This window comes from Canis lupus, chromosome 27 (assembly GCF_003254725.2).
Source record: "Canis lupus dingo isolate Sandy chromosome 27, ASM325472v2, whole genome shotgun sequence".
In the NCBI taxonomy this organism is placed as follows: Eukaryota; Metazoa; Chordata; class Mammalia; order Carnivora; family Canidae; genus Canis; species Canis lupus.
In genome coordinates this window covers 2,199,694-2,251,863 of record NC_064269.1, presented here as the reverse complement: position 1 = coordinate 2,251,863, position 52,170 = coordinate 2,199,694, and the positions used below count along the sequence as shown (strand labels likewise).

Below are 52,170 nucleotides of genomic sequence, written 5' to 3'. Positions count from 1 at the left end.
CATACACACAGGCCTCGGAGAAAGCTCGCACTGACTCACACAGGTGTCTTCCAGAAACCTGACATACAGAAGCCATGCAGGCTTTGCAACAAGGGGGCACACGCAGGAGGCATGCGGGCACAAAGCCTTCCCGCAAACACAGCCAAGCGAGACGGTCGCACAAGCATGCTTGGGTGCCAGTCACACACACACACACACACACACACCACCACCACCACCACCACGGCCCTCGCACAGGCTCACGGATACACGTCTACAGCCAGAGGGGAACACATGAAGACATATGCAAATCAGACACACATACAATAGGAGTGCGTGTGCACACACACAGGCACACACACAGGCACACACACAGGCACGCACACACACACACCCCGCCACAAAAGGAATTCCCCAGCAGAGACCACGGCCCGTCCACCTCCCGTCTTGGCAGAGCAAGGCCCAGGCGTGCCCCATCAGCTCCATCCTCTCCCTGGCCTGAGACAGACCCTGCCTTGCCTGCCCCGGCCTGCTCGGGTGGGGCCCCGCCCGCTCCCAGCGCCAGCGGCCAGCTCAGCACAGGGCAGGGTGCCCTGGCCCCCGGCCGCCGCTCCCTCCTCCTGGGCCTGCCACATCAGCATCTGGGCCCCAGCCTGGGCTCCACCCAGCCCGCTCCTGCAGGCAGCAGGCAGGACGCCGACCCCAGAGCTGGGGCTAAGCGGAGGGGCCTGCTGGCCAGACCCAGGGGGAAGGCGCAGCCCATACAGAGCCTCCACCGCAGAGCCCTGGCCCCTGCTCCTTCTGCAGACTGGCCCCTCCTCCCCAACCCCGGATCCCCCAGTAACCGGGAGCTTCCCCATTGCGGTGAGCAAACACGCCCAGAGCTACACGGTCCCCTCACCCACAGACAGCTGTCCCCACGTCCCGGCTTTCAAGCACACGCACAACCAGCGCTCTTTCTCACGGCCCCACACACACGCGGCCCTGCACACGCCACCACCCGGGCTTCTACTACCAGCACATCACACCCTATGCCCGAGCCCTGCCCGCCACGCAGCCCCGTCGCAGTCACGCGGCGTCACGCAGGGCCGGAGGAACAGTGCCTTGCACGTGGCGGTCACGTAGACTTGCACGGCACCCGTAGGTGTTGATCATGGTCCCAACGGTCGCACCAGCTAGGCCCTGAGAGAGCTGGCTCTGGGGGTGCGGGTCTCTGCGTGCACACCCCTGTGTTTGCCGTGCCAAGACATGGGGGGGCAGGGGGCTCCGTGTTATCCCTGCTCGGTTCCTATGTGCCGACGTGATAAGCCTGGCTAGAGGGCTGGGAGGGGTCGCCCCAGAAGCGGGGCCCTCTCACAGCGGCCCCCCAGGCGTGAGGACGAAAAGCAGAATTGGCCAGTGGCTGCTTTGCACGCATGACCGTAGGACCTCTGGCACCTGAGGTGCACAGGGAAGCGTAGGCCGTGGGCCTGCTGCCCAAGGAGGGGGCCTGCAAGGGCCTGGCGCAGGGGCTGCTGGGAGAGGAGAGGGACAGGACAGGACGGGCCGGGGTCCCAAAAACAGCAGAGCTCCGAAGGCAACACTGGGGAGGCCCAGACCCTGCGGGGGAGATACGCAGAGGTCAGAAGGCCCCAGACTCTCTGGTCTCCACACCCCCCTTCCCCCCTCTCCTGGCCACAGGAGAGTCAAGCCACAGGCATTTAAAAGCTCCCACTGAGGCCTTTGGGGGCTGGCCCTGCTCTTCTCCTGATCAGGGCGCTGGGCGTGGGATGCATGTGGTTTGTGAAGACTCATCAAGCTGGGGACTTAGGACATGAGCGCTGCTGCATGCTGGTGTCCTTACTTCAATGCAAATACTGTTTGCAAAGAAAATCCCCCCTGCAACCCCCCCCCCCCCCCGAGTTCAGAGTGCGTCCTTCCAGGTGGATCCATTCTGCCCATGCCTGTCGGCGCCTGCCTGAGCCTGTGCACGCACAACCTCCCCTGCGAATTGCTCCTTATCGCTGCTGCCCGAGGCCTGGGCATGCGTGCTCACCACATACGAGCGGGCTCACCCAAGCACACGCGCACACACGCGTGCACACGCCGGGCCCCCCCCCCCCCCCCCGCCGTTTTCCCTCTGTGCCGGCAAGGCCGCGGCTGGCGGGGCGAGGGGTGGGCAGGCCTCCCTTTCGTCCAAACAGCAGATCCTTCCGACCACTCGCTCTGTGCCAGGCCCGGGGCACACCACACATTCCAGGCAGACGTGGCCCCGCCAGCTCCACCTTCCGTTGGGGAAGGTGCAACCCAGTGGAAAGAGCCCTGCGGTGCAGCGCAGGGCAGTCGGGGAGCCCAGGCTCCGAGGGGCCGAGGAGGACTGACAGGCGGGCCAGATGGGAGGGGAGGGGCGGGGAGGACGCGCACGAAGACCCGGGGGCTCCAGGAACCTGCAGCGGAGGCGGGGGTGTAGCATTGGTGCGGGGCGAGGCTGCCTGCGAGGTGGTCTCCAGCCAGGTCAGGCAGGGCCTCGAGGGCCAGGTTCAGGGGCTTGGTTCCCACCCCCCCACCCCACCCCGCCGAGGAAGGGGTTCAGCCAGGGCGTGGCATGATCAGAACCAGCCCGAAGGAGTGCTGCGAAAGCAGGAGCCCCGCCTGGGAGCACGGACACCCCGTGACCTCCCTCTCTGAGCCTCCAAGACAACACAGGGCCGGGTCCCCGTGCTGGTGCCGGCTGTGTTCTCATGAGGCAGGTGTCCCTTCTTCCAGGGCCAAGAACACCCCCCACCACGCCTGCGGTGCACATCCTCCGGGTCCTGCGCCCAGCTTCACCTGCGGCCCTTCCCCAGCATGGTCCTGCCCCCCCACCCCCAGGCCTGGCTGCTGGAGCCGGGAGCCCGCCACCTGCTGGAAGGACGGGAGCCCGCTGACGGCCCCTGGCAGCCTGGCGCCCTCCACGGGAACTCAAACTTCAGGGCCCTGGAGGCGGCGACACACCCCGGCAGGAGTAGGGCTGCCCTACTCAGCTCCTGGGTGCCCGCAGCCCCCAGCTCCCCGTCCCCGGCACTGGCCCCTGGGTTGTCAGGTGTGCACAGCACAGGTGGATGGAGACTTAAATGCACCCCAAGCTCCACTCACCAAGCCGTACCCAGGGCCGCATCCCCCGGGGAGGATGGGAGCTCCCTCTGATTTGCACGGGAGCACCTGTGGGCCTGTGGGCCCCCCCCCCCCCCCCCCCCGCAACCCAGGGGCCTCCCAGGTCTGGCTCCTGGGATGGGGAGGATGCAGCGCCAGGTCCTCTGCTCCAAGGGCGCGCGGACCCGCTTCTTCCCTGCTCCTCTGCTGTCCCCCAGTGGGCATCTGAGGTACTTCTAGTCGCTCAAGTCCAACCTCCCTCAGGCCACGGCCCAGCCCTAGTGGCCGCCCGGTGTCCGGAGGTCCACACCTGCTGAGCAGGCTTCAGGGAGAGATGAAAAGCCAAGGCTTTCTGTGTCCCCGGGGTTCCCTGCACTGGCCCCTGACACCGATCCTGGACTCTCAGATCCTGGCAACTGGGGGTGGACGCTGGTGTTGGAGGTTTTACAGCTCCATTTATCCCCTTCCCTCAGTCCCTTGCACCGTGGTGTGCGCTCCAAAGCAATGCAAACTTTGTCTCTCTGACCTCGGTCTCCCTGCTTTGAACCAGAGCCCAATGATATGTCTTCCCTGGCTTGCGTGGTCTTGGCCAGGAGAGGAATTTTTCTAGACATTTGAAGTAGCTGTCAACCCTTAAAAATCAGGAAATTTCCTGTAAAAACTCAGACTTCCCATTTCTGTTGCAAAGTTGAAAGTTCCGGAAACTCTGGATGAAGGTTCTAGACCTTGCATACCTACAAGCAGGCGGGAGCTGAGTAAAGAGGCTGCCCTGGGCCAGGCCCCAATATTTGGGCAGGTACAGAAGGGTGCAAAAGGAGACCCACAGGGACGCCTGGATGGCTCAGCGGTTGAGTGTCTACCTTTGGCCCAGGACATGACCCTGCAGTCCCAGGATCGAGCCCTGCATCGGGCTCCCTGCATGGAGCCTGCTTCTCTCTCTGCCTGTGTCTCTGCCTCTGTGTGTGTGTGTCTCTCATGAATAAATAGATAAAATCTTTAAAAAAAAAAAAAAAAAAGGAGACCCACAGCTCCCTTCCCCTTCGCTCCCAGCTCCATCCCATACTCCATCCCACACCCGCAGGAGCCTCCATGAATACCAGGATATCTCTTCTTCCAAGGGCTGTTTGTGTCAACCCAACGGCAATATAGTGTGAGCCCCAAACGCGAGCCACATATAGAACTTTCTGTTTCCCAGTAGCCACACTCATAAAGGAAAAAGAAACAGATCGAATTAATTTGAATAGCCTATTTATTTAACCCAATATATGCAAAATATTATTTCAACGTGTAATCAATTGTTAAAGTTATTTGTATTTTACATTCATCCTTTCTCCTGCCACCTTCGAGATCTGGTGTGCCGCACAGTCACAGCACGTCTCAGTTCAGACCAGCCACATTCAGAGTTCTCGGCCACACGTGGCTACTGGCTGCCTGATTGGACAGGGCAGCTCTAGAGAACCCCTGGCCCCAAATCCATCATCCCCCAGCCAGGACCAGGTGCAAAGGAGGTAGGACCCAGGGAAGAAGCCCAAGCAGCTCCTCAAAGTGAGCTTAGGGCCTACTGGGCAGGACGGGGAGACACAGGCTTTGTGTGTGAGCACACGCCCTCGGCCCCTTGGGCTCCTCAACTGGGGTGCGGGGGCAGAGCCAGAGGGTAACAGAGCGGGGCTGCTAAAACACCTGGCAGGTGTGCCTCGGGCCCAGGCATTCTAAGTGATTCTGGTTTGCCGTTGCACTCACCACGTCCTTTTACTGTCCCTACAATGAGGCCAAGGGCCAAACGTCGCTTCTATACCAGTGCTACCTTCTGATAAAGATAAAATAGAGAAAAGAGTGAGAAAAATGAGAAAAGATGAGACAGAGAAAAGAAAAGTAAAAAAGTAAACTACCCCTGTGCCGATCCTTCAGTCTGCAGTGGGGGGATGAAAGGCTGGCTTGTTTCAAGAAAAAAAAAAAAAAAAAAAACCAGCGGGAAAGTGTAATTATGAAGGGAAAGTATGTCTCTTCATAATTTTTTTACGTGCAAACGGCATGTGAGTGTCTACAACTTCTCACTGCACACCAACTTCTCTGTTTTTACCTTAGCTGCCTGGCCCCTATTGGCATTTGGATTTTAACCTCCCAAACCCAAAAAACAAAAACCTCCACGTTGCTGACATTCCCACCATTGCAATGGGCCCCACAGGTAGACCAATAGCCGGAAGCAGAGGTAGGGTCAGGGAACCATCCAGAAGCCAGGAGCGTGGGACCTCGGGGAGGTGATGGGCTGTGCCCTCCAGGGGGCGCCCGAAGCCCGCATCCAGGTGCCCAGGGCGGGCGAGCCCTCCTGTGCCCCCGCCACCAGCCTGGCCCACTCCCTGGTTCTCTCCTCTGATGCCAACCTCTTCCCCAGGCTCGGGGGGCAGGGGCTGGGCAGGTCAGATGATGTGGGAAAAGCCGCAGGCTTAGGGCCTCTTTCTCCAGGCAACCCCGAGAGTGGCCTCGCCTTGCGGGGCCTCAGACCTCCCTGCTCACCTGTGCGGTGAGACAGAGCCTTCCTCGCAGGGCCCGCGGGGAAGCAGGTGCAGGTGCGGCGAGGCACCTGGACCCCGCAGAAGAGGAAAGAAAGTGTGTCGGTGGGGCCGAGGGGCTCCGGGCCTGGGGGCAGCAGGTGCCCAAGGGAAGACAGGGAGAGGGCTCCCGCGGGAAGGAGCCAGCAGCCCCGCTTAGGGTCCCCAGAAGCCCCTCACGTGCTCCACAGTGCTCCAGCCTCAAGCCCTGGGGCGGCCTTGGTGGCCCCAGGCGGGCAGCCCGCCCACAGTCCCATGGGGACATGCTTCTGACCCTCACCCAGCACCTACCCCGGCTTAGCCTCGGTCCCGATCAGGAGACGCCAGGTTCACCTTCCTGGAGCACTGTCCCCCCCGGTTCACTCCCTTGCCCCCCACCAGGGAAAATCTCCAGTGACGCTAAGATCAAGTACAACTTTCCCAGCTCAGCATTCCGGGCTTCCGTGACTCCCCCAAACATCCAGAGGATAAATGGCAGGGCCAGAAGGTATGTTGGCAGCCGTGCAGCCCAACGACTCTGCTCAAGGAGAGTGGGGAGCCTGCTTCTCTGCCCGCACAGCCCCCCACGCATGCACCCTCTCTCTCGGTCTGCTCTCTCTCAAATAAATAAATAAAATCTTTAAAAAAGAAAGGAAGGAAAGAAGAAAGAGAGAGAGAGGAAGGAAGGAAGGAAGGAAGGAAGGAAGGAAGGAAGGAAGGAAGGAAGGAAGGAAGGAAGGAGAAGGAGGAGGAGGAAGAGGGATGGGGGGGCTCAGAGGTTTAGCACCACCTTCGGCCCAGGTCGTGACCCCAGGGTCCTGGGATCGAATCCTGCATTGGGCTTCCTTCATGGAGCCTGCTTCTCCCTCTGCCTGTGTCTCTGCCTCTGTGTGTGTGTGTGTGTCTCGTTAATAAATAAATAAATCTTAAAAAAAAAAAAAAAGAAGAGGAAGAGGAAGAAGTTGAAGACGAAGACAAAGAAGGAAGAAGAAGGAAGGAAGGAAGGAAGGAAGGAAGGAAGGAAGGAAGGAAGGAAGGAAGGAAAGAGGACGGACCCACCCAGCCTGTGGAGTCTAGAGGCCCTTCCCGCGGCCCAGGCACCGCTGCTCTCTGAAGGGTGGTGGAAACTCCTAGGTGTGCGCGGGAAGCGCCGTGTTCCAAGAAGACAGAACTGCGTGTGCAAGAGCCCGGGCGGGAGGAAATGGGATGGGACCCAGGCTCTGAAAAGCCCGAGCCACCGGCTCACCGAGAACACGGGGAGGGCCCGGGGAGGGGGGTGCGTGAAGCGCAGGCGAGGCGGAGCTGCCCCGAGTGGGCCAGGCCAGGCCGTGGGGCCTGCTCCGTGTGCCCCGGCGCGGCGTGCTGCTAAGTAGGAGAGCAAGCAAGTCCGCCTTGTACTTTTACAAGTGCTCCCTAGCACGGGACCCACGGGACTCTTCTGTGATGCAGGAAATGTTCTCTGTCACGGGGCGGTGAGCGCTCTCTGCCTTTCACGGCTTGTGCCCCAGCAAGAAAGGGACAAAGGCTTTGTTCTGGAGCGCCCGAGAGGCCGCTGGCTCCACCACTCCTGTCCCAGGACAGGCCCTTCAACCGCAGCCTGCAGCCCAGCCCCGAGCTCCCGAAACACAGGGGGGACGCTGTGCGTGCAGGGGCCAGGCGGGGGAGGGCCCTGTCGGCAGAAGGATGCCAGGATGCCGGGCAGCGGGCAGGGAGCTACCACCCGCCAGGACAGGCAGAGAAGCAGCCCAGTGCCCCCGCCCTGTTCCGCCTTGCTCGTCCCCAGGCCCCCCTTCCCCTCCTCACGGGCTGCTATTCCCAGCAGCCTCCCCTCTTCCCGCCTGCCCTACACTATCGGCTGTCTGGCCCTCGTCCTGAGCTTACGTTAGCATCCCCGACGAGGGTGACCGCGGGTCGTCCTAGCCCGGGTCACCCTGGGCGGGCAGAGCAAAACCTTAAAATGACAATGTATGAAGAGGGGCCCACAAATGCTTGGAAACTCATTATTTTGTTCCTAGAGGGGGGAGAGCTGATTTATCAGGAACAGTCAAACATGGGCCTGTTATACCCATAGATTGTCTAGAAAACTAAAATTTGGTCCCATAAGAAAACAAGTTTCTGGGGACACCCGGGCGGCTCAGTGGTTTAGCGCTGCCTTCAGCTCAGGGCGTGATCCTGGGGTCCCGGGATCGAGTCCCGCATCGGGCTCCCGGCATGGAGCCTGCTTCTCCCTCTGCCTGTGTCTCTGCTTCTCTCTCTCTCTCTCTCTGTCTCATGAATAAATAAATAAAATCTGAAAGAAAGAAAGAAAGAAAGAAAGAAAGAAAGAAAGAAAGAAAGAAAGAAAGAAAGAAAGAAAACAAGTGTCTTTTCTACTATCAAAGATTTAAATGTCCATATACTTTGACTCAGCAACTCCAGGAATTACCCCACGTACCCAAGGTTATTAACTCCAACTTTGTTGTCATAATAGAAGATCAAAGAGACCTACCGTGAGGATTGGTTATATACACTGTGGCACTTTACAGTGGAATTAATATCAAAAACTTAATTAAAATATTGTTTTTAATATGGGGCACCTGGCTGGCTCAGTCGGTAGAGCATGGGACTCTTGATCTCAGGGCAGTGAGTTCAGGCCCCACATTGCTTGCTTCCTTGCTTACATGTGTACATACATGCAGAGTGGCTCATCCATAAGAAGAATATTAAAATGCTTTGAAAAAGCAGGAATCAGGGACACCCGGGTGGCTCAGTGGTTTAGTGCTGCCTTCAGCTCAGGGCGTGATCCTGGGGACCCAGGATCGAGTCCCGCATCGGGCTCCCTGCATGGAGCCTGCTTCTCCCTCTGCCTGGGTCTCTGCCTCTCTCTCTGTGTCTCTCATCATAAATAAAATCTTTTTTTTAAAAGGGAAGAAGAAAAAGCAAAAGCAAAAAGCAGCCATTTACATACTGGTGTGAAAGGAACAGCTGTTGAGTGAACGCCAAGCAGGACATACAACACCGCACACACACAATGCCCTTTGTGAACATGCACCTGTACACACGTCCGTCCCTGAGGGTTGCTATATACAGAAACTCTACCTGAGATGAATTACAAGACACAGGTAACATCCGTTACCCTCTGGGGGAGAAACCAGGTAACTGGTGAGGAAGAAGGCCCTTTGCACTTAGAATTGTGTACGGGGGCATCATCTATTCAAAAACAAAAAAAACAAGCTTAAAAATTCTCAGCTGTGCAGGTCACGTGTACACGTGATAAAAACCTAGCATGGCCCAAAAGCACTAGCCCAAGCCTGGCACAGCACCTGCATCACGGCACATGATGCGACCCTGCGCAAGGTCTGCGTGCCTAAAACGGGGATTGTAATGTCTGCCCCACAGGGTCGTCGGAAGGTTGGAATGTGACGAAGCCCCACGTCTGCGGATCAAGTAGGTATTTAAGAAATGTTAGTGTCGGGCAGCCCCGGTGGCTCAGTGGTTTAGCACGGCCTACAGCCCGGGGTGTGATCCTGGAGCCCCGGGATCGAGGATCGAGTCCCACGTCAGGCTCCCTGCATGGAGCCTGCTTCTCCCTCTGCCTGGGTCTCTGCCCTCTCTCTCTCTCTGTCTCTATGAATAAATAAATAAAATATTTTTTTAAAAATGCTAGCGTCCATCCTTCCTCAGCGTTGTCTCAATGAGAACTGGCTGTCGGGCTCCCATACTGGGCGTCTCCTGGATGCTGAGCGTCCTGATCACGCAGTAGGCACGCAGCAATCTGGAAACAAAGATGGGGAAGGAAAAGAATTCTTTCTAGAGTTTTCCTGCCTTTCCCTGAGCAAATACCTGGGGTGTGGAAGTATCAGGAGGCTATCGGTGGGGCCCCTGGCTGCCCCCAGCATGCCCACCACGGAGGGGCAGGGCCTGATAAGGAAGGTGGCTGGCTTTAGGGAGGACTGGGTGGGGCACCGTTTAAAATATTGACTTGGGGCCTCAGGGTGCAGGAGGTCCCTCTCAGCGGGTGCTGTGCCCGCTCTGGGCTCCAACATCACCCTGCTGCCTCCTGGGACCCGGTGAGGGAATCAGTCACAGGTGAAGAGAAGGCTGGTTAGTCTATAGGTTGTGATAAAAATGCATTTCTTACTTCAAGCTGTTGCCAAAACTAGAGAGATACTGGTGTCCTAAATAATGGTGCTTAGTGTGATCATGAAAGAGGGAAGTCCCTTGTTGTGACAGAGTCCAGAACCCTGGGCCTTGGCCCTGGGAGGGGCTGCGGAAGTAGAAGGCCTGGGATCAGTCTGCAAGCAGCTCCGTGGACGTAGGCAGCCAGGGAGGTGTCCAGAGAACCCAGAGGTGGGGAAGCCAAGGATCTGGGGACAGGATCTCGGGCCCCTGAGGCCCTGCAGCGGGGCCAGAACTCGAGCCTCCTGCACCACGCTGCCCCCCACCTCGGTATTCTCTGCGTGGTTTTTTTTTATTCTCCCTTGGTGCTTTGGAAAGTCTGAACTAAGTGTGGACAATCCCTCACACTTAGTCCAGTGCTAAGGGATCGGGGTACCTGCCCGGAACTCTGAGGTGGTACAGGCAGAGCCGCGTGCCAGGGATGCCCTGCCCCACCCAGGTGTGTCCTGAACCTCTGGCCCTGCCCGTCTAGAGCCTACCTGGAGGCTGCATCTCAGCAAAGACGGGCAAACTCCTTTACACACTTCACAGAACATGTACCCACCCCTGCAAACACAGCACACCCTCCACATGCAAACACGGGACGCACACGCCCTTCACATACTCAGCTGTACATAGGATATAAACACTGCAGGAGGGGCGGCCTGGGGGGTGGGGTGCAGTCGGTTAGGCGTCCGTCCGGCTCTTGGTTTCAGCTCAGGTCATGATATCTGGGTCGGGAGCTCCACACTCAGTGCAGAGGCTGCTGGAGATGCTCCCCCTCCCTCTGCCCCTCCCGCTTGAGCTCTCTCTCTCTCTAAAATAAATCTTTAAAATATATATATGTAAACACAGCATGTGAAAGGGTAGAATAGGAGTGGCAGGGCCCAGTGTAGGGCGGGTGCAACCCTCAGCGGAGCAGGGAAGAGCCCACTGAGCAATGCCAAGTCCTACGCTATCTAGGTTTCTGGAAATTGTGGGTGTGACACGTCCAGTTGCTACCAATGGATTCTGAGCTTCTGAAGGGATAGGAAACGGGGACTCCTTGGTCCCCAGCTGCAAATGAGTGAAGACGGCAAAAAGCCATCTGTGGCCACCAAGGAAACGCCATCTACCTTGGCTGGGGACGAGGAGAGGCTGGGGAACTGCACTGAGTGTAATGCCGGAGCCTCCTCTTCCTCGCTGGGCCGCTCACCCGGCCCTCCCTGCAAGCCGCCCTGGGAGGTGGGCAGACAGGCAAGTGGGCTCCCTCCTGAGACTAGCACCTGAACCCGCTCTGCCCGCCTCGAAGGGTCGGTTGTGGGGTGTTTAGGAGCACATTAACGACTGAAGGTGTCATCTGGCATTCGGCAAAGAAGTCTCTCTGGGAACAGCCAGACCTTCCTCCCCAGTGCCCCCCACTTCCCAACCACACCACCCCCTGCAGCTTCTGAGCCCCAGGAGCCTCCGGACCACGTCTCCCCCACCCCACAGACCAGGGCTGCATACGGCAAATGGGACTGGCAGCGGCTTTATTTGGGAAAAGACACTTGAATTGGCTTTCGGTCGGGGGCACGGACAAGAAGGGGTACCCAGGGCAGTAGACTCCCCCTAAGGGTAGGCTGGGGACCGGGGCTGAGCCTTAGGCGGGTCTCGTACGCGAGGCTCCCCTGCACAGCTCCTTCCCCCGAAGGCTTCATGGGGCCACAAGAGCAAGGAGGCTGGGGGGGCCAGCGCTGGCCGTTCACTTGGGCAGGACGTCAGACGACTCAGACACCAGCTTCCCATCGCGAGTCTCGATCTTCTTCACAACCACGGCCTTGGAGGAGCTGCTGCGGCTGAAGGAACCGCCAGGGCCAAAGCCGGACTGGAAGGAGCTCTGGCCGTAGTTGAGGCCGGGGCTCGTGAGGCCCCCGTAGGCCAAGTTCAGGCCACCTGGTCAGAAACGGAAGCAGCCGAAGAATGAGCGCAGGAGGCCCGCACACATCGGGCTCCATGCCGCCCCCGCGTGCCCCGTCCCCTGCCCCCCTGTAGTCCCCGGGCTGGGGCGTCGCCCCCGTTCGTTACTTTAGGATTGTTGGGGGAAACCGGGAGCCCGGGGAGGACAGAGCTGGGAACTCGTGACCTCGGACAAGACCGTTGCCTCGCCCCAGCCCCCCCCCCCCCCCGCCCGCCCGAACAGGAGAGAATGGCTAGAGCTGCGGAACCCCCCCCCACCTCCGCAGGCCGGGGCCAGGACACTCACCGGAGTAGCCGCTGGTCGTCTTCGTATGGATGCTCATGTTCTGCATCCCAGACTCCAGCCTGTCCCCGGAGGATACACGGGACCTCAGAACCGGCTCCTGGCCCTCGTCCCAGGGCTACAGGAATCCGTTCCCTCCCCTCCCCCCGTGCCCACCGCTGGTCCCAGGGCCGGGGCACCGGTCAGGGCCCCCACACCCACCGGCTCTCCTCGCCCTCCAGCAGCTTGCGGTAGGTGGCGATCTCGATGTCCAGGGCCAGCTTGACGTTCATGAGCTCCTGGTACTCGCGCAGCTGCCGGGCCATGTCCTGCTTGGCCCGCTGCAGGGCGGCCTCCAGCTCGGCCACCTTGGCATTGGCGTCCTTAACGGCCAGCTCCCCGCGCTGCTCGGCGTCGGCGATGGCAGCCTCCAGGGCAGCCCTCTGGGGGCACGGGGGCCAGGTGAGCGGGTGGCGCAGTCTGGACGCCTCCTCCCCCCGCCCTAAGCTAACCGACTCCACCTAGCTCAAGGCAAATGCTACCGGTGGCCTTCAGGAAACAGAACAGGGAAACCTAAGCGGCTCCCGGGCACCTCCCTGCTCCAGCTCCTCCCCTGGGACACCGCGGGGCACCATCTCCGCCCCATCCGACTGCACCAGGTCTCTACTTTCCAGCCGCCCTAACGCACTAGAAGCTGACCTCACCCTGATGCAGAGGAGAGATCAAATAAAGCAGGCCTGCGGGGGCCCATCCTGGAGCAGCTGTCTGTCCCATCCCCCGCCGGCCCGTCACGGCCCCAGGGACCTCCTCAGCACCCTTCAGCCCCCTGGGAGCAGTCTGAGAAGCTCAAAGTCTGGTCTAGAATTGCTTTCCTGACCCCAGACCCCTCACCCCTGGCTGCATGGTCTGCCCTCACCTTGTCATGTCCGAGGAGCCTCTCCCAGCCCCGGCCCGGCCCATACCTGGTTTTTGAGGGTCTCGATCTCAGCCTGGAGGCGGCTGATGCTCCGGTTCATCTCGGAAATCTCAGTCTTCGTGCGACGGAGGTCATCCCCGTGCTTCCCGGCCAACGTCTGCAGCTCCTCATACTGCGGGTGGGAGGCAGGAGTGAGGCGAGGGCCCAGCTCGCCTCACCTCTGCCCCCTCCCCGCACACACACCGCCACCAGCCTTCTTCCAGACCTCCAGGTCCCCATACCGCAGTCTCCCCAGCACCCACTCCGCGGGCCCCGCTCACAGCAGGCAGGATAGAGTCTGAAATCCTGCTCCCTCCTGCACTAAGGAGCAGAACCCGCCAAAGGGGAAGGCCAGCTAGTGCCCCCGCTCTTGACCTTGATCTGGTACATGGTCTCGGCCTCCACCCGGCTGCGGTTGGCGATGTCCTCGTACTGGGCCTTGACCTCGGCGATGATGCCGTCCAGGTCCAGGGAGCGGCTGTTGTCCATGGACAGCACCACGGACGTGTCCGAGATCTGGGACTGCAGCTCATGGATCTCCTGGGGGTGGGGGGCAATGGCAGGGGCCGATGTGAGGCTCTGTCCTTGCGCACAAAAGCCTCCTTTGGCAGAAGGGACTTCCTCGGGGACAAGACAGGGAGGCCAGCAGCAGGGGAGAGAAGCAGGTGGGAGCTAGGGCTGGGAAGACGGGTCAAAGGCCTGAACCCCAGGGGGAGGTACAGATGAAGGAGGCAAGGGCCGAAGGCCAAGCAGCTCCAGGTAAGTGACCCAAGGGGTAGAGCCCTTCCCCACTCAGCTGCCCCCTAAAGAACTTGCTATAAAGCCCAAAGATAAAAATAAAAATAAAAATAAAAAAAAAATAAAGCCCAAAGATTTAGAACAAAGGCTCCGTATGACGGCCTTGGACAGGCTGTTTCATTCCCAAGCCTGTTTTCTCCTCTGTGAAGTGGGGTAATAAAGCCTCCCTCGCCCTCATGCAGGGGGACAAAACATACAGAACGAGCACCCTGGGTTATGTCGATAATTGTGATCATTCAGTGGTGACACCCTGTCTGCTGGGGTGGGGGCCCCTCAGTCTGCAGCCCCCCGAGAACATACCTCTTCATACAGCTGCCGTAAGAAGTTGATCTCGTCGGTCAGCCCTTCCAGGCGGGACTCCAGTTCTATCTTGTTCATGTAAGCTTCATCCACATCCTGGGTGGTAGGGGAAGAGGGCCTGAGCGGAGGACCCACATGCCGCAACCAGGGGCACTCAATGGCCCAGGACCCTCTAACTAAATGGCTTTCCCACCTCACTCTGTGGACTGATCCTCCAGCCTCTGCCCCGCCACACCTGTATCCCCGGTGCAAACACCTTTACCTCGGTTTCTCGCAGTCCTCCCCCTCCTCCCCCTCCTCCTCCTTCTCCTCCTCCTCCTCCAGGAAGCTTTCCATGGCCACACCTCCAATTCTACCGCCCCATTTTCTTAACCACGTCCCAACATCATTGTCCAGAGTTCTGTCCAAAACGCACCTAACTACCTCCTCTGTCCTTGTCCGCCTCTCTGTGCTGTATACCTAGCAGGTAGCCAAACGTCCGTTACTTGGACATATTTAGGGACAGAACCCAGAAAGCCTTCGTCCAAGCCTCTAAGCCCCGCCTCCTGTGTCTGGTCGCGGAGGGGCGCTCCCTCACCTTCTTGATGAGGACAAATTCATTCTCCATGTCTCCACGCAATTTGATCTCATCCTCGTATCTGGTGAGGAACAGACTTAGAATCAGAGGATGAAGGCAAAGGTGAGGTTGTCCTGAGCATTTGGGGAGGCAAAAACATCTAGGAAATTCAGTTCATGGAGATGCAGGATAGGAGGGCAGGTCCGGCCCTTCCGCCCTGACCAGCCATTCTCCCGCCAGCCCTACCCCGGGTTTTCATCAGCCAGTGGGGAAGGCTGTAGCAGGAAACCCCTCTCCGAATCCATGAACACATGTTGGATCAGGCTCATTTAGAGGGTCAGAGACGGGAACTGACAGGAGCCCTCAGACAGAACTCTCTGGGGTGTGCTGGACGTCAAAGGTAAGGAATAAATAGGGCCAGGGCTGTAAGGATACAACAGAGGCCTTTCCCACCTTAGGGTTACTATGTAAGCACTACCACGTAAGTTGTTGTCCAAATCTGGACAGTCCTGGGATTGAAAGAGGGTGGGCGCTATTAACAATCATGCCTGGACAGCATGTAAAGGCTAGACTGTCCTGGGAAGGCCGATCCTCCGGTCGCCCTAATTGGACAGGACCGCGCTGCCCACCAGGCAGAGAGGGCCACGGGGTCTAGGGCAGGGCCGCAGGGCTGCGGCGGTGGGAAGGAGGGCAGCTCACTTATTCTTGAAGTCCTCCACGAGCCCCTGCATGTTGCCAAGCTCCACTTCCAGCTTCAGCTTCTCCTGCCCCAGGGTGTCCAGCTGCCTCCGGAGGTTGTTGATGTAGCTCTCAAACATGTTGTCTATGTTGCTCCGAGAGGTTTTCTGCTGCTGCAGGAGGCTCCACTTGGTCTCCAGGATTTTGTTCTGCTGCTCCAGGTGTCTGACCTGCACGGGGGGGAAAGGGGGCAAGAAGGTCTACTTCGGGCCCCGGTGCAGTCTGCAGGGAAGCCAGCATCGTCTTCTCCTCTGACCCGCTCCCGGTGGGGCCTCCAGAGCCCAGAGAGCGGGTGAGCTGTTCTGGAAGGATCCCCAGTGGCCTGATAGAGAAACCCCTGTAATGCTGGGGTTTGGGGGGAGCGCGGGGGCAAGGGACGACAAGCAAGCACACGGATGGAAGGGATGGGCTAGGAGAGTTATGTTGAAATGGTATTTGCAGAACAAATAGGTCTTATTTGCTTAGACTGTATACAAATCAGTAAGAATAGCCAAGTCTCGATTAACACTTTGTATAAGATTGAAAAAGAAATTTCATTGCACATAGCAAATGTTATCCTCATCATTACTATTTGGAGTGGCTTTGAGGCGCGCCTACAGATTACAGAGAAACTTCAGCCCTTTGGCCCCGAGAGCACTGGCCAGAAGACCTGGGGTCAGCTAAATAAATGCTGCTACTAACCCATGCTGCACCGACACCGAGCTGCTTCCCCTTTCTGAGCCTGGGTCTCCCTAACCCCACAGTGGCCCAGAGGAGCCCAGCAGGCCCTTCCAGGAGCCTAACCCCCTGCAGATGGCACTTTCAGCCAGGGAAGGGGCAAGAGACCATGCAGATCTGGGCGCACACTGAGCACCCCCTCCCTGAGGCACTCCCTCTGAGATTTTCCAGCCTGGCAGGGGTCCCCCACCCACCTCTGGCCTGAATCCTCGGCCCTCTCCTCCTGCCCCAGACACAAAGGTCCCGGGTTCCTTGGGCTCAAGGAATCCAGATTTTAAGATGAAACTAAGGCATATTAGAAAGGTTTCATTTAGGGGCGTCTGGGTGGCTCAGTCGGTTAAGTGACTGCCTTCGGCTTGGGTCATGATCTCCGGGTTCTGGGATGGAGCCTGCATCCGGCTCCCTGCTCCTCAGGGAATCTGCTTCTCCTTCTCCCTCTGCCACTGCCCCTGCTTATGCTCTCACATCTCTCTCTCTCTCTCTCTCTCTCAAATAAATAAATAAACAAATAAATAAATAAATAAATAAATATTTTTTAAAAAACAGTTTTATGTATTTATTTACTTATTTGTCTATTTTTAGACTGTATTTTTTAAGTAATCTCTACCCCCAACCCTGGGGCTTAAACTCCTAACTCCGAGATCAAGAGTTACATGCTCCACCAGCTGAGCCAGCCAGGCGCCCCGGAAAGAAAATTTTTAAAGGAAAGAATAATAGACTGCTTCCAAGAACAGGAATGCATTGTCCTTGGCCAACCCAAAGTCGTCACTTTTTTTTCAATCGAAGGAACCAAAAAGAGAGAAGGCGGTCTTAAGGGTGCAGCCTAGATCCAACCAATCCTTCCCTGTAAATCCTTTTGTGGGGACGCCAGGGTGGCTCAGCGGTTGAGCGTCTCCCTTCAGCCCAAGGCGTGACCCTGGGGTCCTGGGATCGAGTCCTGCAACGGGCTCCCTGCATGGAGCCTGCTTCTCCCTCTGCCTGGGTCTCTGCCTCTCTCTCTCTCTGTGTGTCTCTCATGAATAAATAAATAAAATCTTTAATTAAGTACGTAATTAATCAATCCTTTCCTGCCCCAGGTCATCCCGCCCCCAAATCATAAAAAGTAAATGATGTGAACACTGAGCCTTGCTGGACTGCTTACTCCGGGGCCAGCACTGCTAACTAAGCTCTTTGCACACTCTGTGGGCCCCAATAAGCGAAACCTCTTTGATTTGGGGATTATCACGCCCACTTTAGAGGTGAAATCAGGGTTGGTAAGGTAACCCGGTCCAAGGAGAGGCCCGCACCGCCACCGGGGACTTGGGGCTGGGGCCCCGGGAGGCCGCCCAGCCCTAAGGTCAAGGGCTCCAGTTCACAGGGCGCCGCTCTGGCCCAGGATGTGCCGGCCTCCCTTCCCACTAGGCCCCCAGGAGCCCGTGGGCGGGGAGGGACCCGGTCCTGCTGGGTGCTGCTGGGCCCGGCTGCGTCGGAGGGCTGGGCTGGGCCGGGCCAGGCCGGGCGGGGCGTGCAAGGGGCCAGGCTGGGTGGGCAAGGGGCGTTGGCGGCAGACGCCTTATTTGGGGCCATAAACTCTGGGGTTGAACAGGACACAAAACCTGGGCGCGGTGCCCAACGCCCGCAGACTTTGAATCCCGGATGGGCTTTCCTGGCGCCCCCCGCCCCACGCCGACCCCACCCACCCCAGGGCTCAGGGCTCAGGGCCCGGGGCCCAGCACCTCCCACAGACCAAGGGCCTCGGGGCCCCCACCCCAGCCCCCAGGGCGGGAGCCGCTGGTGATGACTCATCCTCGTGCCCCCACACTCAGGACGTGGGATGCCAAAGGCCTCGATCAATATTTGCCCGCTGAGTCGACACCTGCTTCCTGATTCCAGAACCCTATCAAACCCTATTTAAATTTTTAAAAAGGGAGGGGGCGGGGGGGGAGGAATATGCCTTGGTGGCCTGGTGATCCAACTTCTGCCTTCAGCCCAGGGCATGACCCCGGGGTCCCCAGATCAAGTCCCACACTGGGGTCCCCGCAGGGAGCCTGCTTCTCCCTCTGCCTGTGTCTCAGCCTCCTTCTGTGTGTGTCTCTTGTGATTAAATATGTAAAATATTTAAAATTTTTAAAAAAGCCGAGGAGCCCCTTTGGGAAGCCCCTGGGGCAGGGCCAGGGAGAAGGGTTACCCTGGAGCAGGGCCCTCCCGCCCCACCCCACAGCTGAACAGCTGGGACTCTTGCAGGCTCAACCCTCGGGTGCAGTGACATGCGTGAGGAAGGAAGAAGCCTCGAGGCTTAGGGTCAGGGCGGCCGGGGACCCTCTCCCCCTAGCTGCCCCGACCCAAACCGAAGTGCATGGGAGGAGTGAGTCATAGCTGGAAGGGAGAGCGCTGCCAGGGTGGGTGGGGCCGGCAGGATCGCCAGTGGGGGCTGGAGACGTGCCCTCAGACAGGGCCACCAAGACACAGGCGGAGCCCCTCGCCAGCCCCAGGCACTGCCCGCCCCGCGGGGGAGGGTGGGGGGCTCACCTTGTCGATGAAGGAGGCAAACTTGTTGTTGAGGCTCTTGATCTGCTCCTTCTCCTGGGTGCGCACCGCCTGGATGTTGGGGTCCACCTCCAGCTTCAGGGGGTTCAGCAGGCTCTGGTTCACTGAGACGGCCGTGATGCTCCCCACGACCCCGGGCCCGCCGTAGCCCCCGACCACACTCATGCTGCTGTTCAGGCCACCCCGGAAGCTGCCGCTGCTGCTGCCCACCCGGGAGAAGGCGGAGGAGCTGATGCGGGAGCTGGGCCCGCTCGTGTAGGAGCGGCTGCTGAAGGCCCGGGGGCTGGAGGTGGACATCTTGTAGGACTTCTGGGTCACCCTGATGGACATGGTGGAGGCTGGAGTGGAGGCGAGGAGGCCGAACCTGACAGAGGTTCCAGAAGGAGCGCGAGGAGCCGCTTCTAGGTGGGAAGAGTGCCCAAGGGTTGGCCCTTTATAAAAGAGAGCCCAGCCCAAGGGGGTGGATCCGCCTGGTACCTGAGTGGTTGGGCCCCGAGGGGGCTGGGCCTAACCCGACACCTGCCACCTACAGGCCGGACTCAGGTGGGGGCAGCAGAGAGCTGCTCCCACCCCGGAGCCCACTCTAGCGGGGCTCCAGCTCCGGAAAGAGGGATTCCTTCCGGAAGCAGTAAAGCTGGAGAGAAACCCTGGCCTGCCGGAGCCCTCTGTCACAGAGACTGGGTTGGGGTCAACCAGCCACTGCAGCCCTACTCCTCCCGCTTGTCCCCTTCCCCCCTTTAGGAAAATAAACGCAAGGATTCGGAAGCTTAGCAGGAAAGGGATCCCACGGCAGCTGACACCCCAGAGACGCCTCCCCGTGTGCTTTTCTGCACTTTGAGTGATTATGAAATTCTTCCCAGACTGGAGGGCAGGGCATCTAGGGTCCAGATCCTTGAACCTGAGGCCAGCCATCCGCCTAGTGTCACCTGGGTTACTGCTATATCCTCAGCATCCGGTGCCGCTGGGTGAATAATTGTAGAATAAACACACAGTGTGACACACGGGCTGTCTTCCCTCTGGGTCCGTGGGTGCAAGAAATGAGAACCAACAGAGCACGCTCCTGGACGCAACCTAGTGCCTCCCTCCCTCCCAGGATCCCAGGACTGCCTGGAGCAGTAGGCCTTACTAAACGGCACAGAGAATGAGGAACAAGAGCTAAGGAGAGAAAGATGGGGGAGCAACGGAGAGAGGGAAGCTGTACTGTTATTGCCCCTTGCAGGAGTGGTTCCCATAGCACCCAGTGGGTGACTCACAGGAAGGGAGGCAGAACTGTGCGGGGTGGGGCGGGATGGGGGGCACTGCTAGGGAGGCGAGCTGGAGCCACCTGGACCCTCTTTCTCTTCCCAGGCCAGAGGAGATGGAGAAAGAGTCCCTGCACCTGTCTCCCTGAACCCATTATCAGAATGAGTCAGACAGCAGGTTGGAGCAGAGCACGCACCTGTAGGTGGTGAATGGGGAGCTCTGCACCGCACCCCAGGCCTGGGCGGGCCGGGTGGGGCAGGCTGTGGGTGTAAGGCAGGAGTTGAGCCCTGGAGGCAGAGATTCCAGCTGCAATTACCTGATGACTGGGGCTAGATTCTCAGAAGGACCCTGCAGGGCATGGAGGGGACTGGGTGACATGCAGCTAGAGTCCCTCAGAAGAGAGGGACACGCAGCACACAGCCCCCGGACCTAAGGCAGGGGATGACTGTGACTGCCAGGAGGGCGGACATACGGGTCCTCCCCACCCTTCAGCAGACACGCTCGGGCTTCCCGATGGACAGACATATACACCCCTGCTCGGAGGGACAGAAACACACAGAAGCCCCCTCTTTGGGGACAGCATAAATCCTAAAAGACACACAGAAGAGTTCCCACTCAGTCCAAACACACACACATACACACGAAAGGACCCACTTGTCCCTTCCACAAAGACAAATCAGACACTCCCAGAGGGGACCCAGGGACCACATTCCTTTCTCTTCCTTCTTTTCTCCTCCTCACTCTCCCCAGACTCTGGCCTCCAGACGTGTTGAACCAGCAGGAGGAAATCCAGTTAGTACCAGTTTGCACCAGGCCCTCTCCCAGCCCCTGCAAACAATACTTAATTTCCAAAGAGTGAATTGAATGCATGCCGCCCCGCTCCCCAACAAGCAGCCACACAGGCAAGGTGGGGAGATTTCTCCTTCCAGAGACCAAAGGGAGGGGGTGTGGGCCCTCTGCCAAACCTTGGACAGGGAGCAGGAAAGAGAGAGGGAGGGGCCGGTCAGACAGGTATGGCAACCCTGGGGAGGGAGGACACCAGCGCCCCCGTTCCTTCCCCTCCCCCACACCAAGGCAGATTAGGGGGGAAAGGGAGGGGTGGGCGGCGGGGGCGGGGGGGGGGGGCACAATATAACAACCCAGAGCCAGTCCTGGGATCCCAGCCCCTCCACCCCCACCCGCCTGGTTCCAGAAGTGCCTGCTGTTTAAGGTGAGGACAAAGGGGACTATGGGGAACCCTGTGGTTTTTAAGCTGTAGAGCTCCCCGCATCTCAAGGGGAGCCCAGACCAGTCCAGGGCTAGAAGTATGGGCACCTCATCTGTCAGCTCCCTGTGGCCCAGAGACCCCAGGGACCCCTCCCCTGACGCCCCAAGCCAGCCTCAATGCATAGGAAGGCCTGGGCTGCCCTCTCCGGCGGCGACCCCGACCCCTGCTGGGATCCGGGCGGAGGCTGAAGGGAAAGGCCCAGGGCCCAGGGCCAAGTGGTGAGGGAAGGGAAAACCAGCCTAGGGCAGCCACGGACGGACGGACGCAAGTCCTTGCGAGGCTGACTCTGGCCACTGCGGTCTGCCCAACAAAGGGGAGAGTGTTTGCAGCCACCGCGTGACCGGAAGGGAAGGGCCGGATGACTGCCCCAAACTGCCTTAACGGCCTGTTCCCAAGAACTGAAGGAGGAAAGAGGAGACGGATGGCATGTCACAGAAGACCCCAGGAGGCCCTGAGCCCTGGGCAGCTGTGGGGGGGGGCAGAGGTGGGTGGCAGGGCGGTGGCTGCCATCGCATGGCTTGTCACCAGGAAAGATGGTCTGAGCCAAGCTGCTCTCGGTGATCAGGACACCTGACCCAGGACACCACGCCCCCAGCACGCTCTTCGCGGGGGCCCAAACAGAGACGAGCCAGATGCCCACCAACTGACGAACGAGCGGACAAGCAAAAAGTGATGCATTGTGCGACGGGATGTCATTCCCAGGCAGGAGGAAGGAAGCGGTGACTGGGCTACGACGCGGGTGAAAGCAGTGAGGGCAGCCGGTTGCGGAAGGCCACAGGCTGCAGGATCGATTCGGATGAAATGTCCTCAACGGGCAAATCCATAGAAACAAAAGAGATTCTCCAGGCTGGGGAGCGTGCAGATGATTGCTGAAGACTACAAGGATTCTCGGGGTGCCCGGGGGGCTTGGCCCGGTTCAGCGGACTCTTGATGTCAGCTCATGTCATGATCTCACGGGTGAGGACATGGAGCCCTGCGTCGGGTTCCACGCTCAGCGGACAGTTGGCTTGAGATTCTCTCTCTCTCTCACACACATACACACAGTCTCTCAAAAAAAAAAATTTTTTTAAGAAAAAAAATTCTTGGAAAAATGAGCAATTTAAAATCTTATTGTTGGTCTAGAAATAGCCGAGTTTAGCACCTACGCAGCAAGAACAATTATTTTGAGTAGGAAGCCACAGATGGTGGGAGCGCCCATCAGTAAACCGCATCATGAATAATAAAGTTGATTTGATTGTTGATTTTTGTGCCGTGTGCCTCAAGGCCAAAATTGTTCACGGTCAATGTTCAACAAACGGTGGTTCTTCTTCTTCAGGAAGAACGGCGGCTCCGGTGATTACAGGCTGCCACAATGAGAATGGGCTGCCTGGAGGGGTGCGAGCTCCTGACCTGAGAAGTACTGAGACTAGGGCTTGCTTACCAGCTGTCCACCCCGCTCGCGCGAGGACTCCTAGGTCCAGGTAAGGGTTTGGACCAGAACTTCCAGATCCTCCCCACTCTGTGAGCCCTTGATCCACTTCCCACCACCATAGAACTTCCCATATATGTTCCCACATAGGCGTCCACAATGTTCTCCGGTTTCAAACTTTGATTTTGATAGGACATGTGATGACAAGTTATTCGAACAATGGGGCATCTGGGTGATTCAGTCGGTCGGGCGCCAGGACTCTTGATGTCAGCTCAGGTCTTGATCTCAGGGTTGTGAGCTTGAGCCCCACGTTGGGCTCTGCCCTGGGTGTGGAGTCTACTTAAATGAGACACACAAACTTGCATCTGAGTAGAAAAATGTCCCTTTATGCCTCAAGATTCTTCTGACCGGTCTAAGAATTCAACTGACATGAGACACATTAGCAGGAGACATCAAATTTAGTTACGGACGGGGGAATTCTCATAAACGTGAGAGATTCCGAAGACGGTTGGGCAAAATGAGGCGTATATGTCACCCCGAACTAAGGAGGAGGCCGTAGGGGTCTGGGGCTTCTAAGGGAAGGAAAGCAATTCACAGGAAGGTGGAAAAGAGTAAATATTTGGTAAACAAATGTTTGCTGGGCCCGTAAGGAAACAATGGGACACCGAGAAGAATTTTAACAGACTTTGCTAAACCCCTCCTGTCTACCACCCCCGGTTCATACTATACTGTAATCTGTGGCGAGGGCTTCCTTCCTGGAGCAGGTCCTCTATCTAAATTTTTTATGTGATTAGGGGGAATGTCAAAGTTTCTTTCTGAATCTTTTGGGCCTCAACTGTTTTCAGCTCAAAATCATCCACGTGCCAGAGTGGCACATCGTGGGACCATTCGGTCTGCACTCCCACATCCGAGAGTCTGGAGAGGATGAGGCCTCCGGGCCACCTTCCCAGATACTTCAAACTGGAAGAGGCCTTCCATGGGATGGGCCGTCAGTGGGAGGGATCCCGTTGGACTACCTCGCCCTTAACTCAGGGTCTGTCCAGAGCATACACATCACAACTGTCCAGGCGGCAATCCACTTGGGGTTTTTGAAAGGTTCCTCCACTGAGCCAAGGCTGAACACGAGACTTTCGCTCTGGTCCCACCACCAAGTCCTCCAGGAACACACTCTTCTCTCCCCAGAGAAAAGAGGCCAAACCCCAGACTCAGACCATCGCAGGGTCCCTACTTCAATGGATAACATCCCTGTCTTCAACAGGCAACATGCCTGCTCCTCAAGGAAGAAAGCAGAGCGGCCAGGCCCCGGAGCCTGCCATTCCACGGTGATAGCCAAGGAAACAGAGACTAGGAGGAGATCTGCAAGGGGCCCACTCGTGCCGTGAGGACAGCAGCGTGGCGGACTCGAGTGACAGCAAGCGGGAGGCAGGGAGTCACTGGAGAATGCTTCCCAGGGGAGAGGAGCCCCAAGGGAGGAGTCACACAGGCCCCCCACAGCTCCACTGTAGGAAAAAGAGCTTCCCTAAAGGGTGCGTGCAGGTGACCAGACAGGGGTGCGAGAGGGAGGAAAGAAAGCAGAGGTCCCGAGGCTCAGCTACAGCCCCCACGCCCGCCCCGCCCTCCAGCCCTGAGAATTATCCCGCTTGGGCCTCCGGCCAATGGAGCTATTGTCCAGGGCCCTTGCTCTGAATTTCCTGCCTGGCAACCTGAGGACCCAGGTGGGGGGTGGGGGCAGGGACCCGAGGTCTTTATTCCCTCCTGCTTCTATTCACCCATTCATTCATTCATCTATTCATTTGCTTATCAGGCACCAGCCTGAAAGGTCTGCAGAGATAGCTTCTTGGTGCCTTTCACACCGTGAGGTACAAGTGGGAACCTCCTTTGGCCAAGGCAAGATGTGTCCTGCGGTCTCTGTGGAAAAGGGACCATTAAGAGTCCTTTGTCCCAGGGCAGCCCCGATGGTGCAGCAGTTTAGCGCCGCCTGCAGCCCAGGACATGATCCTGGAGTCCTGGGATCGAGTCCCGCATCGGGCTCCCTGCATGGGGCCTGCTTCTCCCTCTGCCTGCGTCTCTGCCTCTCTCTCTGTGTCTCTATGAATAAATTAAAATCTTTAAAAAAATAAAAATAAAAGAATCCTTAGTCCCTAAGTCAGTTCATCAGTGGACTGACTGGGCACATGCTGGAAGGCTCGGAGAGCTGGGGGCCTAAAGGTCTTCCCGTGTATTGGGAGACACAGAACGCATAACACCACTTACCCTGATACTTGATTTATTTTTAATTCATGAGAGACTCACAGAGAGGCAGAGACACAGGCAGAGGGAGAAGCAGGCTCCATGGAGGGGCCCCGATGTGCGAGTCAATCCCAGGACCCCGGGGTCACACCATGAGCCGAAGGCAGACGCTCAACCGCTGAGCCACCCGGACGCCCCACTCTGATACTTTAATGGTGATACTTATACGGTACAACAAAGGCCTTACGGGGCCGCCTGGGTGGCTCAGTCAGTTAAGCATCCAGCTCTTGATTTCAGCTCAGATCGTGATCTCAGTGTCCTGAGGTCAAGTCCCGCTTCAGGCTCTGTGCTCAGCAGGGAGTCTGCTTGAGATTCTCTCTCTCTCTCCGTCTCTCTCTGCCCCTCCCTGCCTCAAATGAACAAATAAATGGTTTTTTTAAAAGACTTTATGAACATTAATTCATTTAGTCTTCCAGACACCCGGGTAGCTCAGTGTTTAAGCATCTGCCTGGGCTCAGGGCATGATCCCGGGGTCCCGAGATCAAGTCCCTGCACAGGGCTCCCTGCATGGAGCCTGCTTCTCCCTCTGCCTGTGTCTCTGCCTCTCTCTCTGTGTCTCTCATGAATAAATACAAAAAAATGTTTTAAAAGAAAAAGAAATGATGGTGCGTGTACGGCAGGCCGGGGTAAACGGAAGGGTTCAACCAGATGGGGTCAGACCAGAGGCTAGGCCGCCTGAGGCCTGACTCATTCAGAGGACTGAGGGTCCCAGTACAATCACACAGTTGTAGCCACTCCGGCCCCGGTGGCTGGGACCCTCCGGCTTGGGGACGCCGGTCTGTTCGGGGGAGGTGAGGAGCTGCAGGAGGAAGAAGAAGAAAAGGGGTACAAACAGCTGAAGCACAGCCCTCCTTACAGAGAAGGCTCAGGGATCAAGGGCACGCATGGGGGGAAGCCATAAACTCCAGGGTATCTAGGCACGACCTGAGGCTAATCACCTGCCATAAAAGCAACCACAGCCCATGGAGAGGTGGGACAGAGGAGGGATCTCCCCAACAGCGAGCCGCCCCCAAGCCAGCCCTGCCCGTGCCACCCCCACCTGCTGGGGTGGAGGAAGTGAAAACAGGGAGTCACCATCTGAGCCTCAATTCCCTCCTCTGATATTGGGGGCTGGCTAAACAGCCTCTGATAGTTCTGACTCTCCCAAGAACATCAAAAGCTTAAAAGATTCTAAGGAATTTGGCTTCAGTCCAAAAATAATGAGGATTTTTCTCTGACCGGGAGAGGCTAATGATGATAAACAGGGGGGCTTCTTGGGCACCTGCTGGCTTCTCCCTGGGTACACAGACACACAAAGCTGGACTCCTGCCCTCAGAGCACGTAGGAGGCAGGTGCTCTGCTAAAACGAATAACCCCTCAGCAGGCCCGTCCCCGCCTGTGCACACACAACCTCAGCCCACACCACACAGCCCCCGAGCCATGCACACGCATGCCTGCACGCCTGGTCACAGTCGTCCTTGCCCTGCAGACACACACACGGCATCCTCACAGGAGTGTGTGCCCCCCGCTTGCCCACCCATCGCAGCCACGCACACGCCACTCTCCAACACACACACACACCCAGGTACAGGAGCCATGTCATCCACACCCCAACACACTTGTAACACATTATTGCTCACAAGTCTTGATTGCAGGTCACTGAGATCCAGCTCATAGGGGCTTCATGTAAGAGGTCGTTTATTTGCTCACACAACTGGGAGGACCAGGGGTGCATGTGACGTTTGGCATAGCCGAGAGGAAGGGCTCGGGGATGCGGGGCTCGGCCACGAGAGCAGGATTGTCTTCCTCTAGTCTTCTGGTTTTCCTCTGTGTTAGCCTCCTTCTGGGACACACCAGGTCCACGCTGCAGCAAGGATGACCACTAGACGGGACGCCGGGCGGGGGGCTCAGCCGTTGAGCATCTGCCTTCCACCAGGGCCTGATCCTGGAGTCCCAGGATCGAGTCCCGCATCGGGCTCCCTGCATGGAGCCTGCTTCTCCCTCTGCCTGTGTCTCTGTCCTCTCTCTGTCTCTGTCTCTCATAAATAGATAAATAAATAAATAAATAAATAAATAAATAAATAAATAAATAAATAAATAAAATATTTAAAAAAAAAAGGATGACCGCCAGAGGAGCCCCCCATCCTGTCCACCCCAGCTAAAGTCGCAAGGCTGACTCTTCCTGGACCCGCTTAGATCACGTGCTCATCCCGGAACCAATCTCTTTGGCCAATTTACCAATTTACAGCAGACTGTAATCTGGACCAGACCACATCTCCCGGGAGCCCCTGGAGGAGGGCAGTCAGCCCCACCCAACCTACATAATGGGTAAGGGTAGAAACAGGTGATTCACCAAAAAAAAAAGCGGAGGGGGGACACGATGTTGGGCAGGTAAAAACAACAGCTGTTCATTGCCTGTACTAAACCAAATGTACACAGAGGCAGGCGTGGAAATCTAGAGGGCTGCAAGGGTATAAAGATATGGGTGTGCACACTGAGCCCTTGTACAAATACAAATGCTGCCCGGCCAAAGCCTACTTTCTGCAGCTTATCAATGGAATATGGATTTCAGATAAAGAAGGGATCCAGACATATGCCACTAGGACTTCAAAGGAAGGGAAGAGCTGTTTTAAAATAGGTTTTACTTATTAAAAAAATAAGTAAATACATAAAATAGAATTAAATTAAAATAAAATAGAATTAAATTAAATAAATTAAATTTAAATTTAAATTAAATAGGTTTGGGCTTGACTGAGAGAAATTCACAAAAAGAATATGGATGGAAAAAATGTGGAAATGCAAGGAGTCACCGGTCGGGAGCAGGAATCCTATGGAACGGAGAGCAGAAAGCCTCGGTGGTGAGGGGGCAGGTGGGATGGAGGGCGTCAAAGGCACCTCAGAGTTTACCCTGCAGGTTGCAGAGCCCCAGGAAGGTGTGTGGCAGGAGGGTGTGGGTTAGATGGTAGAGGCGAGGCTGGAGGTGGGGGCTACACAGGGGGCTCCTGCAGCACCCCACGAGGAGGTGTGGGGTGGCAGGAGCAGTGGGGTGGGAGCAGGATGGGGTCAAGCTACGCTAAGAAGGAAGAGCCAGCAGGACAGGGCAACTGATTGCAGGGCTGGGTCCAAGTGAAGGGAAGCGAGGAGGTGACTCAGGTGCACTTCAGCGGCCCCCGCCCACCCCAGCACCTGCTGCTCGGCCTGATGGGTGCAGGCATTTGCCGGAGCCGCCGGGCCTCCCCGGCCACCCAGTCCATCCTGCCAGCTCTTTGCACACAGGCCGGGTCCTCTAGTGTCCGTGTCTGCTTCCCATCTCTGGGCCAGCCTCCGTCTGGCAGGGTCCCAGCCCAGAGTGGGTGTCGCAGGGGGTACGGCCCCTGCCTCCTCACCTCTGCTCGTCACCGTGCGCGCAAGCTCCCGGCTTCACTGCGGCCACAGCTCGGCAAGGCCCCCACGAGACCCGCGAGGTCCTCGGGGGAGCCCACGTCCTCCCTGCCGATGGTGATGGTGACACACCTGGAGCACAGTGTGATTCACCGGCTGGCGTCCACTGGGGAGTACGTCCTTGGATACGTGGAAGGGGGTGCAGAGAGATGTGTGGGGCGGGGAGGAGAATGGGAAGCCCGTGCGGACACACAGCCCAGGACCCAGGAGGGCGGGTCCCGGAGGCTTGGGCTGCCCGGAGAGAAGACGGGCCATCACGCCAACGGGGGTACAGAGGGCTCGCCAGGAAGGGGGCCAGCGACAGGCTGCTCGCCCCAGCTACCACTTGACAAACGTTCGAGCTTCGTGCAAGTGGAATCCGCATCGTCTTCTGCAAAGTGGTGGCTTCCTCTGTGAGAGGATGGGTTGCACCAGAAGGCCAAGGGGACTTGAGTGTCAGAGTCACAGGGGTGGCCAGGAGCTCAGAAGCATGGCCTGAGGGCCTGCTATGTGCTCTGCTCTCCTCATCTCCTTTCAAAACCCTCCCTATGGGGCTCCTGGGCCGCTCAGTGGTGGAGCATCTGCCTTCAGCCCAGGGTGTGACCCCAGGGTCCCGGGATCGAGTCCTGCATCGGGCTCCCCACAGGGAGCCTGCTTCTCCCTCTGCCTGGGTCTCTGCCTCTGTGTGTGTGTGTGTGTCTCTTATGAATACATAAATCTTTTTTTTTTAATTTTTAAAGAAAAGAACTGGAATCTGAAACCCACGGATTCCTCACGGGTGGGACCGTCCCCACACAGTTCCCCCTGCCCCACAGCCAGGTGTGATGGAAGCCACAGGACAGTGAATGCAGTCAGAAGAATCTGGGAGCCACTTCGCAAGCATGTGACGTTGGGCAAGTGACTTCATCTCTCCGACCCCGTTCCCTTTCTTCAGCTGAAAATGCAGATAACGGTGGCCGCCCAGGAGGGCTGATGTGAACAGGAGACGGGACGGACCAGGGCCTGGCAGCGGCAGGGCAGTCAGGGTTAGCTGGACCCTCGCCACCCTCTGTGCCTGCCCCCTGCCTCTCCTAAAGCCTCCCCCTACTCAGCTTCCCCTCACCCCTCCCCCACCCCCGGAACTGGTGCTGGCACCGCTTTGACGCAGTGGCCTTGGAAGAAGTTAAGTCCTGGTCTCCCCCTTGCAGGATGGACCGGTGCCTCACGCGTCCTTGTGTCCTCCACCGTGTCTGGCCCACCCCCGGTGGGTGCCCAGGAGCCTGCTCCGAAGGGTGGAGGGCCGCTGACTAGAGGGAGGTGGCAGCTGGGGCTGCAAGGAGGACTCCAGAAAAGAGTGATAAAGGGAGAGCATGCAAAACTCTGCCACCATGCAAAACAGAAGCTTGCAAATGCAATTCCCAGGGAGCAGCCCATGCAAACTGAGCCCCGCCAGTGGACACCCTCAGGCCTTCCCCAGCTCCCACCCCAGGGCCCCTTTCCCTGCCACCACGGTGGAGGTGGAGGTGGTGGTGGGAACAGCGGGGCTCCCGGGGGCAGCCCACATTCACGGAGTTCCCGCTAATGTCAAAGTGTCGGATCACTTGCAGATACCTGACCCGCGAGGGAGGCACCATTAGGCCTGTTTAACGGAGAGTCCTTCAAGCTTCACCTCAACCCGGGGTGAGTCCGCAGCCTGAGCACGCTCCCTCCGTGCTGACTCCTCGGGAGGCAATACCCAGCGGCCTCCATCCAGGGGAGCGGAGCTGTGGCTGCCCCAGAAGAAGTGGTCCGAGGCCACTTCGCTTATTTGAGTCAGCAGTTTGAAAAATCCATATATCCCATCATTCGATCGGTATTTGTGGAACACGGAAATCACCCCTCCTACCCCAGGGGTTCTGACGGATTTAGGGGATCTCTCCCCAGAGGGGAAGCGCCGCGAGGGCAGGGCACCTGACGCGTTAACAACCGCATTGGCCCTAGGAAGGGCGGGCAGGGTCCACGGAACACATGCGGACGAACTCACCCGTGAGCAGCTCAGGTCACAGGAAGCCCGCTCCCCACCCGACGGAGCCCAGCCTCCCTCCCTGATCCCCTGGTCTCCGAGGGCGAGGGCGGAGGCCACCCCGAAGCAGCAGCACACAGGACGTGCTTCACAGGCCTTCAGGCGAGGCTGCTGACCCCCAAGGTAGGAATGGGCTCAGAAGGGGGGGCCGGGGGAGGGTCGGGGCTAGACCGGTGCAGCCTGGGGAAGGGGCATGCTAGCCCCCGTGGCAACTCCGTGTGTGTTTGCATGTTCCCTTCCCGACAGGATTCAGGCCAAGGCCAGTATCCCCCAGGCCAGGCGCCACCTCCTCTCCTCCCTTGACTCCTCCATACCCCAGGTGATCGTCCCCCCCCAGGTGATCGTTCCCCAGGTGATTGTCTCAGGAAACCCAGAGAAGCCTGAGCCACCGCAGAGGCAGCCCCAGCACCGGAGGCATGAGAAAGTCCGACCCAGGGAGAGGATCGTTCCCCTCCCCGATCTGTGCTTCTGACTCAGAAGTGTCCAGCTGCGGAAGCCGAACTCCCCAGGCCTCCTCCTAGATGCGGGGTGCATGGCTCCCACATCCAGCCACACTGACCCTCCACCCCCAGCCGGACCCTCTTCCACGTGGCAGCCAGCTCCGACGCCGCAAATTCTTTCTCTCCCTGCGCAGGTCTCCAGACCAGGGACTCTCCTTCTCTCCACTCCAAGCACCTCCTACAGGAAGCCCTCCTGGACTGCTCCCTCCCAGGCTTCTCCTTGCCCTCCAAGCCTAGACTCTGACACCCTCAGCTCTGAGCTGCTCTCCCAGGCTGGGGGCATGGGCTCAGGCGCCCCCAGAGGCCTAGGATTCCCCCCACAAGAGTAATCCTTGCAGAAACTGTGAAATAAGCATTATTTCCATTTGAGAGCTAAGGAAACAGCCTGGAGGTTAAGAAAAGCTTGTGCGTATGGTAGCAAATGGGAGAGGCCAAACCAGACCGCGCCGGCCTCTCAAGCCAAGTGTCTCCTCCAGCCTTACACCTCCCACCTCCTTCTCCATCCAAGATCCTAGCAGATGCCCGGCACTCCCCACACCATAGACTTTTTATGACCCCTTTCGAACTTCACGATTAAGCCTACGGGGAAAGTACAAACAGCCTCATTTTACACCTGAGGATAGGGGAGTTCAGACAGTCTCGAAATATTCCCTAAGGTCACAGTGCCCTGGAGTGTCAGGATGGAAATCGAACCCAACCTTTCTAGCTCTAAAAGCCAAAGTGAGGTTCCCCGGGCCCCTGGGTCCAGGCAGAGCCAGGCTGAGAGAGGCAGGAGACCCCGATGCCGATCCTCCAGGCGTCAGCCAGCGCCTCTGATAAAGGAGGCCGCCTTCCAGAGGGGGAGGCCTGCGGGGTGGCCCCGCTGATCTGGGGAGATCCGGAATCCCGGAGCAGCTGGGCACCGGCTGGCACCACCGACCTCCACCCTCGTGCCGTCCTCTGAGCCGACACGCCCTCAGGTCCTCTCTTTCCCTTCTGCACTTCCCCCCGCCACTGAGCACTCTGGGATTTGTGATTCAGTGAAATGAGATGGAGATTAATTTCCTTTTTTTTAAAAAAAAATATTTTATTAATTATTCATGAGAGGCACAGAGAGAGAGAGAGGCAGAGACACAGGCAGAGGGAGAAGCAGGCTCCATGCAGGGAGCCCGACGCGGGACTCGATCCCAGGTCTCCAGGATCATGCTCTGGGCTGAAGGCGGCGCTAAACCGCTGTGCCACGGGGACTGCCCGGAGATTAATTTCCATTTTGAGAATTGTGTTCAAGCGACTCCTAGACCCACGGAGACTAGTAGCTGGAAGACAGAAATCTGGAAACCGAATCGCACGTGTTCCGATCTCGGCTCAGTCTCCAAATCGCTGTGTGTCACAGGACAAGTCACTCGCCCTCTCTGCGCTACCGTCCTGTCTGTACAGTCAAGGAGCCGTACCATGTGTTTCTGGAACTCCTTTAATTTCATTTAAATTCTTTGGTTGTGGGGCGTCTGGGCGGCTCAGCTGGTTAAGGATCTGACTCTTGATTTCGGCTCAGTCATGACCTCAGGGTCCTGGGACCAAGCCCTGCGTCGGGCTCCACGGTGAGCACGGACTAAGGTTCTCCCTCTCCCTCGGCCCCTCCCCTCCGCCCTCACACTAAATCAACTCAATCGTTCATTCATTTGGTTTTCAGAACTTCGAATTTCCCAAAGTTATGGCAGCGCAGCGAAGACGGCATCAGACTTGAACTCATACTTGATTTGGGCTCTCGGCTTTTGTTCTCTCGTATGTCAAATAAATCATGTGAGGCCTGTATTTGTAGAAGCTTTCCCTCGCCTGTCAAGTCCCTGTAGAGGACCCCACCCGTGATCCCTCCCACTGCAGTAATAGCCAGGGAACGACACGCCGTCCCCTCCTTTCACTGAGCATGGAAAGGGGCGAAAGGAGAGACTGGACGAAGGACTGGCTCATCTGAGGAATAACAGGAGGGAAGGGGGTGCTCCCTGGGAGGAGCCCCTGGGCTGGGGCTGGGGCCCCCCACCCTCCCACTCAGACTCAGATGGGGTCAGGCCAGGAAGTGGGAAGCGTGGGCTCCAGGGGCGAGAGCACAGCAAGGCCGGATCATGGGGAAATGACCTGCAGGGGGGTGAGGGGGGATCGGCGGTTTCTGAAAACGGTGCTCCCAGATGGTCCGAAATCCCCAGCACAGACTGGGTAAGGCCAGGTCAGGCCCCCAGAGGAATGCGGCTGGGGGCTGCGTCTATGGAACAGCGGCCTCAGAGAGTGGGCCCATCCGGGTCATAAACCTTATCTCCCCACCTCGGGGAGCAAAGAGCTATCTCTGAGTTCCCAGGAGCTCAGACGGAGCCAGAGCTGGGGGCTTACAGGCCGGTGGGCCCGGGCAGTGACCCTCAGGGTGTGTGGTCTATCAGGAGATGGGACCAAGGGAGGTCAGAGCCAAGGGGGAGAAGGGATGGAGCAGGAGGGCTGGTCCCAGCAGAGGCCAAAGGTCTCCGACTCCTGCCAGCCTGCCCGAGAGCCAGGAATCGCCAGGAATCTCCTCCCGGGAAGGTCCAGTCCCAGGGCAGGACAGCTGTTCCCCAGCCCTGGGGCTCGGCACTGCGCTTCCTGGAGTCTCCCGGCGTCTCACCCTCTCTGCCACCATTAACTACTTCTCTACTTTGAAAACCACACCGACTTACCCCTCCTCTTAGGGAACAGGAGCAGGACCCATAAAAGCAAAGCACCCAGGTCCTAGTCCTGGTCTCCCCGCCGCCCCCCTCTACTCGGACTGGGCTCCCAGTCCCGTCCAGGGGTGAGGGCAGATGGGAAGGGAGGCTGTGCTGCCAGGATCTCTGTGTCCCTGAGAAATTCTCTCCCTCCCTGCGATGTCCCCTCCTCCTCCTGGCAGGCAGGTGAGAGGGGCCCTGGAGACGTGCGGGCCCGAACGGGGCCCCTCTGCAGAGCCGAGGGGAGGCTGACATCATCCCCACACCGAAGCTCCTAGACCCATCCACACCCCGCCTCTGCCCCTCTTCCCGTCCCGCCACCTCCCCCAGTCGCTTTGCTCCAAGATGTCCTCTGGCCAGGCCCAGCCGGGTGATCTTCTATAAACACTTTGATCCTGTCACTCCCCAGCTCAGAGCTTCCCGTTGCCTTCAGAATAAAGGTCAAACTCCTCTTCTGGGCGAGCTGAGCCTTCCCTGCCTGGCACTCGCTGCGTCCCTGCCCAGCCCCAGGGCTGCGCCCTTCCCTCCCCCAGCACCTCCTGTCCAGTCACCTGCACCTGCGGAAATCTGCCCCGTCCCCAGGCCCTGGCTGCAGCACACCCCATTCATTCTGCAAACATTTACTGAATGGAAATCACACACCAGGCACCTGCCCACACAGCCTGCCTCGGCCGCCACTGCTGGAAGTCACCGCTCCCCGAGAGGCCCCAAACGAGGCTTTGTTATGTCCTGGGCCTCTCACCCTCGCCTGAGCACCCCCCTGACTGTGAGCCGGATCCTCAGGCATCTAACGTGCCTCGACCACCAGCTAATGGGGCAGTCCCCCACATTTGTCTCATTCAGGCCTCACGATGACCTTGGGGGGTTCAGGATCATTACCCTTATTCACGGATGGGACACTTAAGTAACTTGTGCAGCAACTAGTCATCGGGGCTTTGCACGGGGTCCCCACGTCCAGGGCCCTCAGACCAGCAGCAAGTCCAAAGCAGGCTCACGCCTCACACATCTTTCTGTTTCGCTCAGTACCCGGCACCGAGGTTGCTTTGATTCGAGGGATGAATGAACCTTCTCGGATTCTATTCTATCCAGAGGAGTCCTTGTCTCCACTCCGATCCCTATTTCCTCTCTCCCACATTCCGATTTTTCCTATCTTCTCCTCCCCTTCACCCTGGGCCCCAAGGATCCAGAAGATAAGGGAGAAAGGGGGTGGGATTATTCTCACTGATATCAGGGATCAAGCCGGCCTCGGGGAAGGCTCCACAGCCCAGAAACAGCCCCAAGGAGGTGATTGGGGTCGGGAAGGCTCCACCCGACAGCCCACCACGCAGCCTGGGAGACCAGGGGAGTCCAGCCCTTATCTCCATCCCTCCCCAGTTCTAGCAGGACAAAGGCGGGGCAGGAGGGAGCAGTGGGGGCAGCCAGATAACAGCGAGGGGCTGGGAAGAAACCTGCCTGCAGTGACTCACCGCCCTGTGCCTTCCCACAGTGGGGGGGGGCGGGGGTGCACACTTGAAATTCCAGCCCGGCCCTGGAGAGACACTTGCGGCAGTACAGCGGACAGCAGGAGGAGGAAGAGCTGTTTACCCCAAACTAAGGGCCACCATGGCAACAGAGGCCAGGGCCACCGGTGCAGGGAGCAAAGGTCCGGCCAGAGCGGGACCTGCCAGTCTGGCAACCGGGACCGCACGACCCAGCCCTTCTCTGGCCAAGCACCCCCTTGTGGCCAGCAGAGCTCATCCTGTCATCCTGGGAGCCGCCAGGGCAGCCCTGGGAGCCCAAGCACCCATTTTGCAGAACCACAAGGCTTCTCATCCCCACCCTCCTGCTCCCCGGCGCTTTCTCTCTCCGCGGGCCAGACACAGAAAGGCAGATACTGAACCCGGGGGAGCTCTTGGCCTCTGTGCTGGGGCGCCAGCTGCTGGGAGGGGCAGGGGGGCTGTCAACCCAGGAAGGCTTCCTGGAGGAGGACAAGGCAGAACAGAAGGAGGAAGGTGTCCCAGGCTAAGGAAAAGGCAGTGAGGGTGTCAGAGCAGAAGAGGGCGTCTCCTGGGCTGGAAAGACACATCCTCACACCTCCCCCTCTGCTGGGGATGGGGACCCATGAACTCCCAGTGCCTGAAGGGGCTCCATGGCTGGCATCCCCTCTTAATGCTCCCCTCACCTGTTATCTGAATGCATTCCCACCCTTAACTCCTTCTTGGAGGTGGCACTCCCGGTGCTCAGGGCCAGGCCTTCCACCCACACTCTCAACACCCCCCCCAACCTTGTCCCATCAAGTGGCTTCGCCCTCGGTCCTGCTACTCCCACTGCCATGGGATTTCTCCCCACTTCCTGTATCCATATGCAAGTCTTTCCTCCTTGAAAAAAGAAAGAGAGGAAGAAAAGAGGGAAGGGAGAGTGGAGGGAAATCATCCTTGACCCTTGACACCTCTCTCTCCACAATCAAGCTTCTCAAAAAAAAGAGGTCACAGTCACTCTCAATTCTCACCTCACCCTGCCTGCTCCACCCCAGCCGCCAGCCATGGAAATCATTGAAACCACAAACCATCAGGGGCGTTTGGGTGGCGCAGTCACTTGGAGCTCCTGACTCTTTATTTTGGCTTAGATCGTGATCTCAGGGTCGTGAGATTGAGCCCTGCGTCATGCTCTGTTCCTCCTCGGGGAGTCTGCTTGAAATTCTCTCTCTCCTCTCCCTCTGCCTCTCCCTGTCACCCATCCTCCACCCCACTCAAGTGCTCTCTGTCTCTATCTCTAAAATAAATAAATAAATAAATAAATAAATAAATAAAATATTTTTTTAAAATCCACTAATGATCAACTAATAGCTGAATTTGATGGACTCTTTTTAAGTCTTCTCTTATCTGACCTACCTATAATTTTGGACTGGACACCACCGATGACTCCATCTTTCTTGAAAGACTATTTCCTTGGGCTCCTGATACCTCCTTCTAAATTTCTTACTATCCCTGGAGCCATTCCTTTCCAATCTTCATTCTTGAATCCTCTCTATCTGCCTACCACTTGTATCTGTTGTCCTTTATCTTTTTGGTGGGCCACCCACACGCCTTCGGCACTGGTCACAGATTGCCAGCATCTCCCACATAACTCAAGAGGTTCATGTACTCAACATGGTTGGTTCATGGAAACCCAACCACAGAAGCCAGACTGAGAGCCTCAGCCTCAACCTCTTTTCTTCTGGCCAACCCCATCCACGTCCGGGATGGTGGCTCCCAGACTCTCAGGAGAGCTGCAGAACTGTGTTTCTAATCACCACCTGGATGTCTCACCCAAGTCTCAAAACCAGTAGGTTCCAAACTGAAGTCATTCTATAACACCACCCTCCTGGCTTCACTTCCTCTCATAATTCCCATCTGATGGACAGCATCACCCCTTCCAAAGTGAGAAATCTAGGAGTCACTTGAAGGCCCAGGGATGCTGCTACAATCTGCCTCATTGATTGTTTTGAAGCTAGATCATGATACGTATAAAGCATGTAAAATTGTGCCTGGCACATCATAGGTGCTCAGTAATTGTTAGTTATCATTGTTGGAATTCTTACTTCTTTGTTCCTTATACATCCCATTAGATACCAAGACCTGCAACTCTAACTTCTAAATTTCCCTTGAATGTATGTTCCTCGCTGTATTTCCAGTGATTCTCCCTTAACTGAGGCATTCATTATCACTTGCCTAGATGATTGCAGTAATCTCCAATCTTGTCTCTTCACACCTTTCCAAGACATCCAGCCAGAATAGTCTTCCCAAAAGGTAAAATGATCATGACTCTTTCCTGCTTCAAGCTTCAGTGTCTCTCCAGATCCTAAAACAGTAGCCCTTAGCCTTCGGTGCATCCCTGGGGAACTTGATATAAATGGAGGCACGGGGCACCTGGGTGGTGCAGTCAGTTAAGCATCTGACTCGGGTTTGGCTCAGGTGGTTTTCTCAGGGGCATGAGATCAAGCCCCACATTGGGCTCCACACTCAGTGGGGAGTCTACTTGAGATTCTTTCTCCCTCTCTCTCTCTCTTTCTTCCTCTCTCTCTCTCTCTCTCTCAAATAAATAAATAAATCTTAAAAAAATTGAAATTAAAATTAAATAAATGGAAACCCAGACCCTGATACCAAAGAGTATTATTCCACAGGTGGCGGGTGCCACTTGAGCACCTGCATTTATAACATGTTTCCCAGTGTACCTGGTGCAAAAATAAAGTTGAGAACCAGAGAAGGGCAAACTCTTCGTGGCCTACAAGGCCCTCCTTGACCTGGCCCTCGCTGACCTTTCCCACTTCATCTTCTGCTTCTTACATTTTTCTGCTACATATTGGCTCCCCATATAGTCAGCAAATACCTATTGATCACCTGGTAAGTGCAGACACTAAAGACACAATGATGAGCAAAACAGACACGGCCCCTGGAACTTACAATCTACTTAGAGAGAAAGATGCTAACCTAATAATCCCACTAATGAAGATAAAAATATAAACTGCTATAAATTGTTTTAATGAAAGAAACATGATCCTATAAGAGTCTATTGCAAAAGAGTATGGCCTAAGTTTGAAGGAATTAAGAAAACTTCCCTGAAGAAACAATACTTGAACTGAAATATGAAGGATAAATTAATAGAAAAGACTGCAGTAAGGAAAGAGAATACATCTAGATACAGGGCATTGCATGTGCAAAGGTCTGGGTAATCAGGAGTACCACATGTTCCAGACATTATCTCTCACCACTTCTATTCAGCATTGTACTGGAGGTGTTAGTGAGTGCAATGAGCCAAGAAAGATAAATAAAAGTCATACAGATCGGAAAAGAAGAAATAAAGCTGTCTTTATCTCAAATGAAATGATAATCTATGTAGAAAATCCTAAATAATATACAAAAGGCCATTAGAACTAATAAAAGAATTTAGCAAGTTTGCAGGATAAATGATCAACATTTAAAAATCAGTTATATTTCTGTATACTAGCAATGATCAATCAGAAACTGAAATAGAAAGCACAATATCACTTGTAATCAGATTGAAAACATAAAATACCTTCCAATCAAACAAAACATGTGCAAGATTTTTGTGCTGAAGACCACAAAACATTAATGAGAGAAATTAAATATCTATATGAATGGAGAGATATACCAACTTCAAGGAATGGAAGATTCCGTATTGTTAAGATGTTAATTCTCTCTGAATTGATCTATAAGTTTAATGCAGTCTCAATGCAAATATCAGTAAATTTTTAAATAAAAACTGACAAAATTATTTTAAAAATTTACACAAAAAGGCAAAGGGCCTAGAATAGCCAAAACAACCTTGAAAAAGAAGAAGAAATTTGGATGCAGAAGAAGAAATTCTTGGATTCTAGTCTCAAGACTTGCCATAAAGTTATAGTGATCAAGACAGTGAGGTATCAGCCTAAGGACAAATATATACATCAATAGAACATAAGAGTCCAGAAAGAGACTCACACAATGGTACCAAGGTTAATCACTGGAGAAAGGATAGTCTTTTCAACAAATAGTGCTAGAACAATTGGACATCCTTGTGGGAGAAAAAAAAAATTAACTTTAACCCATACATCATAGGCAAGAATCAACTCAAAACATAAAATCCAAAACTATACAGCCTCTAGAAGAAAACATAAGAAAAAAATCTTAGTGATCTTGGGTTAGGTAAAGGTTTCTTAGATTGACCACAAAACACACACACACACACACACACACACACCTTAAAAGAAAAACTCAATAATGGAATTTTATCAAAATTAAAACTTCAACTGTTCTAATAAGATTGTTAAGAAAATACAAAGAAAAGCTACAGATTGGGAGACAGTACTTGCCAAACACATTAACTCAAATGAATCACAGGCCAAAACGGAAAACCTAAAACCATAAAACTTCTGGAAAAAAAACCAGGAAAGATCTTTGAGACTTTCAGATAGGCAAAGACATACAGCACCAAACCATGATTCATAGGATAAAAACTTGATAAATTGGACTTCTTGAAAATTAATAACTTCTCTTCAAAAGGCAAGGTCAAGAGAATGGAAAGCCAATCACAGACTAAGAGAAAATAATTGTAAATCACATATATGATGGAGAATGTAAATCCAGATCTATAGAAAATTCGAATTTTAATAATAAAAAAAATCCAGTATTTTAAATGGGTAATATTTTAAATGGGTAAAAGATTTGAATGGACACCTCATCAAAGAAGAGATACAGATAGCAACAGAAACCCACGAAAAGACGTTCAACATCACTAGTCACTAGGAAATACAAATTAAAACCACAATGAAATACCATTATGCACCCATCAGAAAAGCTATCACTAAAAAAAAAAAAAAAAAAAAAAGGACAGATGATACAAAATATGTACAGGATCCAAAGCAACAAATTCCCATACATTACTGATGGGAATACAAAATGGTACAACTACTTTAGAAAACAATTCGGCATTTTCTTACAAAGTTAGACATATACTTATCATACAACCTACCCATTCCACTCCTGGGTATTTTATCCAAGAGAAATGAAAACATAGATTTACACAAAAACCTATATACATCCATGTGTGTAACAGCTGTACTCATAATTCATTCTAAAAACTGGAAACAGGTTAATATCCACGTACTGGTGAATGGATAAACGAATTATGGAACCTCCACGGGGTGTAATACTCTACAGCAGTAAAAAGGAACAAACTATAGATATGCGCAGTATCATGGATGAATCACAAAGCATTATGCCCAGTGAAGGAAGCCGGAGACAAAAGCCTACGTGCTGCGTGATCCAATTTATAGGGCGTTCTGAAAAAGGAAAAACTATGGGGACAGAGAATAGATGAGGGCTTGCCAGAGCTGGAGGTTGGGGGGGAGGTGAGGAATATGTGATAAATGAACACAGTGGGACATTTTGAGATAATTAAAATGTTTTATACCTTGACTCACGGTGGCAATTTTACAACTGTATTCCTTTGTCAAAACTCAAAGAATTAGGGACGCCTGGGGGGCTCAGTGGTTGAGTGTCTGCCTTCAGCTTAGGTCTTGACCCCCGTGTCCCAGGATCGAGTCCCACGTTGGGCTCCCTGCAGTGGAGCCTGCTCCTCCCTCTGCCTGTGTCTCCGCCTCTCTCTGTGTCTCTCATGGATAAATAAATAAAATCTTTTAAAAAATAATAAACTAGAGGAATTCTATACCTTAAAAAAAAGTGACTGTTACTGTATGCAAATTATACCTCAAAAATTTGAATTGCTAAAAAACAGGAAAAAAAAAAAAACAGATGCCAAAAGATCATAGGTTCAGCCTTAGATCTGATAAGTGTGTGGTGCTTCCAATTTTGTTTTGTTTGTAGGCAATCTCTAGGCCCAGAGTGGGGCTTGAACTCACAACCCCAAGATCAAGAGTCACATGTCCCTACCAACCGAGCCAGCCAGGGCTCCAGATCTGATAAGCTTAAGATGACTTTGAAAGCTCCAAGAGGGGATAATACCCAGTGACTAGCAGGAGACACAGACCTGAAACTCCGAGGAGGGTACTGTGCTAGGTGCTGTAACAGGTCACACGGCCCGTTCGCTCCTTGGCCCCCTGGTCTCCCTAGCAAGTTCTTCCTCATTTCCTGAAGCTCTGCCCGAGCATTCCCTCCTCCCGAGGTTCTCCAGGACGCCCATCCTGCAACACCAACTCTGAGCTCAACGGAACAGCCAGCTCCTCTGGCTCTTCTTCCCTGTGACCCCAGAACCCAGAACATGCCTGGCATACGGTAGGTGCCTTACGCTTGGTGAACGGATGAAGCACTCTCTCTTCCAATAATATATATTTTTTAAGATTTTATTTACTTATTCACAAGAGACACACAGAGAGAGAGAGGCAGACACACAGGCAGAGGGAGAAGCAGGCTCCATGCAAGGGGCCCGACGTGGGACTCGATCCCGGGACCCCGGGGTGATGCCTTGAGCCAAAGGCAGGCTCAACCGCTGAGCACCCCAGGGGTCCCTCAATAACACTTCAGAACTTACCATAGCACCTCTCACGCTCTAAGCTGTTTCCTCAATTATCTGTCCCCTCTAATAACGATCTCCTTGATTATGATGATTATTCGTGTTTATCTCCGCCTTCCCAGCTGGCTCTGGAACTGAACCCCCCTAGAGGCTTGAGCCTCCCTGCAGGTGGAACACCCAGAGACGGAAGCAGGGGAGCACCGGTGAGAAGCACCTGCTGCGCTCCACGTCCTGCCGGCGCGCTTGCTTCCCGCAGCAGCAGATGAGGACCCCGCAGCTCAGAGAGGCCGCTAGCCGGGGCGCCCCGGGATCGAGGCTGCTCAAGGAGACATCTCCGGTCTCGCTGATTCCAAAATCCAAGCCCTCTTCCCACCTGTTTTCCTTGAGGTCCTGAGCTCCGTGATTTTCAGCAGCCTCGGCCACCCGTGGCTGCCACCCGCTCGGACCCAAACTCTGACACCCCCTCTCTGAGGAGCCACACCTCGCGCTCCCTTGTTTCCATACAGCGGCTGTCATCCTCCTTGTCAGCTCCCTGGGCCCTCCCCGGAGCTCTCCCGGGGGCCTCTGCTTCCCCCCTCGGCCCTGCAGCCCCCTGCCCCTAAGCCTAGGCCCTGGGTTGCCACCCCTACGTCCCTCGCATCTCCCAGTGACAGGTCTCCCACGGTAGAGACCGTTTCTTGGGTACTTGGTGTCACCACCAGGCTGCGCTGGGTAACCTCCGCGGGGACCTTCCCGCCGGGTGGGAGGCCTCGTAGCACCGCCTGGGGCCCTGGGGCGTAGCCTCCTCCGTCCTGTCCCCTCTTCCACTGATGGAGAGTCAAGAGCGTGTAGAAGCGACACACACCAAGTCCCAGCAATGCCACCTACTCGTACTATCACCTTTCACCTTGAATGTCACTTCCTGAGGGCTCTCAGGCAGGGTTAGCCGTTGTGCTGGATGCTTCCATTGTTCCCCGGAATCGCCCTGGCATCGCACCAACCACATTTTATTGTTACCGCTTGTGCAATCATTGACCAGCCTGGCTCGGCTGACCATCCCGAGGAAGCCTTCCAGCTACGTTGCTTCTACAACAGCTGATCACCCCATTTTCTCCTTTCCTTCCCTGAAGTCTACACTCTGCCTCTACTTCTCCACTAACCACTCGCTCCCCCGTCCTTCACCTGCCTGCTCCCAATCCCCGTCACCTTGTCACCTTCCGGCGGTGCTCTTCCTGCCCTCGGCCTCCGTGACGCCTCCTAGAAACCCCTTCTCCTTGGTTCTCGTGGCCTCTCTCTCGTGGTCCCTTCCTGGGAACTGGCAAGAATCGGGGCCTCTTCCCCTTTCTCCTCTCTTTTCCCTCTGTCTCTTCCTCCTCTTCTTGCCTTAGGTCTCTGCCCACTTCTTGCCTGCGATCCTTCTCCATAGGTCTTCTCATCCATGCCAGGGTTTTCCCCAAAGCCTCTAGGTGGGGGGCCCCAGACACGGCCACCACATCTGACTGTGCAGATTGGTCAGTGCACAGGCCAAGGAAACAAGGACAATGGTGACTTTTTCCCCCAGTTTGTGCAAAGGCCCTAAGGGCTAGCCTTAGCTGTGCCAGTCGAATCCCCTGCCCCATGCCCCTCCCAAGCTGTAGCCTTGTGTTTCTAGCTGCTCACAGGAGAGTTCCCCCCAGACACCACCAGTAGATCCACCAAGTCCAAAGCCAATGAGAGACAGACTAATGGAGATAATGACCACTGACAGGATGATTCTGAGACAGGTCCTCAGCCACCCTGCTTCTCCGTGCTATCTCCTTTTCTGTAGACTCAGAGCTGCTCCTACCGTGTGCCCAGGTTGAAAGGAAAGAGTGGTGAGCAGGGAGCAGAAGACTAGAGGGCAGTGAGGGCAAAATTGGGGGGCGGGGGGGGAGTAAATAGGCAACCAGACAAGAGAGGAATTGACCAGCTTCTCAGTGGTCAAAGTTTGTCCAGGAAGATTGTCCCATTGGGTCCGCGTGAAAGCTCTTGGAGTAGATACAACTATTATTTTTATTCTACCAAGGACACCAAGACAAGTGCATTCACCCAAGATCACTCAGCCAGCAGTGGGACCTTCAACCCAGGTCTTTCGACACCAAGGGCCATGCTCGTCCCCTTGCCCCACTTACTTTTCAGTCAATTGGAAAAAGGTAACAGGGTGGAGGATGGCATCGGGGTATCGGGGTTGTCCTGAGGAGAGACCAGCAGCGCCAGGGACAAAGGGGAAGAGGTCATAAGAGTAAGAGAGGGCATCCCTGGTGGATGAGAGTGGACGTTGCCAGAAAAGGCTGCAGGAGGGCCCAGGGAGCTCGGGGGGTCTTGTAGGATGGCCAGACTGGAACCTTCTCTGAGCCTCAGCACTGGAGATTTCTGGGCGGCCACGTGGTGGTCAGTGCTGATCTTTCCTTCTTTTTCCATGGGGACTAACCCAACCAAAGCAATGATACACAAGTGCTAGAGCATTCTTTGACCCTCCCAGCCCCGGGGAAAAGGGTCTGGCCCAAACCCTCAGAAACCCTCCCTGACTCCACACTGGACAGCAGCACCACGGCCTCCAAACGGGCCAGGGATGTCTCCAGAAGAGTCTCAAAGTCTTGAGAGATTCAGATTCAGTCCTACGCCCACCCCAGCTGCAGGCCCCACCACCCCACCTGCCTCCACAGCCTGCACTTGCTGGCGCCCCGGCCTCTCCCAGCACCCCCTATTTCCTTAATTGTTTAAATCAAAATTGTTGACAGAGATTCCCCCTACATGGCAGATGCAGGGCTGGGCCTCAGGGAGTCCCCCTCTGCCCCGTGCTCCTCGTCCTCCCTTGGCTCCTCTGCAGCTCTGGGCTCTCTCGGTGGCAGCAGCGAGGGGAGCGGAGGGGAGCCTCCCAGGACCCGCTCCCTGCACCCACCTCACCGCCTCCAACCTCCCCACCGCAGGGGAGGTTCCTCTCCCTTCCTCCAACACTCACTCACGCCTGGGGGAAGTCCCTTCTGAAGTCCTCCCCAGTCCTTCCAGAGGATGGAAGGATATTTTGCCCTCCTTGTTTGGGCCACAGACCCCCGCCCTCACACCTCAGCTGCTATTCTAGACACCTCCCTCCTCAGGGCCCAGTAGGTCATTTCCAGCCTAAATGATGAAGCAAACCCTGGAGGGCTGCCAGGGCCCAGACCCTCCCCATCCCTAATCCCCACCCCTAAGCCCACCGGCTAGCTGGCCGGCTGTTAGCCCCGGCCCTCCCCCTCCCCCTCGGATGGAGAATGTGGGAAGGGGGAGGAAAGGGCTGACCCCCCTTATCAGGGTCATCTCGGAGCTTACTCAGGAGATAAACTTGCCTCTCAGGTTCCCGCTCCCCCTCAGCGGAACGACGCCAGAATGCAATCCCCCCTTAGAGGCGGCCTCTGTACTCCAGACTTTGTCTCAGCAGGCCACCTCCTGCCCAGGCTCCCAGGTCCCTACCGCTTGGACGCCTGTTCCCCTTCCCTCCCGGCCACCGCTGGACTCCACTCCGCGGCCCCAGCGCTGGGAATCTGCAGCCGAAACTCCCCCCCACCCCCCTCACCCCCCTCGGAGTGAAAGGGCTCTGAATCACCCGGCAGTCTGGAAGGGGCAGGAAAGGGCAGGCCAGCCGGTGCTAGAAGCCCGAGGCTGGTATTTGCCCGATGCTGCAACAGGTCAGGAATGTGGCCATAGACATCAGCTATGGGAGATAAGACCCAGCTGGCTGCTCTCCCCCTCCGGCCCCAAAAGGTCCTGAGCAGTTGGGATGGGGTAGGGATCAAAGAAGTATCTGGGCAGGAGTTTGGTTAAGAATCCTGGGATCTGGGCCTGATCCCTGGTGGAATTTAAAGTCCCCCAAGGGTCTTAAGTGACTTAGACCTCTTATCATTGAACCACTTTACAATTAAATCGTCGCCCCACCTCGGCCCTCCTGGACGTGTGGAGGACTTACTACTCTGCAGTAAGTAACTGGTATTTATTCGTCTCATGGAGGAGTGATAACACTCACACCCACCGGCACTCAAGGAGATAGACTGGGTGGATGGGCTTTATTATTCTCCCTGTACGAGTGAGGAAACCGAAGTTTAGAGTGAGGTGACTTCCCCAAGGTCACACAGCCGGCCTAGAGTCCAAGTTGGCTGACCCGAAGCTTAGCAAAAACAGCCAAGGCAACACACCGCACGTTTAATCTGTGTAGGGTACCATACAAGTCTGCACAACACGACGGTTCTGGAACCCAGCGGGGGAAGGCGAAGGTGAAGGCAGGAGGAACCCTTGAAGGGCTGGCACCTCTCATGCCCCAGAAGCCTGCCATGCAAAGCGAGCGGGCGCCTATTTGCCTGCTACTTTGCACCCATTTGCCTCTTAGCCTTCGCAGGCCCTGGTGCGCCCCTGGCCGGCTCCCACATTGCAGGGCTTTCCTCAGCCAAAGGGCAGGCCCGGGAGAACCAGGGCCAAGCCCCACATCTGAGCTGTGCCTCCCGGCCGGTCCCCTGGCCCGGCTCTATCCCTTCCTCCCCCAGGCCTGCCCTCACGGCTGCCCCCAATCTCTTCAGTTCAGCTGGCAGCTCGATAAGAATCAATAGGTCCACTCCAGAGCAAAGAGCAGAGCCGAGTGGACCAGGTCAGGCCCTGCTGGACAAACGGGCTGCTCGCGGTGACAGACCAGAAGGCCCTGTACCTCAGGATTCCCCAGGTTCACTCGGCTGGGGATGGCCACTGGCCCCAGACGGAGCAGTGGGAACTTCTTTGCTCCCATCCTTTTTACCTACGTAGGTCCTGGGGGACAGGCTTGAGGTCCACGGAGGAGAGGCAGGAGGGGGGGGGGACACCTGCAGAAAAATCCTAGTAAGGATGGGGAGGGGGCTGGCCACAAGGGCTGACCCTACACCGTGTGGGACCCCCTGCGATCCCTTGACGGATTTCAGCCTCTGTTATTGGGGCTATTTTCCCAGCAGCAACTCTAGGAGGGTCTGACACACAGTAGGTGCCCAATAAATACTTGTTGGACTGTAAAGCACTCAGGAAGTGTTTGTTGACCCCAGGGTGTGGGTAAGGCTGACACACACGTGTTTAGAAATGAAGAGTGTTCGGGGCGTTTAAATTACCAAGTGTCCCGCTGACGGCAGGCTTCCTTGGAAAGGGAGGGGAAGGGAGGGGAAGGAAGGGGAGGGGAGGGGAGGGGACCAAGAGGGAGGGGATTCCGAGAACCGACCTGTTCGTACTTGGTGGGTGACCTGACCCCGAGTGGGTGTTTGACAATACACATGGCTACGATGGGGCGTGGGTGCGTGCGTGCTAATGAACAGGTGCAAGGGGGTATGTTTGAGAACCGAGTGTGGCGGGGGTCGTGGTGTAGACTGGCAGATGGGAGACTCAGGGTTGAGCTTCTCTTCCTTTCCAGCCCCAAACTTTCCTTCCCCACGACTCCTGGGGCTCCAGGACCCCCCCAGATGCTCTCCACAGGTGGGAACTTGGGCTGCAGGCTGAGGATGGTTCAGAGATTCGCACCTGACGTCACTCACTTATCATCTCCCCAAACCCCCAAATTCCAATGTGCCGGGACCTCCCGTACCCTGGGGAGGAGGATCTAAGGACGTTATTTCCTGCCCCAAACTCCGCGTGGAGGGCCGGCTCCACCTGCTGCCCTGGTCCGTCCAGGTTGCTCACCGCCTCTGCGGGGGGTGGAGGGCGGCCTTGGCTGCAGGGTGCGGGGTGCCAGGGTGCTGGGTGCTGGGGGAGGGAGGCCGGGGAGGCGCGGCCCGGACGCGATACCCCCGCGGTGCACCTGCAGCCCAGCCTGGGGGGGGGGGGGGGGGGCGGGGCCTGCCGGGCCGGTCCCCACCCACTCCTGCCAGGATATAACTTCGGTGGCGGACGCTGCACCGTCCCTGGCCCGAGCCTGAGCCCTGGCCTCCCGAGTCGCCCTCCGGCCCTCCCTCCGAGCAGCATGAGCTTCACCGCCCGCTCCACCTTCTCCTCCAACTACCGGTCCCTGGGCTCCGTGCAGGCGCCCAGCCACCGGGTCCGCCCATCAGCAGCAGTGCGGCCAGCGTCTATGCAGGCGCAGGGGGCTCGGGCTCCCGGATCTCCGTATCCCGCTCCACCAGCTTCCGGGGCGGCTGGGGGTCCGGGGGCTTGGCCGCGGGGATGGCCGGGGGTCTGGCGGGCATAGGGGGCATCCAGGGCGAGAAGGAGACCATGCAGGACCTGAATGACCGCCTGGCCTCCTACCTGGAGAAGGTGAGGAGCCTGGAGGCTGATAATCAGAGACTGGAGATGAAAATCCGGGAACACCTGGAGAAGAAGGGCCCCCAGGTCAGAGACTGGGGGCATTACTTCAAGACCATCGAGGACCTGAGGGCTCAGGTAAGGGGGCCACCCCAACCCAGAGCCTTGGCATACCCTGTTACGTGGGCGGCTTCTTCCTCCTCCCCCAGGGATTGGAATTTTAATGGGGTGGGGTGTCCGACTCCTTCCTGCTTTCTATCTCCACCCCGCCCCTCTTCCACAAGGAGGGGGTGCATGCCCTGGACTCCCCCCGCACATGCACGCCAGTTACAGGGACTCCAAGTGCGGTGACTGGGCATGGCAGGGCCCTTTCCCAGGCGAAGGGGAGAAGGGGAGGGGCGAGAGTCTTGCAGAGGAAGTCCACGGCACGGAGGGAGGGACGGCAGATAAGGCCCCAGAAAGAGGACCTGGACACCTGACTTCTGCCTGAATGAGGACAATTGGAGGGTTAAGCGGATGTGGCTAAGGCTGAGTCATCTAAGAGTAAACAGGAGGCCTACCTGTGGGAGGGGCCAATGGGGGCGAGCAGGGGGGAGGTGAACAGGTGCACTAGGAAAAAAATACCAGGAGAGGGCCAAGGAGAGGACTGACTGACTTCAGGGCAGGCGGGCCTCGGAGAGGGGGGGGTGGGAGACCGGTGGGAACTCTGGAATTTGGGGCCCCAGGAAAGGAGCGACAGTGTGAGGGGGCACAGGTGGAAGGGGGTGGGTGCACAAGGAGAACCTCTGACTATGCCTGGGATCAAGAAGTTTCCACTCAGACACAACACTGCCAGGCTCGGCCCCCATCACTGACTTCCCCTTCACGGAGCCACCTCTCCCCAATCCCCCAGATCTTTGCAAGTGCCGTGGACAATGCCCGCATCGTTCTGCAGATTGACAACGCCCGGCTCGCTGCTGACGACTTCCGCGTCAAGTAAGCCTGGGGCTGCTGGGGAGGCCGGGGTGGCCCCAAGAACCGTCTGGTGCCGGCTGGGCCACTCAGGCGGGGGCTCACAGCGGGATCTTTGGCTCTGGTCAGAGCGGGGTGGGTAGGAGCTAGGCTCCATGTATTTATTCACGGATATAACCCAGTCTACGAACATTGTCCCCCAAGAACCGAGAAGGCTGCCCAGAGGATTACCACCTGATCCAGACTCCGGCGGCTGGTTTGCGGGGGCCAGGGGCACTCTCAGATGGCCTAGTGAGAAGGTCCTGGGTCAGAATGAGGCCCTCTGATCGCCTCCCCTCCCCCTGCCCCCAGGTATGAGACGGAGCTGGCCATGCGCCAGTCCGTGGAGAGCGACATCCATGGGCTCCGCAAGGTCATTGATGACACCAATGTCACTCGGCTGCAGCTAGAGACAGAGATCGAGGCTCTCAAGGAGGAGCTGCTCTTCATGAAGAAGAACCACGAGGAGGCAAGCAGGGGCCCCTGGCCAGGCCGGGAAGGAGGAAGCCAAACAAGTCGGGGGTGGAGGGCACTAGATGGCACAGGCCGCCTGCCTGTAAGTAGCTGGCAGAGAAGTTTAGAACTACCAGCCCGGGCTCTCCTTAATCAGATCATTGCCATACTCGGTCACCTGAATTGCAGTGTGATGGGGTCAAGGGGACATGGGTGAGAGAGCGAGGAGAGGACAAAAGATAGAAGCAGCCAGCACCACGTGTGAGGGCTGCTGGAGGAGTGAGGGCAGGTGGCGCTGAGAGGGCTTCCTGGAAGAATGTACAAGGAGGAGGTTGTGGAAGGAGGATAGATGGAGAGACAGAGTGAAGTGAGGGAGAGAAACCACCTGTAGGTGATAGATTTGGGCAGAGTGGGTGGCATTTTATTCATCGGCAGTAGAAAACCCAGGATTGGCATCGCCCAGAGTATAAAACCAAGAATCTTCTCTGCTGCTTTCTCCAGCTGATCCCACAGGTCTCCCACGAGGGACAGTTGCAGGAGAGGAGCCTTGTCGGAGCTCTGACCCCGAGTCTCTCCTCACTCTGATCCTCTCTCCTTTAGGAAGTAAAGGGTCTACAAAACCAAATCGCCAACTCTGGGTTGACGGTGGAGTTGGATGCCCCCAAATCTCAGGACCTCAGCAAGATCATGGCAGATATCCGGGCCCAGTATGACGAGCTGGCTCAGAAGAACCGGGAGGAGCTGGACAAGTACTGGTCTCAGCAGGTGCACGAGGGGAAGGGCTGGGTGCCCGGCTAGACACAGAGGCCTGAGGCTGTGGGAGGGAGGCGAAGGAGGGGGGACCTGAGGACTATACCCACCCTGCAGATCGAGGAGAGCACCACAGTGGTCACCACACAGACCGCTGAGATCGGAGAAGCTGAGATGACCCTCACGGAGCTGAGACGTACCGCCCAGTCCTTGGAGATCAACCTGGACTCCATGAGAAACCTGGTAAGCCTCACTTCACCAGCTCCAACTCCCCCTGGCCCTGCCCTCTGTCGGCCCAAACCCAATCCCGTCTCGGCCCAATCCACCCCTTCCTTCATAAATCTTATGCTCAGAAAGAGTGGTTCTCTGCATTTCTCACTGCTCCCACCCACGGCCCTAGTACCTGGCACGCCCTAAGTTCTCAAGTTTCCAAGAGATGGGATGAGCCGTCACTGGGACTCGGACCGCTCTGCTAAAACTTGCTGAGACTATCCTTCCGCTCCATGGCGAGGCTCACCCGATCCTCCTCCCTGTGCCCCCACAGAAGGCCAGCTTGGAGAACAGCCTGAGGGAGGTCGAGACCCGCTACGCGATGCAGATGGAGCAGCTCAACGGGGTCCTGCTGCACCTGGAGTCAGAGCTGTCCCAGACCCGGGCAGAGGGGCAGCGCCAGGCCCAGGAGTACGAGGCCCTGCTGAACGTCAAGGTCAAGCTGGAGGCTGAGATTGCTACCTACCGTCGCCTGTTGGAAGACGGGGAGGACTTCAGGTAAATGGGCCTCTCGTCCCACCCTCACCAGCCGGGGCGGGGAGATGCTTCTCCCCAGAGCCCCTTTGGTAAGCCCCACCACGTGCCCGTTCACTGGGGTCCGCTGAGCACCGGGGTGGAGCTCTGCGAGGGCTCCTGCATCTCCAAGGGAGTAACGGTTGCAGAGGCCCCCCCAACCCTAGAGAAGGGAAGAGAGTAAGCCTTGCCCCGGCCATACTTAGAGCACACATGGAGTTTGGCCTTGGGTTTCCCTTTTATGGAGGAAGTAGTCAAAAGAATACGGAGATAAAGGCCGGGATCGGGAGGGCTTTTTCAACCCTTTCCTTGACTCCCTGCTACTCTGCAGAGCTGTTTATAACCGGGGCTTGGGCTTCTGTTACAGTCTTACTGACGCCCTGGACAGCAGCAACTCCTTGCATACCATCCAGAAGACCACCACCCGCAAGATCGTGGACGGCAAGGTGGTGTCTGAGACCAACGACACCAAAATTCTGAGGCGTTGAGGCAGCAAAACAGGGTACCCTTTGAGGAGCAGGAGGCCAATAAAAGGTTCAGAGGTCACTTCGTGTCTTCCTTGGCTGTTTTCATACCGTGTGCAGGTGTCCTGACCCCAGTAGTCCTTCCTCTGATCCGAAGAAATCACTGCTGACCCCAGGGGTTTCATATGGAGGGGTGGGGTGGCCCGAGGAAAGGTCTGTGTTCTCTTCTGAGAACTCAGCTCAGAAAGAAGAGGGAATGGTTGATGAGAATCCGTCTTTTCAAATTAAAAAAGGGATAAAAGGGGGCACCTGGGTGGCTCAGTGATTGAGTGTCTGCCTTCGGCTCAGGTCGTGATCCCAGGGTCCTGGGGTCGAGTCCCACATCGGGCTCCCCGCATGGAGCCTGCTTCTCCCTCTACCTGTGTGTCTGCCTCTCTCTTTCTGTGTCTCTCATGAGCAAGTAAATAAAATCTTTTTAAAAAGGAGAGAGAGAGATAAAAGTAACAGGCACAAAATCCAAAAAGAAAGAAGGAAATAAAATTAAATATTTCCCATCCACTCCAGAGGTAACCACTGTAAAATAATTTCCTAAATTGGACATACACGGACACGTCTCATTTTTTTTAAACAAATATTAACAAATATTTAGGAAGTACTTACTTTACACCAGGCCCTGTGCTAGGATGCTGAGTATATACATGGTAGACAAAGTGGGTATTGCCCCTACCTCATCGAGCTCACAGCATTTTGGGGGCTCCCGGCTGACTCGGTTGGTGGAGCATGCAACTCCTGATCTCGGGGTTGTGAGTTCAAGCACCGCGTAGAGTGTAGAAATTACTTTAAAACATAAAATCAGGGGTCCCTGGGTGGCGCAGCGGTTTAGCGCCTGCCTTTGGCCCAGGGTGCGATCCTGGAGTCCCGGGATCGAATCCCACGTCGGGCTCCCGGTGCATGGAGCCTGCTTCTCCCTCTGCCTGTGTCTCTGCCCCTCTCTCACTCTCTCTGTGGGACTATCATAAATAAATAAAAATAAAAATAAAAAAACATAAAATCAAGGGGTGCCTGGGTGGCTCAGTTGGTTACACATCTGCTTTTGGTTCAGGTCATGATCCCAGAAGCTTGCGCA

At 56.3% G+C, this 52,170-nt stretch overlaps 2 protein-coding genes and 2 long non-coding RNA genes across 6 annotated transcripts; 3 read left to right on the top strand and 1 right to left on the bottom strand.

Moving 5' to 3' along the window:
* Positions 1 to 11,249: 11,249 nt before the first annotated feature.
* On the bottom strand, positions 11,250 to 18,976 carry LOC112667208 (keratin, type II cytoskeletal 8). The gene is made up of 9 exons (XM_025458794.3): positions 18,528 to 18,976; positions 15,264 to 15,472; positions 14,586 to 14,646; positions 14,009 to 14,104; positions 13,286 to 13,450; positions 12,918 to 13,043; positions 12,178 to 12,398; positions 11,980 to 12,038; positions 11,250 to 11,669 (listed from the first exon to the last, which is right to left on the bottom strand). The coding sequence occupies exons 1-9, from the start codon at positions 18,873 to 18,875 to the stop codon at positions 11,479 to 11,481; spliced, it is 1,476 nt and encodes a 491-aa protein (XP_025314579.1). The 5' UTR covers positions 18,876 to 18,976; the 3' UTR covers positions 11,250 to 11,478.
* Positions 18,977 to 21,005: 2,029 nt separating this feature from the next.
* LOC125753854 (uncharacterized) lies at positions 21,006 to 25,135 on the top strand. Its single transcript, XR_007406526.1, has 2 exons — positions 21,006 to 22,011; positions 22,370 to 25,135. It is a non-coding gene; the product is annotated as an uncharacterized LOC125753854 (long non-coding RNA).
* Positions 25,136 to 26,838: 1,703 nt separating this feature from the next.
* On the top strand, positions 26,839 to 32,482 carry LOC112667206 (uncharacterized). 3 transcript variants are annotated; one of them, XR_007406511.1, is made up of 7 exons: positions 26,841 to 27,058; positions 27,470 to 28,284; positions 28,966 to 29,175; positions 29,338 to 30,314; positions 30,438 to 30,510; positions 30,826 to 32,268; positions 32,361 to 32,482. It is a non-coding gene; the product is annotated as an uncharacterized LOC112667206 (long non-coding RNA). The 3 variants fall into 3 exon arrangements; XR_007406510.1 differs by having other exon boundaries at positions 26,839 to 27,058; positions 30,438 to 32,268; XR_007406512.1 differs by lacking the exon at positions 30,438 to 30,510.
* Positions 32,483 to 47,245: 14,763 nt separating this feature from the next.
* On the top strand, positions 47,246 to 51,126 carry KRT18 (keratin 18). The gene is given in 8 exon segments (XM_025458793.3): positions 47,246 to 47,407; positions 47,410 to 47,742; positions 48,497 to 48,579; positions 48,907 to 49,063; positions 49,648 to 49,812; positions 49,915 to 50,040; positions 50,342 to 50,565; positions 50,948 to 51,126. Coding segments are annotated over 8 exon segments (1,293 nt in total). The 5' UTR covers positions 47,246 to 47,323; the 3' UTR covers positions 51,069 to 51,126.
* Positions 51,127 to 52,170: the final 1,044 nt, after the last annotated feature.

Excerpts from the sequence above, each read along its gene's own strand:
- LOC112667208 (XM_025458794.3), bottom strand. The coding sequence starts at position 18,875 with ATGTCCATCAGGGTGACCCAGAAGTCCTACAAGATGTCCACCTCCAGC. Across the intron at positions 13,451-14,008 it reads TACGGCAGCTGTATGAAGAG|GAGATCCATGAGCTGCAGTC; the intron begins GTATGTTCTCGG and ends CCCCACCCCCAG. Across the intron at positions 12,399-12,917 it reads TCGAGACCCTCAAAAACCAG|AGGGCTGCCCTGGAGGCTGC; the intron begins GTATGGGCCGGG and ends CCGTGCCCCCAG.